General features: G+C 40.5%; 1 pseudogene; it reads right to left on the bottom strand.

Annotated features, from left to right (window-relative positions):
* Positions 1-37,592: 37,592 nt before the first annotated feature.
* Positions 37,593-38,669, bottom strand: LOC143585519 (serine acetyltransferase 1, chloroplastic pseudogene; annotated as a pseudogene).
* Between the last annotated feature and the right edge of the window lie 22,415 nt (positions 38,670-61,084).

The raw sequence follows: 61,084 nt of genomic DNA, 5'->3' as shown, positions 1-61,084 counted from the left end.
ATGATTCTATTTCTTTTGATGAAATTGATTATGTAATAAATGTTTATGAAATAAAAAAACAGGAATTAACGATTCCTGAAAAAACAAACATCTCGAATTAGAATGATTATGTTGAAAAATTAAATTAAAGATTCAAAATTAAATAATCACATTAATTAAAAACTTAAATTAAATAGTATAATTAAAATTTTATATATGTGAAATAAGAAGCTTTGGATAATTCAAAGTGAATTCACAAGCCCTTGTTATTAAGCAATGTTGACTCTTTTAATAAAAAGTAAGTTAAATTTTAAATGGTTATTAGTGGCTCCATAATATTTTGAAATATATTGAAAATATATGGGTTAAATAATTTTCACCCATAACCCATGGATAACATGAATTAAGGAGAAAATATATTAGAAGATTAGGAAGGATTTATTTATTTATTTATTTTTTATTTTTTGCTAGGATTGAATGTGGTTAGAGCAAATAAGCATCATTATTTTTTAAGATAGTACGGTACTAAAAATAAAGTGACATTATCAATAAACTTTTATTACATCGGCAAATAATTATAGATAACTATACGCCATTAATAGTAATGAATTAAAAAGATGTAATATTTAAAGTTTGACAAATATATAGTATTAGGTTATTGACCCGTGCATGACACGGGTGGAAATATAGAAATCGTCAAGTAAACATATGTACAATTTCAAACGACAAGTTATTTTTTAATATTTTTTTTTTGAAACAACATGATTTTTAATTGCAATTTATATTCTTACTCAAACAAAGTGCTTAAATACATAAACTTACAAAAAATGACTTTATACAATAGAATGTCTACGAAGAAAATTGAAAACTTTAATACATAAACTTAAAACTTTAAAAACTAATATTAATATAAAACAAACAAACTTTACTAAATAAAAATTGAAACGAAACTAAAATGAAAAAAAAAAACTAAACAAAAGTAAAACCAAAAACCTTAATAAAACCAAATACCAATAAAACTAAAACAAAAACCGAAATGAAACTGAAAAACTAAAACCGATAAATCTGAAACCGAACCAAAAACAAAAATCGTAAAAACTTAAACAAAAAATGAATAAAGTTAAACCCGTCTAAAACGAAACAAATTTATAAAAACTAAAACCGAACAAAAACCAAAAACCGAAATAAGAATAACTACCATGAAACTTTAAAAAGAAAAACCTAATATATTTTTTAATTTATATTGAATTATATATTGAATGTGATTAAGTTGAATGTAATTTAATTTAATTTTGAATTATTTTATTAGTAAGAAATTATGAGAATAAATGTTATTTATGGAAATAGTTATTGTTTTAATAGTATAGTAGATTTAATTTTGAATTATTTTATTATTAAGAAATTATGAGAATAAAGGTTATTTATGGAAATAGTTATTGTTTTAATAGTATAAGTAGATTATTGAATTTCCATATTTAAATAATTGAATTAGTAATTCAATATGAGATTAAGAATTATCATCTTACTATACTATTAAAACAATACAAGGTTTTTACATAACATTCAACTAACATGTCCACATAGGCTTCTAATTCATCAATTTTTCATTTATATAATTTTCACATGTTAATTTGGACATTAAATTTAAACATTAACTCCTAAGTTGAAAAAAGTTTCAAAATAAATTGTTATAATCATCATTTATTGAGTAACAAAGACAATTAATTGTTTTCATTGTTATTTTTTAAAATTTTGAGACTTTGTTATTTTATTTTTTTGGAATTTGAGAAATTATTTATAAACGTTTGGACTGGATATATGGATATTTGGATTGAAATGGTGGTTTAAGTCACGAGATTTGGATTATATTGTTTTTTTTATTAAAAGCGTTATTTAATAAAAATTATAATTATATCTCATTGTTATATTCATATTTTTAGCATTTTTTATATTATGTACTTAAATGTTTGTTAATCTTAATAAAATAGTTTTTATAACACGTAACTTATGTTACAACATCTAAATGTTTACGCTTGCTTCATAGTTTACTACAACATCTAAATGTTTACGCTTGCTTCATAGTTTACTGCATATGACTTCAGTAGATGATGAAGTTTTAATTAATATATTTTTTTTTGTTTCATGGTATAAATAAATCAATTTGGTATAGACAAATGAAAATTAACCCAAAAAAGAAAATCTTTAGATTATATATATATATATATATATATATATATTATCTATAGCATCATCCGGGTCAATATCTGGTCCGACCTTCTGGACCGGTCCGACCTGTGACCCTATAAGACGTCCGGATCAATATCCGGTCCGGGTGTGAAAACATTGCGTAAAACAATACACTTGATACTAACAATAAATGTATCAACAAATCTAACTAAAACTTTTCCTACAAATTAGAAAATGCATTTCACATAAATAAATAATTATCAAATTAAATTTTTACATTATGCAATATAAAATAGCATTACATCAATCATATTCTACAAAATAAGACCTTTAAATTAACCAGGTAGCAAATCCGGCGCGTTACGTTGGTTAGTGATATGACACTCGTATAACTTATGATTATTAAAAACCTATTTAAAAGGTCATCTAATGGTTGATAAAACATGCGCACTACGACTACAAGTCGATGTAAATTCGATTGGTATTGTGTTACGGCTCCAGAACAAAACCCAAAAACTAAATTTGTTGGCGATAAAAAAACTTGTTATAAAAAAATGCTCGCTGTAGTGGCGAACCAGCGCAAATTCTTTCGATAGTGGTTTATAACACCGAAAGTAAACCAAAAAATAAATTATTCAACACCCAAATACAAAAGGTTAGCATACATTAAAAAACTGTGGAAAAAAAATAACTAACTCATTGTGGCGACAAACCTACGCGAATTTTGCCAGAATCAACAATGTCAGCTTTGAATGATAAAAAAAACTCCACGTTGTGGCGAACCGACTCAACTTCTTTAGGAATTGATTTACAATACTGAAAGTAATCTAAAAAATAAATTCTTCAGCACCCAAATATAACAAATTAGCGTACTCAATTTGGCTTGAATTGACGGTGTTGGCACAAAATAAATAACAAAATACTCTAACTAAAAGAAATGTTTTAAAGAAAAATACAAAAACAAATTAAAAAAACATCTTGAAAACAAAAAGAAATATATGAACCAACCATGTGCCACCAAATAGATCAATAGGTCACTTGCGACACTAGAGGTCATCTTTAATTTATAGTATAACTAGTTTTTTTTTTACCCGGTGCAGCTGGAAAATCACCAGTGTTGATATCCGGGCGTCGGTCTAACCCGAGCGTCGCTACGGTGGGTCGACACGAATCTGGTCAGTATCGGATACGTTCATTACAGTTTACAAATCCTTGGTAAATTTTGAGCGTTAAAAACCCAAAAAAATTAATTTGTCGAATTAATATGACAAAACAAAATATTTGAAAAGACGTTTATTTGGTTGGCAAATCCTGACGGTTCCCAAGTGTTGTCGGTCCCGGGCATTGAGGCAATAACTCGACACAAATTTGGCCGTTTTGATTACGTGTGTTACGGTACCGGAGCTAAAAAACAAACAAACAAATAAATAAAAATTGAGGTGGGCCAATGGCCAATTTGGTGGGCGGGGCGGGGCGGGGGGTCGGTCGGTAAACTTGCACTTTGGTAAAACCCGAGCGTTATCGATCACGGACATTGAGACGGCGAGTCTGCGTGACTTCGACGGTTTCCTTGAGTTTTTGTTATGCTATCAGAAATAAAACAAAAATGACGTTTGGTCAGTTTCCTTTACGTTTGTTATATTAATCGAACCAAAAAAAACAAAAACAAAAAACAAAATCACAGACCAATATGATGATATATATAATTATGAACTTTGCGACACCAAAGTTCATAATTATATATATATTAGTAATAGTAATAACATAATTAATTAACATTTAGCATAACATTGCATAATACATCGTATAAGATAACATTACATTCAATCAATGAGTTATCATACAAAGAGTCACAAAAGTGAGAAGTATAAAAAGTTATAATTAAGGTATATTGGTTTTTAATAGTCTTAACTATTGTCTTTTAGTCACTGTTAGTCTCAACTAATGAATTGGCTACTGATGGTCCCAACTTTTTAAGTATTTGTTCCTAACGGTCGACGACTAACAGAATCCTAACGCCGTTAGTTTCAAGTCGTCGGGAAAACGTTTTTTTGCCTGAAAATTCAAATTTGTTGCCGGAAAACACCACCTGAACACTGCAACCACCGCCAATTGACTCATCGCTAACCAACTACCACCTCTTGAGCACCATCAATCGATTCCAACGATGGTTCTAATGTTTCCGGCGATTTCAATAATTAGGGCTTTTACTAGAAAAGGTTCCTAAAGGTCCAATACAAAGTTACCAATATGTTTGGGACAAAAATGTTGAGTTTTCGGGGAAAAATTTTGAGTTTTCCGGCCAAAACCGTTTTTCCAGCGACCTGAAACTAACGACGTTAGAATTCTGTTAGTCGTGAACCGTTAGAAACAAATACTTTAAAAGTTGAGACCATCAGTAGCCAATTCATTAGTTGGGACCAGCAGTGACCAAAAGGCAATAGTTGGGATCATTAAAAACCAATATACCTATAATTAATTACCATGTGTCAACTAGGAAGGGCATTAGAGAATTATAACTCATATTTTCTTTCTGCACATGCAATGCAAATGTTAATTCCTCTATCATTTTAAAATGTTTATAACTTTTTCATGTGACATTTAAAAAAGTTCACCATAAAAACAATCGTTTTTTTATCTTTAATGGGAGTTTAATTTTTGTATAAAACTAGAGGGGGTGAATAACTTTTCTTATAATTTAATCTGATTTTAATGAGCTAATAACTTTGTTAAACTCTTTTCACAACTTATAAAATCAAACAAACATAATTGAAGAGTTAAGGGTTAGAGATGGCACAACCGAATATATAGAGATTCAAGTGGATTTCAACTAATCCACCATACGTCCTCTCCTTGATCCTCGATCAAAAGTTTCTTCACTAGTCATCATCATCATCATGATCAATTCTAAAATAAACCAAACTTCACGGACCCCATTGAGTACGTTGATGTTTCTTTGGAGTTTGGAATCACATGGGCACATCCTTGAGATTCCAGGGTGGTGTTCGTAAATCATAATAGAATTGATCAGCCAAATGTTTATTTAGTTTCTATTCTAGTCCTAATAAGTTTAGTTGTAACAAAATCATACTAATAACACTAATAAATCACCTATATATTATTATCTCTTTTAAAGGATATGCTTATAATTTAGAACGAGTCTTTTCATGCCATAGTGTTGGCTACGCTTATGCCATAAACTCATAATACATTGTGAAGAGGTATGTACCCGCCTCAACACCGAGCGAGGCGGGTCAACCCACAAGATATGAACAAGAGGCTTGAAATCAAGACTTTATGAAGGCACAAAGCCAAAACCTACGCGCATGGCGCATATCACATATGCTCACGCATATCACATATGCTCAGGCATCACATGCTCAGGCACCACAGATGCTCACGCATCACATATGCTCACGCATCACATATGCTCACGCATATCACATGCTCATGCATCACATGCTCAGGCACCACAGATGCTCAGGCACCACAGATGCTCAGGCATCACATATGCTCACGCATCACATATGCTCACGCATATCACATATGCGCGTGGCGCATCCGCGCGTGGCGCATATCACATGCTCATGCATATCACATTTGCGCATGAAACATCTGCGCGTGAGAATAAAGAGAAGACCTCGCGCATCCTCAGGATAGGCGCGTATCACACATGCACATAATCAACCTCGTCCTTATCCAAATCAGGATTAGGGCAACCTTGATTGTGCACGTCAGACAACCTTCCAGAAGGTATCTTTTTAAGGAATAATAATATGCTGATGTTGACAGCTGCCAATGAAAGGTGGACAACTCAGCAAAACCCATGTGCTACCACGTGATTATAACCAATGAAAAAGCACCAGGTGTCCAAAAGGACACGTGGCGCAAAGCAACTGGAAGAGGCCAACAAAGCCCTAATTGGGTCTGAGCCCAATCATTGGAAACCCTAGCACTATAAATACCACATCAACTCCACAAGGAGAGAGAATCCAACATCATCTGATAACATCCAATTACAGAGTATTCAGCTATTAAGCAATACACTCAAATTCCTTACTCTCACATATTATTATCTTCTCCCACAAATACTTATTCTCACACCGGAGGGTTACCCCAAAGAGGACCCCTCTGTCCCTTTCTGAGGGGTAAATTTACGGTGCTGTTCATTTTGTAGGTGGAAGAACCCAGATCCATCAGATCCCAGAGAACCATCGGTGAAATAGCATAATCACACCCGAGGAAAGTAGATCGTCTACCAGTGAGTCGATCCACGTTTCTTCATTGGCGCCATCCACTGTTACAACGGCAACAAGATCTCATCAGATCTCTATAAAAAACAAATTTTCACCATGGTTTCTGGCGTTCGTAACGTTGATCAAGTTCTGGAGGATATTGAACGTGAGGATGTTAATGAGGGACAACAGTTTCTGAGGGTGCCGCGTGATTCTACGCGCGCCACCAGTAACCGTCCCTTCATCACAACTCCTCATGGCCAGACTGAAACTCCTCCAGACGATCTCACGTTACAAAATCTTGCCGGCGCGAAACAAAAAGGACCAATGGGTCCAAAAGATGAAACCAATGACCCTAAAGAATGGCTCATAAACGAGCAACGACGTCTAATGGACAAGTACAATGAGATGGTCAAACACAAAAAGACAGCCGACTTAACACAAAGGCTAGCGTTTGACAAGCAAAACGTTCATGGAACAAAAAGGGCGCGCGCGCCGGAAGATGGTCATTCCGTTCACACTGCACACACTGAGTTTAGTGATGAAGAAGTGCACAGCATGAGGAAGACGCGAGATACTCATGCAGGAGGCTCACAGCTCCGCGCGCACGTGAACATGGCGCCTGGAGCCAGAGCCGATCTGGATCTGCACGCGCCATACATCCCACCAGTAAGAGGGCAAGTGGACGTAACCACACCATACAGGCCAGCCATCTTGGTGAAACATTCAAAGTTCACCGAGCGCATCGCGAACGCCCCCATTCAGCACAAAACCAAGATGCCAAGTGGTTTGGGCAAATATGACGGCACAACAGATCCAGACGATTTCTTACAAGGGTTTTACAACACAGGAAACCTAGAAAGCTGGACGATGCCAACATGGTGTCACATGTTTGCTCGCTGCCTCACGGGCGCGGCGCGTGTCTGGTTCGAGAGCTTGCCGACTGGGCAAATCGATGGGTTCGAGGAGCTATTGGAAAAGTTCCAAGCCCACTTCGTACAGCAGCGCAGACACACGCGCGACCCTGATGACATCATGCACTGCGTGCGCAAGAATGATGAAATGATTGAAGACTACATAACTCGTTTCAATCAGGAGTCTCTGGCAATCGGAGGTATCACTGAGCAACTCTTGCGCGTGGCCTTTATTCAAGGCGCGCGCAGTGATCAACTCCGCCGAGCTCTCGTAAGCAGAGATGGCATGCCAACCACTTGGGCCAAACTAATGGAAGCATCGCGAGTCTTCGCGAGAAATGAAAAACAAATTGCCCAAGATAGGGCAAGAGAAAGAGCGCATCAAGCTGAGTCACCGCGCAGCAACGAAAGAAGGGGCAAACAGAACTCTGTATGGTCCAGGTTGCAACCAACCAGTTTTTCTTCCGCAGAAAAGCAGGCGCAACCAAGCTCACCCCAGCCCCAAAAAGACGTTCGTAATCGCGGGGAGGGTGACAAGAGGGAAGGCGGCAGAGATCCTAACAGACCTCTGCCAAGAATATGGACTCCCCTCACTAAAACGCCTTCACAGGTGTTAAGCACTGAGAATGTCCAATTCAAAAGCCCCAAGCCACTACACTACAAGGGACCATCAGACGGTGGCAAGTACTGTGAGTTTCACAAGTCCACAGGGCACAACACTGATGCATGCCACCACTTGAAGGATGCAATTGAAAAAGATGTGAAATCAGGCAAGCTGGCTCACCTGGTAAAAAACTCAAGACCAGAAAATGAACAATCAGGAGCCTCAGCCAGCAAAAAGTACAAAAGAATCTGTGTAGCCGAGGGAGGAAGGCAAGGGCAAATATCAAGAAAGAGAAGCGCGCAAATCCAAGGAGATTGGCGCGAGCAACAAGTCATCTTCCCAAGAATCAGGGGAGGCCCTTCCATCAGCAGTCCTCTTGTCATCACTACACACATTGCTCATTATGAAGTGTCAAAAGTCCTGGTGGACACTGGCAGCGAATCAGACATCATGTATGAGCAATGTTTCAGGAAACTGGATCCGGCAGACCAAGCAAGGCTGGAAATTGTGAATGCACCAATCTCTGGTGTTTCGAATGAAATCATTCATCCCCTAGGTCAAATACAATTTGAACTAACCATGGGGGATGAAAAACACAAGCGAGCCGAAGTTGTCAACTTCTTGGTCTTGCCCACCACTTCATGCCACAATATGATCTTGGGTAGGGAAACGATTGCCCAATTCAACGCCATACCGTCGCCAGCGCACGGCGCATTGAGGTTCCCAACACCAACAGGTGTAACTTTTGTATACCGAGATCATTTGTGTGCAGTGACAAGTACTCCGCGGGAAGGGAGGATGAAACTTCCAATGGCAGACAACGCGCCAAAGGAATGGATTCTCAACCCAAAATTCCCGGAGCAGACAATCACAATTGGCGCTACGATATCAGACGACACGAGGTTGAGAATGAAAAGATTGCTCGCAGCATATATGTCGGTCTTCGCGTGGCAACACTCTGATATGACTGGGGTTCCGCTAGACCTGGCGCAACATTCTCTCAACACATTCAAGTCTGTAGAGCCAATTGCTCAAAAGAAGAGAGTCATGGGGGATGAGAAGGCGAAGGCCATGAATGAGCAGGTTGAGGATCTATTGCGCGCAAACATCATCCGCCCGATACGATACCAGACATGGGTAGCCAATCCTGTGATGGTAAAGAAAGGTAACGGGTCGTGGAGGATGTGCATTGACTTCAAGGACCTCAACAAAGCGTGCCCAAAAGATTGTTACCCCCTCCCAAACATCGACGCAAAGGTGGACTCCGTGGCGCCATTCAAGCTCAAATGTTTCTTGGATGCCTACAAAGGCTATCACCAGATTCAAATGGCACCACAAGACGAGGACAAGACCGCCTTCAGAACCGACAAGGGTGTTTTTTGTTACACAAAAACGCCCTTTGGTTTGAAGAATGCGGGAGCCACCTACCAAAGACTTATGGATGCCGTTTTCAGCGAGCAGATTGGAAGAAACCTCGAAGTCTATGTGGACGATTTGGTGATCAAAAGCAGGGAGGAAAAGCAAATGCTCAAAGACATAGAAGAAACCCTTGGGCGCCTAAAGGAAGTTAACATGAAGCTCAATCCGAGCAAATGCACTTTCGGCGTACTAGAGGGAAAATTTCTAGGTGTAATGGTCACCAAGGATGGTTTCAAGGTGAACCCTGAGAAGGTGGAGGCCATCCTTGACATGCCCTCATCCACCATGAAAGAAGTCCAGAAGCTGAATGGTAGATTGGTTTCAATCAACAGGTTCCTAGCGAACCATGCAAGCAAATCTACCCCATTTATCAACACATTGAGGAATTGCTTAAAGAAAAGCCAATTCAAATGGAATCCTGAGGCCGAGCAAGCTTTCAGTGAGATAAATGAATGTTTGATAAATCTGCCCGCGCTCACAGCTCCACTTCCTGGTGAAACTTTGACAGTGTACCTATCAGCAGGAGAGCGCGCCATCGGCGCAGTATTATTGGTGGATCGCAAGGGAATCCAAACGCCAATATACTATGTGAGTCAGGTGCTGACAGATCCTGAGACGCGCTACTCCATCATGGAAAAGTTAGTTTTGTCACTAACACACGCGTCGCGCAAGCTTCATAGATATTTCAATGGTCATCCCATTGAAGTTCTGACTGGTTACAACATCCAGCAAGTCTTGCGGCGTCCCGCGCTCTCAGGAAGGCTGACAAAGTGGGCGCTGGAATTAGGTGAGCACACGATCGCCTATAAGCCCTGTCCAGCAATAAAGGGACAAGTCTTGGCTGATTTCATTGCAGAAGTCCCCGAAGGAAAAATTGAAGAGGCTCAGCGCGAGGTAGACCCTCCGCGAGCCAATGATGAAGAAAATGTATGGAGATTATTCACCGACGGAGCTTCAAACAACGAAGGGTCCGGCGCAGGCCTCAAGCTGCTGGATCCAGAGAATCAGGAATATACTTACGCCATCAGGTTGGACTTCAAGAGCACCAACAATGAAGCTGAGTATGAAGCCCTGCTGGCTGGCCTGCGCATCGCGCAAAAATTCGGAGTTAAAAAGCTAGAGGCCCATGTTGATTCATACTTGGTAGCAGCACAGGTCAATGGCCTTTATGATGCCAAGGAGAACACCATGCCTCTGTATCTAGAGCAGGCGAAAAAGCTCATCGAGCAATTTGACTGCTTCAGAATCATTCATATTCCGCGCAGCGAAAACAAGTCTGCTGACGCGCTGAGCAAGATGGCATCAACCAGCTTCGATCACTTTGGCAAAGATGTCAGGGTGGAAGTATTGAGCAACCCGTCGGTGGGAGCGAAGTCTGTCCTTGTAACTCATACAACCCCTTCATCATGGATAACTCCGGTAATGGAATTCTTGAAGGAGGGAAAAGTACCAGACGATCGCGCACAGGCGAGGAAGATAAGACACAAGTCGCAGAACTATGAACTGCTTGATGGTACATTATATCGACGCTCTTATCTGGGACCGCTCATGAAATGCCTAGATGCTGAGGAAGCAAGCTATGTGATCAGAGAGATACACGAAGGAATCTGTGGAATACATGCTGGCCCGCGTATGGTGGTTACCAAGGCAATGAGCGCAGGTTACTATTGGCCAGGCATGTACTTGGTCGCTTTAAAAGAGATCCAAAAATGCAAAGCATGTCAGAGCTATGCGCCAAACACCATGCGGCCAAAGAACAACTTGATTCCGGTGACCTCCGCATGGCCTTTCCACAAATGGGCAATCGATATTGTGGGTCCCCTGCCGCAAGCGCAAGGGCGAGTAAAATTTTTGGTAGTGGCAGTAGACAATTTTACAAAATGGGTTGAAGCCAAGCCACTAGCAAAAATCACAGCCGAAGCGATGAAGCAGTTTATTTGGAGCCACATCATATGCCGTTTTGGCTTGCCCATGGAAATTGTGAGCGATAATGGCAAACAATTCACTGACAGAAAGATATCAAACTGGCTCAAGGAATTGCGCATCAACCAAATCTTCACTTCGGTATACCACCCTCAGGGGAATGGCCAAGTGGAGCGCGCGAATCAAAGCTTGTTAAATGGGCTGAAGAAAAGGTTGGAGGGAGAATCCCATTCTTGGGTCGAAGAGCTACCTAATGTCCTGTGGGCACATAGGACATTAAGCAAAACCAGCAATGGCGAATCCCCGTTCAGCCTAACCTATGGAACGGAGGCAATGATTCCAGCAGAAATTGGATGCCCATCCCATAGAGTGCTCATGATGAGCAAGATTGATAACGACCGCGAAAGAAGGTTGGATCTCAACTTACTTGAAGGGCGCAGAGAGGCGGCTGTCATCAGTGAAGCCAAATACAAGAAAAAACTGGAAAAATATTACAACCAGCGTGTGAAAGAATGCCACTTCAAGAAAAATGATTTTGTCCTTCGAAACAATGAAGCTAGCCGCGCGATACCCCCGGGAAAAATGTCCCCCAATTGGGAGGGACCTTATCAAGTCTCGGAAGAATTGGGAAAAGGCGCATACGCTTTAAAAGATTTGAATGGAAAGAAGATCCCGCGCACATGGAACGTGGCACAGCTTAGAAAATGTTTCATGTAAAAAATGTCAAGTTTGTAATCAAGGCTTTTTAAGCCATTACGAATAATGATACGCGCTATCTTCTCTTAATGTGGATTCTATTACCTTTTACATACATGTTTCACATTTCCCTTTATTAATTTTGAGCAATATGACAACATTGTATTGACATCAAAACGAAATAAAACGAAGTAAAACATACATGCGCGAGCTTCAAGCTCAAACGCGTTAACGAGTCTTAACTCTAAAACGTCAGGGCCTTAGCCCAATAATGTGAGCCTTAGCTCAAATCACTCACAACATCCATCCTACATACTGCGCAGCCTGACCATAAAAATACCTAAACACAACTAAGGCAAAACAAATGCCAAAACATAGTTGTTAAGGTCTCAGGTCGAGGTCGCGCATGCAATTGTAATGGATATCTGAGCAACACATATTGATACGTAAAGGCTAAAAAACTCATAATTCCATATAATAAATGCGCGATAACGTCGCGCAAAAGAGGAATAATGAAAACGCCTAGGCACGTGTCAACATAATCAAGATATGGCAAAATCACTTACAATATGACAAGGATTAAGTATAATAATTTCCTTACAACCTTGTTCTTATTTCAACGTGCAAGCATATCTTATATTCAACAAGCAAACATGCAATATAAAGAGATGAATGGGGAATGCGCAAGATGCGAAGAAGGGAAAAACAAAATTTCATTCCAAGGCATTGAAATTTACAAGTTTACAAGATGATAAGATACAAACTACAAATAAAAATAAAAAACATGAAGGGCTTCTCAAGTCTTCACGTCGACGTCAGCCTCTTCATAGTCATCATCATCGCCCTCAGCACCTGGCGCAGCCTGCTCCTCGTCATCTCCAAACTGACCATAGTCAAGTTCTTCGTCTTGAATGGATTCTTCTATCACAATAGTGTCAGGAGCGGATCCTTTGGCCACGCCAGAGCCGCTAGCAACGCCAGCATTCCCCGCGCCATCATCGCCGCCACCAGCCTCTTCGCACTCGTCAAGTAATTTCTTTAGCGCGACGAGATCGGGCTGGTCAGCAAGCGCGGATATCTGCAAATCATAAGGAAAAATATGAGTACAAAAAGACTTGGAAAATAAGTCAAGGTAATCTCATTAAGGTTAAAATACCTGCGCAAGGATGGGAATGGGAGTATTCAAATACTTCTCCCCCATCTGGGCCATGTCCGCGCAGGTAGCCTCGCTCTGATAAGGGTACTCGGATGGGTTCTTCTTCAACATGCCATATTCATAGCCATCCGTAAACCCTTCAGCTCGACCCACCAAGCGCGCGGCAGCGTTGCAATCCATCACAAGGGCCTGAAACTCGTCTGAGTATTTCATCGCGTAAGCGCAATGAGTCATGCCCTGTGAGATTAGCCATTGGCGATCCTGCGCGAGGGAAGCAACAGACGTCTCAAGAGCAGGAATCTGAGAGTTTAATAACTCAACAGTTTCCTTAGTCTGTTTCAGCTCTTCTTGGTCGGACGCTGATGCCGCCAAGGCTTCTTCCTTTTCCGCCCGCGCAAGCTCGAGTGCTTCCTGGCTAGACGCTGCCGTCGCCAAGGCTTCATCTTTTTCGGCCTGCGCTGCCGCCAGCTCCCTCTTCAGGCGCGCAACCTCACTCTCCAGCGATGATTTGTCAGTTATAGACTGGACAAGAGCTTGGTCACGCGCCTCCGCGTCCAGCTCCAAGTCGCGCACTCTACGCGCGTACTTGGCCGCGTCCGCCTCGGCTGCCTGAAGCTTCTCCCGCACAGCCTGGAGCTCATGCCCGCGCTTCACAAAGGCGGTGTTGGCACTTGCCCTGTTCTCACTGAGCTCTGCTTGGAGCTTCTCAGCCCTCTCTCGAGCATCAGAAAGTTGCCAAGCAGATACTTTAGCCTCTTGCTTGGCTTCCGCAAGAGCATCACGTACTTTTACGTAATCATAGCGAAGCTCTTGGGAGGCAGCAAAGAAAGCCGACCCAGCGAACAGATGATCTTTAAGCAAGTCATCGCGAGCGCGGGCCTCCTGAAACCTCCTTTCAGCTGGAGGCACAGAATGAGCCCAGAAGTCCTCACACACACCCATGGACTGAAATGAGCTGTCCTCAGTAATGTTCCATCTCGGGCGGTAGATGTGATCGGCTTCCTGCAAACACAAAGTAATGATCTAAGTCATCAAAACACTAATATGAATGTCCGCGCAGCGGAGCAAAAATTAACTTATACCTGCGGGGACGAAGCAGAAAAGTCAGCGGCAGGCCCACGAGAAGACGGCGCCGCGAAACCTCGTGGCGCTGCATGGCTGGCGCGGCCGCTGTCAAAGCCTTCAGCTTGAACCTCCTCATCCTCCTCAGAAACAGGCCTTTTCTCCAGCGACCTAGAATCAAAATCAGTCTCGCGAGGAGGGCTGTGCGCAGGAGGAGGTGAGGGAGGTCTCGACGCCGCCAGATCGGCGCGTAAAACGGCCTCCTGCTCCTTAGTAATCCCGATGAGGGGAGATTCATTGCTTGCAGGAGCAGGAGCAGAGCCAACTGCGCTGGCACCGGCGCCAGGAGTGCCGCCAGCAGCTTGTACGCCAGCTACGACTCCTATGAAAAAATCAACAAAAAGAAATGGTTCATGACTTTATCTAAAAGAAAAAAAAGGCAGAAAATAAAACCACAATACGTACCTTGGCGCAACTCCGTTCGCGAGGCAAACATCGCCATGAAGTCCATTCTACCCTTTTTCGAGGGTAAAACAGGGGACTTCGAAGCGACCTCCGGCGCAGCCTCGGCATCTTGTTGCGCTTGAGGTTGATCCACCAAGGTCGCCGGCTCTACAAACATTTGAGTGAGCAAAGATTCATTAGTAATTCTATCAGAATCGCGCTCATAGAACCATAAAAGATAAGCAAAGGATAAGCAAAGTATACCTGTCGAAGGCGCAACGCCGCTTCCCTTTTCCACCGCGCGAAGGGAGGAGGTAGTAGCACCATACCTCGTGTGGACAGGAGGTCTGCCCACTTTTTGAGGCAGGGAAGACAAGGGAAACTTGGAGGGAAACTCCTGGGTTTTCTCAAATCCCCCCGCCTGAGTAGGAGGATCCTGAACAACAGGGGCAACATCTTTCTTCTGTTTCTTACTGGCCCCTGCGCCAGTTTTCCCCTTAGCTTTACGCTTTAGTTGGGGCGCCTCCTCCTCCTCCTCCTCTTCCGCGAGCTCCAGCTCGTAGTTCTCAAGCACGTCTACAATACGTGCAAAAGAAGTGTTAGCCAAATTTGGTATTATAAAGGCAAATGCATAAGTACAAAGGCTTAACAGGCGCATCGCTGTCAAACAGAAATCCCAGATCAACAGGGATGAACATGTCATCGAAGCGATCGGGGAAGCCAATGTAACACCCCGACCGATGGCGGATTATACATCGGGGCGCTACCAATTGTTTCATTACTCGTGACACTATTTGGGTGTCAATATTTAATAAATACATTTCATTGCGCATGCGCATAACACACCATAAAGTAACATAAATCACATATCATAACTCATAATATTCAAATACATAAACTTGTCTTGTTATATTTTAAACTAGGTCCAAAGTAAAAGAAAACATCCTACGTGTCCTCGAGTTTCCAAAAGCAGCTACAGCAAACCTGAACATGTGTTAAAATAAAACGTAAACACTTGCGTGTCGGTGAGAAATCAAGATTAATAGATATACATAGATAATAACAAAACACTGCGCGCAACATGTGTATAACTGGTGTTCAACATAGTGTGTAAACAGATTGTGATCAAGCCTAAATAGATCATAGCTCATAGTTCATAGCGTGCTCCAAATCGAGCAAAACAAATAATCATTCGTGTATGTGCAAACAAATAAAGAAAATCGTAACAATAGGTCTCCCGTGTTCATCTAATGGATCCATGAAAACTTCGGAATAGGCCGATCAAAGCGGTTAATGATCCACACATACAAATATACAACACTAGTAAACGTCCATAACACATGGGTTTTGCGCACATAATTTCATAAACAAGTTTAAGACTCAAGTTGTACGAACACATGAACATCCCAAAACGTTAAAAATATCAGGGGATTAGGTACGAGATTACTCACTTGTAAGAGGTGTGTTGAAAGATAACGTAAGAACCAACTTTTGAACAAGCGAAAGTTAACCTATAAATAAGAGGTTATTGGTTTAACGATTGGTTTTTATGTCATGAATATATGCAAGTCACTTAAACAAAATATATATTTACCGAGATTTCTTGGCAGAAAAGAAGAGAAGACGGATTGCAAAGAGGGGAGTGGAGGCGTCGCTGAGGATCTTCGGCAGAGAGTAAGGGAGAAAGATTTTGGGAAGAGTTTAAGTGTTGGAGTGTAGTGTTTAATTTTCCAAGAGATTAGTTTTATTTATAGGAAAACCCTAGGGAACACATCCCTTGAAATGGGGAAAAAGATCTTATCAAATCAAAGCAAAAGATATCAAAAGCAAAAGATATCACAAGCAAAAGATATGGTGGCAGCTGCAGGGGATGGGGAAGACTGACAGGTTACTGTTCATAGCATGGGAGGGGTCAGTCAGAGTACTGTTCAAGAAATGGAAAAGAAGATTTAAAAAGATTATGCCAGTTACTTTTTCTGACAACCAAGAGGGTTGGTAAGCAAGCTGCGCCGAAAGTGACCTTTCGGACAGATGTCAGATCTGGCCTACTGTGCCCATACCTTGGCAGGTATAGCACGGAAGATAAGATATTTCAAAAGCATACATGCTGGCTTAAACTGGAGAAAAGACTTAAGTGTCTAACGCGAGAAGGCTTGAGTGCGCGAGGGCGAAGGCAGACAGAACAATCCTTAGCGCGTCGCGGGAAGAACTACGATCCTTAGCGCGCCGCGGGAAGAACTACGATCCTTAGCGCGCCGCGGGAAGAACTACAATCCTTTGCGCGCCGCGGGAAGAACTACGATCCTTAGCGCACCGCGGGAAGAACTACAATCCTTTGCGCGCCGCGGGAAGAACTACAATCCTTAGCGCGCCGCGGGAAGAACTACAATCCTTTGCGCGCCGCGGGAAGAGTTCGTCTCGCGTATCGCTGGAACAGCTGGTCTTCACGCAGGCTTCCTTGTAAGGAGTCTGGCGCGTGGAGCTGTGCAGACATCCTTAGGCGGGAAGAACCAAAGGACAAGCAAAGAGTTAAGAGAAAAAGGGGTTCAAGGCTTAAGGGTTAAGCAGAGGGGCGGGACGGCGACAAGAGAGAAAAAGGGCGGGACGGCGGAAAAGAATTATTATTATTATTATCATTATTATTAGTAATATATATATATATATATATGATAAATTTATAAAGATTATAATCAAATTTTAAATCTTAAAAACGGATCCGAAAACGGGTACCTGGGTCGGGTCGGATTCGGGCAGTTGTCACAGCCAACCTCCCCAGCGCCCAGCGCGACGGAGCCACCCTCCATATGCTCATCATAGGCGGCGTGGACATACTCCTTGCTGACTGCACAAAACAAGTCAAATGATATCAGCAAAAAGATAAGTATTCGCGCAGAAGTAATGCAATGAAATTAACTTACACAAGCCGTCAACTTGGATAACGGGCTCAGTCGCGCTGTCAGCCCACCTCCTGCTCATACCAACCCCCACCAGCGCCTCCTCGCAAATTTTCTTGGCGGGGGATGGTTCGGCAGTCAACTTTTTCACCCAGGCGCCAGTTGGGTTCTTGAAGACACCCACATCCGCAGGCGCAGAAGAGATCTCGCGCATGGTCATGCGGATGGGGATCACACCAGCCCTGATATAGAAAAACCTCTCAGACCAGTCATGAAGGCTCTTGAATGAAACAGTGCAGCACTTGACCTTCTGACTGCGAGGAATAAACGAGAACCAAGAATCTTGGATCTTGGGCTTATAAAAAAACTGAAAGCGCAGAGGGGTTGGCTCCTCGCGCTGAGATTTGCACATGAACTCAAAATGAGTCATGCGCACAAGTCCAAACGGATGGACTTGGGATATATGAATCCCATAAAACCTAAGCACCGCACCTACAAACCTTGTCATCGGGAGACGAAGGTTGCAGTGGGTGAAAAAATGACAGTAAAGGGATATATAGCCGGCAGGCGGGTCCGCCGCCGTTTGCCCGGCCCTAGGCAACATGCAGCCAAACTCAGGGAGAAAACCCTGAGAGGCGATAAGGCTGTCAAGATCAGCCTGCCTCAGTTTGCAGGGGATCTCGTCCCACTTCTTCACGGCCTTGGTCCTCCCTACCTCCTCCGATGAGGCCTCAGCAGCCCTCTTCCCCTTGCCGGTCTTCTTCAAGGTAGACATCACTAACGATTTCACACGGCAATGGATGGGGGAGATTGTGTTGTCTGAGCTATCAGACATACAACTGTGACAACGAACAAGGGATGTTTCTGAAGAACAGATATCTGGAAGCAGAACAAAGGTAATCGGAATACAAGGAAAGAAAGGAAAGCTCTGAATAATAAACAAGAAGATGAAGGATAAAAAACTCTAAGGGCTGGCTTTTATAGGCCCCGGAGAGATAAATATTGGTGCTGAACTAGTTCGGGTCCTTTGATTTGAACTTCACCCACTTCGTTCCAACAAATCGGTGAGCGGCACTTTCGACCGTAAAGTGCTTCAAATGGGGCCATACCGATGCTGGAATGATAGCTGTTATTATAAGAGAACTCGATCAGAGGTAGGTGTGAATCCCAATTACCTCCAAAATCAAGAACACAAGATCGAAGCATATCCTCAAGGGTTTGGATGGTTCGCTCAGACTGTCCGTCAGTCTGAGGATGATATGCAGTACTCATGTCCAAACGAGTTCCTAACGCAGATTGGAGAGATTTCCAAAAGCGAGATATAAAACGGCCATCGCGATCGGATATTATGCTCAAGGGAGTACCATGACGGCAGACAATTTCTTTGACATATAGATGCGCAAGTTGTTCAACACGGTAGGTTTCACGAATGGGCAGAAAGTGGGCAGACTTGGTCAATCGATCCACTATTACCCAAATGCTATCATGCTTGCTTGCGGTCAAGGGTAACTTGGTGATAAAGTCCATTGCTATACTTTCCCATTTCCACGTAGGAATTTCTGGTTGTTCGAGCAAACCAGATGGGCGTTGATGTTCAGCTTTTACCTTAGAACAAGTTAGGCATTTAGCTACGAACACAGCAATATCCTTTTTCATACCGGGCCACCAATAAGTAAGGCGCAAATCTTTGTACATTTTGTCAGCGCTAGGATGAATGGAATACCGAGTTTTGTGCGCTTCACTCAGTATATCAGTGCGAAGAATCTCTTCATTGGGAATCCAGATGCGATTGAGATAACAGAGAGTTCCATTCAGGTTTGGGACTAGATGTGCTTCCGCACCACACGCTAACTCGGCGCGTAGGTTTCCTTTGCTGATTGATGCGCGCTGCGCGTCGCAAATGCGCGATTCAAGATTGCTTAGGATCGGCGCGAAGTGAAGCTGCATGCGCGGCAAAATACAGTTGAGTTGACTGGGTTTGGGGCTGGCGCATCGGCTACCACATTAGCCTTTCCAGGGTGATACCGGATCTCACAATCGTAATCGCTGATGAGTTCGTTCCATCGGTGTTGTCTCATGTTAAGTTCCTTTTGATCAAAAATGTGCTGAAGGCTTTTATGGTCGGTGTAAATGATGCACTTAGTACCATAGAGGTAGTGTCTCCAGATTTTTAAGGCAAATACAACTGCACCAAGTTCAAGGTCGTGAGTCGTATAATTCTTTTCATGAATTTTGAGTTGCCTTGACGCGTAAGCGATAACTTTGCCTCGTTGCATAAGTACACAACTGAGACCTTGGTTTGAGGCATCACAATAAACGACAAGGTCGTCAGTACCCTCTGGTAACATTAGAACAGGAGCTTCGCACAACTTCCGCTTGAGCGTTTGAAAGGCTTCTTCTTGCTTCGAGCCCCAAATATACGGTTTGCCTTTGCGCGTTAATGCTGTTAAAGGCAAGGCGATTTTTGAGAAGTTCGAAATGAATCGCTGGTAGTAACCAGCTAAGCCCAAAAAGGAACGGATTTCGGTAGGAGTGGTCGGTGTAATCCAGTGCTTGATTGCTTCAATTTTGGATGGGTCGACATGAATACCCATCTTGTTTACAACATGACCAAGAAACTGTACTTCGTCCGACCAAAACTCACACTTGGAGAGTTTGGCATAGAGTTGTTCGGTTCGAAGCTTTTGCAACACCAGCAGAAGATGTTGTTCATGCTCGGCCTTGGTTTTGGAATATATCAGAACGTCATCGATAAACACGATCACGAATTGGTCCAAGAAAGGCCTACACACCCGGTTCATTAGATCCATGAAGACAGCGGGTGCGTTGGTTAAACCGAAGGGCATGACCAAGAATTCAAAATGACCGTAGCGGGTTCGAAAGGCAGTTTTAGGAATATCTTCTTCACGGATACGCAACTGGTGATAGCCGGAACGGAGATCGATTTTGGAGAAACAAGAGGCACCTTGGAGTTGGTCAAAGAGGTCGTCAATACGCGGTAAGGGGTACCGGTTCTTAATGGTGAGCTTGTTCAGCTCGCGGTAATCGATACACATGCGAAACGAACCGTCTTTCTTTTTAACGAACAAAGCCGGAGCACCCCACGACGAAGAGCTAGGGCGAATGAATCCTTTATCGGTCAACTCTTGAAGTTGACTTGCTAATTCTTGCATTTCAGCGGGTGCAAGTCGATAAGGAGATTTGGCTACGGGGGATGCACCAGGAACAAGATCAACACGAAACTCGACTTCCCGAGCGGGAGGTAAACCAGAAAGATCTTCGGGAAAGACTTCAGGAAAGTCACGCACAATGGGGATTTCATGAAGTTTCTTCTTTCCTTCATCGGGTTTGACCACATGAGCTAAGAACGCGACACATTTCTTTCGCAAAAGTCTTCGGGCTTCAGTGCATGACATAAGTTTAAGACCGTTAGATGGTTTCTCGCCGTAGATATTAAGATCTTGACCATTTTCTGAGGAATGCGGATCAATTTCTTGGCACAGATTACTTCGGCGCGATTTTGCGAGAGCCAGTCCATACCAATAATAACATCAAAACTTCCAAGAGGCATGGGAATGAGGTCGATTAGAAAATCGTGTTCATTAAGGTTAAGCGTGCAATCTTTGATCACGGAGTTTATTATAATTGTTTCACCGTTAGCCATTTCAACTGTAAAGTTTTCGTTTAAGTTTATTCGCGGTCGCGCAAGTTTTTGTTCAAATGCGCGAGAAATAAAACTCCTATCGGCGCCAGTATCAAAAAGTATAGATGCATTTTGTCCGTTAAGTAAAAATGTACCATTAACCACGTCATTATTCGCTTGCGCTTGGTGCGCGGTTATATTAAAAGCTCGTCCGCGCGCCACTTGGTTTGAAATTTGGTTAACCGGATTAGCTTGCGTAATTTGTACTTGCAGTCTCGGGCACGCGTTCCGGAAATGACTGGGGTCACCGCAGTTATAGCACGACCTGGGTCGTGGATTATGGTATGTTGATTGTGGGTTTTGCGGGTAGGTTGGTGGTGTTTGCGCGATTGGGTTGGCGGGAAGGACTCTACAGTACTCAGCAGTGTGACCAATACGGCCACATTGGTTGCATTGTCGACACGGGGTTTGAGTTGGGTGATGAAGTTTACAGGTTGGGCAAAAGGGTTGGTTTCCTGTGTAAGGTTTCTTAGTTGACGGGGCAGGGAGTGAGGCATTGGTTAAGGCATAGTTATGGGCTACAGGGGGTGTTGGGTAGGTTGACAGTGGGTTAGGAGCTTATACTGGAGGTTGGTAGGCGGGTTGCTGGACAATGAGCGGGTTGGTAAGCGCGTAGGCTTGATGATTGGGTTTGCGCCTGCGTTTGAGGTTGTTACGGTTTGAGGGTTCTGGCTTGGTTTCTGTTGGTTCTGGGACAGTCTTGGTGAGTTTGGTCTTCTCGGCTCCCCGCAGGAACAGGGTTCCTGCCCTGACATGGTTGTCGCTGAGCACAGCGGCCAACTCGATGGCGTCAGAGAGGGTTACTGGGTTCCTGGCCCATACAGAATCTTGAATTTCCATGGGAAGACCCCCAAGAAACTTTTCGATGGCGCGGCGGGAAGGGGTAACTAGGTGCGGGACAAGCAAACTAAGTTCGTGAAAGCGCGTAGCGTACTCGCGCGCTTCGCCACTGTACTGTTTCAAGTTCCAAAATTCCTCCTCAAGGCGCTTTACTTCGTTGGGAGGGCAGAATTCTCGAGTCAAAAGATCCTTGAATTCCTCCCAGAGCATGCTAGAAGCAGCCTCTGCGCCACGCGCGTGAGCTACTCCGTTCCACCATGTAAGCGCCCTTGATTCCAGGACACTTGAGGCGTATAAGGTTCGTCGGTCTGGAGGGCAATGGGTATGGAGGAAGGTGTTCTCAATTTTCTCGAGCCATTGGAGCATTACGGTGGCTCCTTCGAGCCCTGTGAATTTCGGAGGGTTACCCGCATTAAAGGACTTAATATTGTATCCGGAGGGGTTGGTATTATTTTGATTTAAGGCTTGGGCTATTGCGGCGGCCATTTCCTGGGAACGACGCTGCATACGTCTGCGCGAGGCTTCTCTCCTCTGATGACGGCGAGCTGATAGCGGAGGCATTCTATAAAAGTTTTAGTTTTTGTTAATATCTTGGTATGGGAAATCGTTTTAGCGCAAAGTATATCATTGTAAAGCTTGTTTCGCGGAGTTAAATGCTATCAAATTTTGAAGTAAAATATGAATTTAAATGCAAACTTAATACAGGTAATGAATGCGAATTGAAAATCGACAATTCATGCATCACCATGACTTTTCAAATCTTCAATTTAAAATATACGAGTAAATAAGTATTGGAGGTTGACAATTCATGTATCACCATGACTTTTCAAATCTTCAATTTTAGAACATAAAGTTAATGGGGATTGAAAATCAACTATTCATGTATCACCATGACTTTTCGGATTTTCAATGTTAAGTCCCAACAAAAAACGAATATGTAAGTAAAGAAACGAATTGAAATTTAACAATAAAAATCGAAAGATCTCGGATAAAACATGAAATCATGTGCTGAAGCCCGAAGACTTTTGCGAAAGAAAAGTGTCGCGTTCTTAGCTCATGTGGTCAAACCCGATGAAGGAAAGAAGAAACTTCATGAAATCCCCATTGTGCGTGACTTTCCTGAAGTCTTTCCCGAAGATCTTTCTGGTTTACCTCCCGCTCGGGAAGTCGAGTTTCGTGTTGATCTTGTTCCTGGTGCATCCCCCGTAGCCAAATCTCCTTATCGACTTGCACCCGCTGAAATGCAAGAATTAGCAAGTCAACTTCAAGAGTTGACCGATAAAGGATTCATTCGCCCTAGCTCTTCGCCGTGGGGTGCTCCGGTTTTGTTCGTTAAAAAGAAAGACGGTTCGTTTCGCATGTGTATCGATTACCGCGAGCTGAACAAGCTCACCATTAAGAACCGGTACCCCTTACCGCGCCCAAATAGTGTCACGAGTAATGAAACAATCTGTAACACCCCGACCGATGGCGGATTATACATCGGGGCGCTACCAATTGTTTCATTACTCGTGACACTATTTGGGTGTCAATATTTAATAAATACATTTCATTGCGCATGCGCATAACACACCATAAAGTAACATAAATCACATATCATAACTCATAATATTCAAATACATAAACTTGTCTTGTTATATTTTAAACTAGGTCCAAAGTAAAAGAAAACATCCTACGTGTCCTCGAGTTTCCAAAAGCAGCTACAGCAAACCTGAACATGTGTTAAAATAAAACGTCAACACTTGCGTGTCGGTGAGAAATCAAGATTAATAGATATACATAGATAATAACAAAACACTGCGCGCAACATGTGTATAACTGGTGTTCAACATAGTGTGTAAACAGATTGTGATCAAGCCTAAATAGATCATAGCTCATAGTTCATAGCGTGCTCCAAATTGAGCAAAACAAATAATCATTCGTGTATGTGCAAACAAATAAAGAAAATCGTAACAATAGGTCTCCCGTGTTCATCTAATGGATCCATGAAAACTTCGGAATAGGCCGATCAAAGCGGTTAATGATCCACACATACAAATATACAACACTAGTAAACGTCCATAACACATGGGTTTTGCGCACATAATTTCATAAACAAGTTTAAGACTCAAGTTGTACGAACACATGAACATCCCAAAACGTTAAAAATATCAGGGGATTAGGTACGAGATTACTCACTTGTAAGAGGTGTGTTGAAAGATAACGTAAGAACCAACTTTTAAACAAGCGAAAGTTAACCTATAAATAAGAGGTTATTGGTTTAACGATTGGTTTTTATGTCATGAATATATGCAAGTCACTTAAACAAAATATATATTTACCGAGATTTCTGGGCAGAAAAGAAGAGAAGACGGATTGCAAAGAGGGGAGTGGAGGCGTCGCTGAGGATCTTCGGCAGAGAGTAAGGGAGAAAGATTTTGGGAAGAGTTTAAGTGTTGGAGTGTAGTGTTTAATTATCCAAGAGATTAGTTTTATTTATAGGAAAACCATAGGGAACACATCCCTTGAAATGGGGAAAAAGATCTTATCAAATCAAAGCAAAAGATATCAAAAGCAAAAGATATCACAAGCAAAAGATATGGTGGCAGCTGCAGGGGATGGGGAAGACTGACAGGTTACTGTTCATAGCATGGGAGGGGTCAGTCAGAGTACTGTTCAAGACATGGAAAAGAAGATTTTAAAAGATTATGCCAGTTACTTTTTCTGACAACCAAGAGGGTTGGTAAGCAAGCTGCGCCGAAAGTGACCTTTCGGACAGATGTCAGATCTGGCCTACTGTGCCCATACCTTGGCAGGTATAGCACGGAAGATAAGATATTTCAAAAGCATACAGGCTGGCTTAAACTGGAGAAAAGACTTAAGTGTCTAGCGCGAGAAGGCTTGAGTGCGCGAGGGCGAAGGCAGACAGAACAATCCTTAGCGCGCCGCGGGAAGAACTACGATCCTTAGCGCGCCGCGGGAAGAACTACGATCCTTAGCGCGCCGCGGGAAGAACTACAATCCTTTGCGCGCCGCGGGAAGAGTTTGTCTCGCGTATCGCAGGAACAGCTGGTCTTCACGCAGGCTTCCTTGTAAGGAGTCTGGCGCGTGGAGCTGTGCAGACATCCTTAGGCGGGAAGAACCAAAGGACAAGCAAAGAGTTAAGAGAAAAAGGGGTTCAAGGCTTAAGGGTTAAGCAGAGGGGCGGGACGGCGACAAGAGAGAAAAAGGGCGGGACGGCGGAAAAGAATTATTATTATTATTATCATTATTATTATTAGTAATATATATATATATATATATATATATATATATGATAAATTTATAAAGATTATAATCAAATTTTAAATCTTAAAAACGGATCCGAAAATGGGTACCTGGGTCGGGTCGGATTCGGGCAGTTGTCACAGCCAACCTCCCCAGCGCCCAGCGCGACGGAGCCACCCTCCATATGCTCATCATAGGCGGCGTGGACATACTCCTTGCTGACTGCACAAAACAAGTCAAATGATATCAGCAAAAAGATAAGTATTCGCGCAGAAGTAATGCAATGAAATTAACTTACACAAGCCGTCAACTTGGATAACGGGCTCAGTCGCGCTGTCAGCCCACCTCCTGCTCATACCAACCCCCACCAGCGCCTCCTCGCAAATTTTCTTGGCGGGGGATGGTTCGGCAGTCAACTTTTTCACCCAGGCGCCAGTTGGGTTCTTGAAGACACCCACATCCGCAGGCGCAGAAGAGATCTCGCGCATGGTCATGCGGATGGGGATCACACCAGCCCTGATATAGAAAAACCTCTCAGACCAGTCATGAAGGCTCTTGAATGAAACAGTGCAGCACTTGACCTTCTGACTGCGAGGAATAAACGAGAACCAAGAATCTTGGATCTTGGGCTTATAAAAAAACTGAAAGCGCCGAGGGGTGGGCTCCTCGCGCTGAGATTTGCACATGAACTCAAAATGAGTCATGCGCACAAGTCCAAACGGATGGACTTGGGATATATGAATCCCATAAAACCTAAGCACCGCACCTACAAACCTTGTCATCGGGAGACGAAGGTTGCAGTGGGTGAAAAAATGACAGTAAAGGGATATATAGCCGGCAGGCGGGTCCGCCGCCGTTTGCCCGGCCCTAGGCAACATGCAGCCAAACTCAGGGAGAAAACCCTGAGAGGCGATAAGGCTGTCAAGATCAGCCTGCCTCAGTTTGCAGGGGATCTCGTCCCACTTCTTCACGGCCTTGGTCCTCCCTACCTCCTCCGATGAGGCCTCAGCAGCCCTCTTCCCCTTGCCGGTCTTCTTCAAGGTAGACATCACTAACGATTTCACACGGCAATGGATGGGGGAGATTGTGTTGTCTGAGCTATCAGACATACAACTGTGACAACGAACAAGGGATGTTTCTGAAGAACAGATATCTGGAAGCAGAACAAAGGTAATCGGAATACAAGGAAAGAAAGGAAAGCTCTGAATAATAAACAAGAAGATGAAGGATAAAAAACTCTAAGGGCTGGCTTTTATAGGCCCAGGAGAGATAAATATTGGTGCTGATCGGACTTCACGCGCCCCCACTCGCATGTGTAAGCCAACGCGAGCGCGACACGTGTTCCTGACACTGTGTGAGGGGACACGAAAAGAAACTCTACAGCTGCTGCCAGAATTCACGCGCCACCACTCGCAGGAACGGACCAACGCGAGCGCGACACGTGTCCCTGACACTATGTGAGGGGACACGAAAGGCAACTGTAGCACCTCGAGCACACGAAAGGTCTGACACGTCTCCATCACTGACGCACGTCAGCAACAACCAACCACGTACAGGGACGATTCGTTTGCAACAAAAGGATAGAATTTCGCGCAACGATGAATAATAAGAAGAAAAAGACAAACACCTACTAAAAGAGCAAACTGTTAAGTCTAATATCTATCTTGCCTCGCTCGCGCGAGACAAGACACACATTAGACTGGGGGGGCTTGAAGAGGTATGTACCCGCCTCAACACCGAGCGAGGCGGGTCAACCCACAAGATATGAACAAGAGGCTTGAAATCAAGACTTTATGAAGGCACAAAGCCAAAACCTACGCGCATGGCGCATATCACATATGCTCACGCATATCACATATGCTCATGCATCACATGCTCAGGCATCACATGCTCAGGCACCACAGATGCTCACGCATCACATATGCTCACGCATATCACATATGCTCATGCATCACATGCTCAGGCATCACATGCTCAGGCACCACAGATGCTCAGGCATCACATATGCTCACGCATCACATATGCTCACGCATATCACATATGCGCGTGGCGCATCCGCGCGTGGCGCATATCACATGCTCATGCATATCACATTTGCGCATGAAACATCTGCGCGTGAGAATAAAGAGAAGACCTAGCGCATCCTCAGGATAGGCGCGTATCATACATGCACATAATCAACCTCGTCCTTATCCAAATCAGGATTAGGGCAACCTTGATTGTGCACGTCGGACAACCTTCCAGAAGGTATCTTTTTAAGGAATAATAATATGCTGATGTTGACAGCTGCCAATGAAAGGTGGACAACTCAGCAAAACCCATGTGCTACCACGTGATTATAACCAATGAAAAAGCACCAGGTGTCCAAAAGGACACGTGGCGCAAAGCAACTGGAAGAGGCCAACAAAGCCCTAATTGGGTCTGAGCCCAATCATTGGAAACCCTAGCACTATAAATACCACATCAACTCCACAAGGAGAGAGAATCCAACATCATCTGATAACATCCAATTACAGAGTATTCAGCTATTAAGCAATACACTCCAAATTCCTTACTCTCACATATTATTATCTTCTCCCACAAATACTTATTCTCACACCGGAGGGTTACCCCAAAGAGGACCCCTCTGTCCCTTTCTGAGGGGTAAGTTTACGGTGCTGTTCATTTTGTAGGTGGAAGAACCCAGATCCATCAGATCCCAGAGAACCATCGGTGAAATAGCATAATCACACCCGAGGAAAGTAGATCGTCTACCAGTGAGTCGATCCACGTTTCTTCACATTGCAATCAAATATTTTGAAAAAATTAATTTCAAATTTAATAAATGTACGCTATAGAACTTTATCAGAATTTTTGGTTTGATAAATTGGACGTAAGACTAACGTGTGGATGTAATGCGAGTGGAATGGTGAAAACCGAAAAGAAAGATTTGTCACTCCGACTAAAGATATGATAGAAAGAGGAAAAGCTAAGAAAATGATTTTTTTTAAATCTTTTTTTCATCGAGAATGACACTCTACTTTTTCTATACATAATTTACTTTTAAAATCACTAAACATGTAATTGGTAAGATTTGAACCCATAACCATTTGATTAGATAGACACCGTTTTATTATCAGAATGTATCCAAATATTTAGTTGTTTGAATATATCAGTTTAAGTAAAATTTAAAAAATTTAATCGTATAAAGAACAAAAATCATATATAGTTAGAAAATGATTTTCTTGGCACCCATTAGTTTTCATTTATATGTAGTATCAAAGAAAACGAAATTGAATAACCCCTTCATTAGCTTAAGCTAGTAGTACCTTGCAAATATAAAATAATGAAAAACCAGTGAGTTATAATGTCTTATTAATCAACTATATATATCAGTACAATTAGATGAATACAAGGAAATATAATTAAATACAATAATAATCAAACTCTAATAATATATTCTATAACATTCTCCGATATTCCTCTGCAGTCAGACAGATAGGAAATCGAACGCTCAGATTGAAGCGCAAAGCCTGTGAAGATACACGATAAGTTGTCACGTGGAGCAGGAACTAGATGTCTAATATTATTGTACAATATGACTATAATTCGGATAATAGAAAGCTAAAGTAGAAATTTTGAAACTTTAGATCAAAGAATACGCATCATCTTTAGTTGAGGTGTGCTTTAATTTGGCGTGAATATAAGCCACAAAGGCACAAAGTAATCCTGATGGGGTAAAAGCCACACGAGTGCAAGAAAGGAAACAAAAGAACAAAAGTTGCTTCTTAAAATCTGTTGTGCGTTTGCTTTTTATTAACTGAATAGAAAAAAGAAAAATATTGGAAAATGTCATGTTTTTTATAATTAATGAAAATTTGTTAGTATAAAAGATTAAAAGCGAGACGAAAATTTAAATAAATGATAGTAATAAAAGTCACTCTCATAAAAGACCAATTTCATAATTTGAAAATTTCTAAAACACAAAAGTTGTCATTTAGTCCTTATTTTATTTAAGGCTCTTCATAATACTTAACAAATAATTTAGCCATCTAGTTTTATATTCTAGGGGTACTATAAGACTAGTTTTAAGTCAAATTTGTAAAGGTTAAAAAATATATATCACATTTAATAACTAGTTATACTTTTCACAGTTATTTTGTTAAAATTAGTTTTGTATTAAACAATTGTTTTCTATTATATTTATTTAAGCATTTTGTTCGACGTTTTTGGTCATTTTAAGTTGTATTATACATTAAATACCTCTCCATGCTGGACAATTCAAATGCATCACATCAGTTGTCATATAAAATTAATTTTGAACACCTATTTTTCCTTCGAAACAAAATCTTTTTGAACATCGTTTCTTAAAGTTATGTATATGAGAGTCGGGCCCGTTAAATATCCGTATGTTACGTTAGAAAAACGCTCAATCCAGGCGCGACTCGCAACCAAGGATTATAATATTACGGGGATGTCCGAAATTTTTGTGTCACCTTGGATTTCAAACGCATCACAACGCGTCATTGAAGAATCTCTAAAAATCTGCATAATGGTTTTATGGAATAATATTGCAGTGCTCTTGTCATTTTCAGTGTTTACTTTGACGATCAGACACTCTATAATTGATCCACTACTCTATTGGCATATTCTAAAAAGTAAACAAAGGAAAAAATGAGAGAATGTTATGAAAATTTATGCAAATATTGTAAGGCTTTGGTTTTACCCAGTTACCCACATCATGTTGTTTATTTGGATACCAGATAAACCTATACGACTCGTATAGAAGTTATACGAGTCATATGCAGTAGAACATCTATAATTTAGTACTCGAATAAATTAATAACCTCGATAAAATTAATAATTTATCCAGCCCTAACTTGGGACTAGTATAAAATTGGACACCAGTCGATAAATTAATAAAATAATAATTTTTTTGAAATCTCAATGTAAATATATTGGTCAAGCGAAACTATAAATTAATAATTATTAAAATATTTCAAAATTCAGGGATCGTCTAGTAAAAAATGAATCTATAGTCATTTTTTTTTGGTTAACTTCAATCTATATTGAGTTCATCTTTAAATCTCCTCATTGCATTTAAGAGTTGAGGCATTGTATTCTCGTATTGTAACAAAAAGTTGTGAATAGTTGTTGCCTCTTGCAATGCTTCTTTCCAAGTGATCGGTTCTAAAGGCACTGAATCATCATCAACTGAATTTTGAATGGTATCCGCCATAATTTCTTCAATGCTTTGAACCTCGTAGCATTCATTATTTTCACCTGGATAATCCAACAACCATTCACATCCATTGTGTGCCAATAATGCATTCCCGTAATCAAGTTCTCAAGCTCACGAATGTCTTCTCCATAATTTACATCGTTTAAATCATTTGAGCCGGTTGGATTAGCCGAACGAATATTACAGTGTCAAAAGCAATATTTTGCTATGGATTCTTGTTTCACATTTCTCCAAGCAGAGACGGCCAAATTGATTGCATCTAAAACATTAATCTTTTCTAGGGAAGAAATGTGCAACTCATAACCTTCCAAAACTTCCGATAAAACCTTTTACGGTAGTACATTTTAAAGGCTCTGATCATCCCAGCATCACATGGTTGAATTTTTTGAAGTCACAAATATAAGCCAACTCTTTAAACTAATAATTTATTAATTTATCGATATATTAATATCTCACTAAATTAATAAAATATCCTGGTCCTAACATTATTAATTTATAGTGGTTTTACTGTAGGTTTAGAATTATATCAGTTTGTGTTGGCGAGTGTTAGGTTCTTTTTCATTGTCTCGTATAGCCCCTATGCGAACCGTATGTGCTTCCTGGCTTGTATAGTCTCTATATGACTCGTATAGGTATATTTTTTTAAAAAAAAATTACTTAAAAAATATAAAATATAGAAAATAATATCTGACATGGTTATAAGATCAAAACACGTATTTTAAAAGTACATATTTTGTTACATATGAATTAAACAATGTACAAACAACATGAGCGATTCAGGGTGCTGACTTTATTTCGATACATGTCTCTCGAAACGTCGGCACCCTAAAATGTTCTTGTTGTTCGTAGGTTGATTAGTTTGGAGCAAAAATATGTACTTTTTAATTACGTGTTTTTATTTTGTAACCAAATCGGTTGTTATTTCTTATATTTTGTATTTTTTTAAGTTAAAAAAAAAACTACCTATACGAGTCATATAGAGGCTATACGAGCCAAGAAACCTATGCAGCTCGTATAGATGTTATACGACTCGTATAGACTGCAATTATTCCAAAAAATAAAATAATATAAAAATTTAGATTTTTGACCGTTCATGAGTTTATTTTACAGTATGCTTGTGTGTAAACTTCCCTATGGAGATAGGCCTCCATCAAGGTTCGGCACTGAGCCTGTTTCTTTTCGTAGTAGTCCTAAATGAGTTGTCTAAGTCAATCCAAGGGATAACCCCTTGTGCATGATCTTTGCAGATGATATTATGCTAGTTGCTCAGAGTAAACATAATCTGAACATGAGGCTAGAGGAGTGGCGAGCAGCTTTAGAAACGAAGGGTTTTAAGGATTAGTCGCTCAAAGGCCGAGTATCTTCACTATGACTTTAGCGGGGCACACGACGATGAGGACGTCCAAATTACCATCAAAGGACAAGTGGGTTTGCAGACGACGAAGTTCAAGTATTTAGGATTGTTTGTTCAGAGTGATGGGGATATTGGATGGTGATGTGGCCCACTACGTTCAAGTAGGATGGTGCAGATGGAGAGCAGCTACAAAAGTTTTATGTGACTGGAGGTTCCCAACTCAGCTAAAGGGGAAATTTTATAGGGTTGCCATTAGACCGGCGATGTTGTATGGAACAGATTGTTGAGCCATCAAGAAGGCACACTCACGTCAAATGGAGGTAGCATATAAGAGAATGCTGAGGTGGATGTATGGGAATACAATGTCTGACCAAATAAGAAATTATGTTTTTCATGAAAGATTAAGGGTAGCCAATATCAGATACAAGATAAGAGAGGGGAGATTTAGATTATTTGGGCACGTAAAAAGAAGACAAGCGGCAGATCCTGCTAGATCGATAGAAAACATTACTATAGAGGGGAAGATGAGTAGAAACAGACCCAAATTGATTTAGAATGAGACGATTAGACATGATTTGGTAGGCCTGCACATCTCCGAAGATATGGTTGATGATAGGATTTTTTAAAGATGCAAAATTAAGGTTTAAGATTTTTAGAAGTAGGGTAGAGTTTTTTGGTTAGAATATATCCTATCGTCGTAAGTTTTCCTACTCAGTACTCTTTATTACTAATTATTATTATTATCATTATTATACATATTTATTTACTTATTTATTTTTGCTGTGCCCTATTTTTTTTTGTTGTCTTCTTTAGTTTTATTTGTTTGTACCCAATATAAAATTTTTAAACTCAATCTTTACTTGATTTACTGCTATATTGTTTGCTTTGAAGCCAGAGGTCTTATTGGAAGTAGTCTTTCCATCCTTAAGGATAGAGGCAAGGTCTGTCTACAACCCATCTTTCCAAACTCTATTGATAGCTTTACCTATTTGTGGGATTTACTGGGTATGGTTGTTGTTTTATTGTTGTTGTTGTTGTTGGGTGTTGTATAGTGTAATCAGAAATGAATTCTCAATCTGTTTATCTCCTATATTATATTGCGACATGTGTTGCACGTGCTCATGTATGTTTGTTCCCTTGTTTTTGCATATGCGAGTGTGCATATTCATTCTTTTTAATTGTAGATACTTTTTAGCTTATGCAGCAACTATTTTTTTAAGTAATTTTGAGAAATTTTAAAAAAACAATTTGCTGTTTATACAAGGTACTTAAGTAACACCAAGGGTGGTGAGGACGGGTAGTCCGGCAACACCGTCATCACTCCGGGTATTAGTATCGTGCACACAACAAACAAATACAGCCTTTTAACCGGCTACGTTCCCATTAAATTGTAATTTTACCGGTGCCACTTTTTAAGGTAGTTTAAAATAAAACTTAAATGATAACACATAATTGATCGGGTCATAACATAGTTTTTTATTTTGAAAGGACAACACACCACCCAAACAAATTCAGTTTAGTTTTTATTTTTTTCCCTGAATTAATCCACTGCTTTTTTAAGTGCGGAAAAATTGGAGGTTGTGTTGTTGACTTCTTTTCCGGAAAAGGTTATAAGGATAAGATATCCCTTTGTCAGGACTCCCCTTTCTATAAATTCTTGCCCCTTACGCATATTTGTCCTTTTTATATTACTTTATAATAATTTATTTGTATAAGAAGACTATATAATATTGACTACAATAAATTTATAAGACTATATACAAAGAATTCATAAGACTATATGATACTATCTAATATATATAAACTAGGAGTTTGGTGTCGCTTGGCATGCCATTGGCCAAGTGGTTGTTCGGTATTGGCCACAGTGGTTTTTTTTCTTTTTTGCATTTTATATTTTTTGGAATTTAGTTTCGTTATCGTAATGAATGTAATTGAAACCAATTGAATTCGTGTTGACTCATTGTCAAAACACCCAAGACTGACAACACTCAGGTTTTACCGACTCACCGCCGTAACACCCAGATTTGACCAACTATTTTTATTTAGTTTAAGTACTGCAACGAATGTAACCTTCGTCCGAATTCGTATCGACTCACCACCGCAACGCTCAGGACCGTCAATGCTCAGGTTGTTAGTCCTTTGGTTTTAGTTCCGATGCCGTTAAGAGCGTAACTGAAACCAACCAAATTTGCGACGACTCATCACCGCAACGCCCGTGACCGACAAGGAGTGCCTTATTGGGCCACTTGGCGGCACCGAACTGGTCCGCAAATTTTGTTTTTGTTTCTTTAGTTCAGTCATCGTAAAGAATGTAACAAAAACCGAGCGATTGTATTTATAGGCTTCATACTAAATCAAGCAATGAAAAAGTAAGGTGGTGTGATATTTCATTTTTTAGTTTGTTTTAAATACGTTAGTTTGAGGAATTATTTTTTTGGTTTAGTTTTGATACCGTAAAAAACGTTGCCGATACCAACTGAATTCGTGTCAACTTACGTAAACGACGCTCAGGTGTAACCAACACCCGGCACGTCCCGGCGCAACGCGCCGTGTAACAACCTAGTTATATAAATGACTCATACTGTTTGACAAATTGGTTATGAACTCTTTTGTCAAAGTAATTAGATTTTGAGATATATATGAGAAAACGATATAAGAAAAGTAAATTAAAATGAATAAAAATTATGTGCAGACTGAAAATTATGTACTGATAAACTACACGCAATGTTAAAAACTACGGATACCTTGTGGCTCGTAGCATGCTCAAAATTGACTCGTTTAGAAACGAGGCAAACTCATGCCAAGGTAAGATCTCTCTTAGGTCCCTTGTTCATCTTGTTTAAGTTAAGCGAACTTTTTAAATTTGTAAAATATAACTCAACTTCAATTATAAATAAGTCTGGATAGTTTCCATAAGCACATTAGAGACCATCATAATACTAATTGTATAATGACATTTCAGTTTAATTTTAATATAAATATTAATGTTCATTGAAATGAGCCGAGCTGAGCTGAATTTTTTAACTTCAGGCTCAGGCCCAAGCTGAAGTTGGCTCGGTCCGCTCGTGAGGTAGTCTTATTAAATATTACTATCCCAACTTATACAAGTTAAGATCGTTTATCATATAGAAATATCCATTAAACATGTTTATAAGCATGACGTTTAGTTAAATATTCATTATTTTCTTTGCAATTCATCACCAATTTGGAATTGTATGATAATCTTCTTTGTATCATATTTCATGTTCAGAAATATAATTTAAATTTAAATCTATATAAATTTCAATCCTAAATGCCAAAATGGTCATCTAGACATTGTATATTCACCGGAATAATGGTTTAACATCCCAAACTTGAGTATTGTATATGGATTTTATGGTACAAGGACATCAGTAATTAATTAATTATGGATGGATGAGCGTTGCTATTAGAGGTGTTAAGAAAACCGGTTTGAGACCGGTTCATGACAAACCAACCCGAACCGGTTTGACAAGCAAACCAGTTTCAACCAACTGGTTCACGAACCGACCCAAACCGCCGGTTTTTGTACCAGTTCCTCTTTCGAACAACCAAAACGGTTTTAAAACCGACCTGTTTGAGGAAAACCGGTTTTAAACCGAACCGACCTAGACCAGGTCGACATCTCTTGCTCATAAACCGGTTTCTAAAACGAACAAATTTGGGTCAAACCAATTTTGACTAGGCTTTGACCAGACCGGTTCAGTTTGGGAAAAAAACCAGTTTTATACACCTCTAATTGCTATGTGAGGGGTTAATTTATTGGGTTAGGCTAAGACATGGCATTGTAGGAGGGGACCAAAGGCTCAACCGAAGTTTAGGGCCGTTGTCGATAAAAACTCGAAGTTTAGAGCTATATATTAGGCCCTTTTTTAAATTATAAGTAAGTTAAACCCATTTTTTTATAACTATAAATATAAATCTAATTCATAATAGGCATTTATCAAAATTTAAGGAACTTAAGCCTAATGATTTTATAACATATATGGGTAAGTAATTACTCACGGCTTGAACTAACTTAAGCCCATCATAGGAATTTGGATGGTTCGAAAAGTTAGAAAGCCACGCTCCATGTTTTCCGATCGAACTCAAAAGTATAATTTTCTGTATGTTTGTTAGCCTGTATCGAACAATCTCAACAGCGACAATTCAAAATCAATTGGGGCCTTGGGAGCTCTAAATTGTTATCACAATTACTAATTTACTAATTTTCTTTGCAAAGAAAAAGATTATATATATGAAGTTATGAACCCATTTTGACATGGAAAATCTTTGAGACGGCATTGGGCTAAGTCGCTAAGATATGTAGCCACCAAATTGAAGCATGTTCGGCCCATATATAATGATGAATATTGCAAAGTTATATGATAATTAGTCAAATAATATTCAAATATGATTTCTCGTTAAAGCTAGAGGTGTTAAAAAACCGATTGTTTTTTACAAACTGAATCGGTTTTTAAACCGAACCGGATTGGTTTTCGCATATTCCAACCGGTTTAAGCATAAAAGTAGCCAAACTGATCCAGACCGTTTCAAGTCGGTTTTAAACCGGTATTAAAACTGATTTTATTGAAAAATACCCAAACCGCTATACGAATCGGCGGTTTGGTTCGGTTTGAGAACCGATTTGGTAGAAACCGGTTTGAGAAACGAACCAGCTCAATTCGGTTTCCAGTTAACCGGTTTTGTTGTACACCTCTCGTTAAAGCTATCACCAAAAATTTTGAGGCCCATCATAATGTAGGGGCCTAGTCATAGTGCCCGATCCAATAATGGCCAATCAGTCGGACTTGGCACTGATAAATAACACAACTGGGAAATTCATATACAAATAAATCCTTACGGTTGTTGTGTCATAAGAAACAAATGAGAAATTCGTTTAATTTAAGTATATCGATAATTCGAGATTTTCTCTTCCTTGCGGTCTCTCTCTTTCGTTTAAATAGCGGTTTTGCCTATTCTATAACTAATAATTTCATACACAAATATGTAATCAAAATGTGTTGTGATTTATATTTCACAATTAAACAACAATACACATCAACATAGAATCTGATTAATTTCTATTTATTTTGTGAATAATTTAAAATAAGAGACTTGAGATACTACAAGATAATGATGAGAGAAATACGCTCGATCTATGATGCTTATGTCAAGCCACAGTTGCTTATTCGGTCCCCACTGATCCATTCCACTTGTTGGGCTTTTTGACTGGGCTAGCTAGGATGGGTCTTATGGTACTGTCCATAACAGAATCTAGAAGGACAATACATTTCTAGCACAATAAAACAACAATAACATTATTTTATTCATCATAAATAATCTAGTCTATGATTGTTCGTTCAACGCTATAACTAAGAGGTAAACTTAGGGAATCATCATGTCACTTTCCACATCTGAATTTTATTCCACGTTAATCATATAGACTTGTAATTTACAAAATAATATAATACAATAAGCTATACGATACGGATATACAAATCTACAATTAGACGAGACAAAGATGTAACACAGAAACCAAGATTTCATAACCGGAATGATTCACACAAAGAGAGCCCTAACCGTCAGTGATACGCATTATTATTTCAAAATTATTAAATTTAGGATATGCACGTGTATGTACAATATAACCTCTTTGACACAGACTCGACCCCCTTTTCTCCACGTGCATATCCTATAGTTTACACAAATCTAAGATGCATCAGCGGTCGCACAGATTTGTGCCGACACGTGCACACATCTACCTATGACACCCAATCAAAAACTAAAGCTTAAAAAGACAAACTGCGTAATCAATTTTTTTAAATAACATAATCAGACCACTCATTCACATGTTGAACATGATCCATAGTATAACTAGGAATCCTATTAAGCTTAACCGGATTCTGTTTTCCTCCAATCAACCTAGCAGGGTTTCCAACAGCAGTAGTCCTAGCCGGCACATCTTTCAACACCACCGAACCCGCCCCAATTTTCGCACCATCACCAATCCTGATATTCCCCAAAACACAAGTCCCTGCACCAATCAAAACCCCATCCCCAATTTTCGGATGGCGGTCCCCACCACTCTTTCCGGTCCCACCTAGCGTCACATTATGCAAAATGGACACATTGTTTCCAATCACCGCCGTCTCACCAATCACCACCCCGGTAGCGTGATCAAGCATAACCCCACTACCGATTTTCGCTCCCGGGTGTATATCCATTGCAAACACCTCAGAAACCCTATTTTGAATCAAAAGTGCCAAAATCTTTCTATCTTGTAACCATAACTTATGAGCTATCCTATGAGACTGGCAAGCAAGAAACCCTTTAAAGTTCAAGAAACAGTGCACATAACTTATACAAGCCGGGTCTCTTTCTCTTACAGCCCTTAGATCATCTTTAACAGCCTTAACAATCTCTTGATCATCGGTGAGCACACCCACGAAAAGATCGTATAACGTCGAACTCGGTAAACTAGAATTACTCAACTTCATTGAGATATGATTAGCTAGAGCTGTTTCAAGTGAAGAATGAGACAAGATTAAGCTGAAATAATAATTTGACAAGATGGGTTCTTGATCAACATCTGATCTAGCTTCATCTATCATTTTGAGCCATGGATCATCATCTTGATGTGTGTGGGTAGTGATCTTGGAGATGGGTTTGCAAGATAACTGATCAGAATAATCTGATCTGCAGAATCTGGTGTAGTTGTGACAAGATTCAAATTCAAGAACTTGTGTTCTGCATCTGTGTAAACAAGCAGTCATCTTTTTGTGTTGTGTTTGTTATTGGGGAATTGGTGGATATATAGATATAGATGGATTGTATGTATAAGTTTGGAGGTTGAGTGTGTGATTAGTGGAAGCAACCCTTTATATACGAAACTAAGGAGGCGTGGGTAAGTTTAGTTTTACCGGAAAAAGATTTATTTAACAAATAAAAATAATAAAAAATTGGTGGTGGGCTGAGGGTTTATCTATTCGTATAAATCGTGGGTTCATACTAAGTTACTAACCCATGGTGTTACGTGTTTTTAGAAAAGGAGAATCTTATTGTTGATACCAGAAACCGCATACATACATGACTTGGTGACCGGTCTATTCAGTTATTTTTTACTTTTTTGTTACTTTTTTTTTATTTAAATCTATCTACAGTCGACTTTACATTTTGTTTTATATTTGGTTTTACTGGCAGATGCCCTAATAATCATTTGACATGTTAAAATTTTTTAAAATGTAAAGAAACTGTACCCGTGTCATACTACAATTAAAGAAAATGAAGTCCTTGTTTCTATGGTTAATTTTTTAAATTATATTAACGTATAAAATAGTTGTGGTTGTTTCAATATCGTGACGGAAAGTTAGTTCAATGTTGAACATAAATGAAATGTATGAGTAAAGATGAGATTAGGGAGGAAGTTGTAAATATTTTTAAAAAAATTTAGAACTTGAGTAAATATTAGGGACAAAGTTGTAAGTTATTTTTTAATGGATAGGGTATTCGTGGTGGAGCTCGGGTTGGGTTGGGTTTGTTTGGAAGCTCAGCAACACCAGCTAGAGGTGCACATAGAAACCAGTTAACCGGTTTCTAATCGGTTCGTACCTGAAATTCTAATCGGTTACTAACCGGTCCAATCATAACAAGTTACTAACCGATCCTAACCGCAGGTTGGTAACCAGTTTATATTATTGATTTCAAAACTTGTTACAAACTGGTTAACCGATTTTTTTTATTATTATTATTTTATTAAAAACAGATTTTTTTCCGGTTATTAACCGGTTAATCGGTTTGGTCTAACCGGTTAGTACCCGACCCGGAAAACCAGTCTAGCCATTTAATTCTCGCCAAAAAAAAAATCCAGTTAGCATGTTAACCGATTAACCGATTTATGCACCTCTAACACCAACGCCGTTAAATCGGGTAGGGGTTTCAGGTTAGGAAAGCCGAATGTTTGATGGTGAATATGAATGTTCAACAGTCATTTGACCATTTGATTTGAAAATAGATGTTTTCTCAAAATTCTATAAAGCAACAACATTTTCTACATTTCTTTACACTGCAACTAAAGTATTTTTCTATTTTTACCAAGTATTGTATCTTTAGCACCACAAAATGGATTCAAGTAAGAAAATTTCACCACCGAGAGGCGGCTCGAGCAAGAAAGTGTCCCGCCCAAGATAGGCGGTTCGAGAAAGAAAGTGTCTCGCCTAAGATACGGTTCGAGCCGTTCCAACCGATTTTTCAACAACCACTGATTCAACCTTCATATATCCCACATTATCGTACCACCGAGGCCTATACCCCTATTCTTCACAAAATGATTACTCTTTTTATCCTACTGCACCAGGTATGCCTACTCAAACTAGACCCGACCATTACATGTAGTCAGTCATTAGCTGTTGAAGATTTCAACCCTTTTGCACCTCGCTACAATACCTGACCACAACGAGACTTCTCTCGTAACGAAGAAAGATTACTCCCGATGTATTATGATCAAGATGGTGAAGAAGATTATTTAGGTGAAGCATAACAAAATGATGATCTAGATATGGAAACAGAAGAAGAGCGATGGCCTCTAAAGAAAGGAAAACTTAAATCACGGAGCAATCGTGTTACATGTACTTGTATTTACGATTTTAAATATATAAATTTAGTTTTACATTAAAAATGAAAAATAAAATGTCTCTTTATAATTCTCCACTAATCTCCATACGTCTAACTTCTTACTTTTGACATGACACCCTCTTATTGGTTGATCTCTCTCCATAGTTCTTCATAAATCTTTGTACACATACAGATCTCTAATATCCTTAACCTCTTAAAGACATGCTGCAATGATTGCACCATTAGCAATAACATTTGTACTACTAGAAAATTTTAAAATGTCCATATAGATTGCTTTATATACAGTATAGATGTTAATAAATTCACCCGAAAACATAGGCGGATTCATAGTGATAGAAGGGTGGGCCTAATTTATAGTGTAGCAAATAGTATAATTTTCTTATTTTAATCTAAATGTCTACCTTCTAAACTTCAAGCCTAAGACTCAATCCAACTAAAATCTAATCATAATTGGTTAATTTTGATTTTTGAATGTATCATGCCATCAGGAATTAAATTTTGCCTTCCAAATACCGGTCTGACTTCTCATATTCCGCCTCTCATCGCATCACGTAGCCCTACTACTGCCTCCAATCCGTACTGTCCCATGAAAAATATGCATGTATATGTTGTACAATGATTATATCATTATATTGTAAATGTAAAAGTTATTAGAGAATTCCCAGAAGGTCTTCTATCTCAATCTCTATAATTATACTAAAAATCCCTACATTTTCTCTATCATTTTCAATTTTTTTTTTGAGAGGCCAAATTTATAGAAGAAAGAGAAGGTTACGTGCAAACCACAAGAAAGCCGAAAAAGAGTACAAACAACAAACTTAAGTAAACAACCTACAACACAAGGAATTACAAAGGAAAATTAACGAAATTAAACAAGCTCCAGGCTTCCCAATCCAAGTTCGCCTTCCGCGTACTATGTTTCACTCATAAGAACGAAGTCGCCTTAATATCCTCCATCACTTTGTCCACTGAGATCAGGATGCCTTTAAAAATCTTGTCATTCCGTAACTTCCAAATCAACCAAAGCATGACAAGAGATATAGCATGTATTGATTGGCATTCCCCTTTGTTGCTCTTGAGTTTGTAGGGAAATTCCAACACCTCATCAACCGAATCAAAACCCAATGAGATCGGTAATTTGACCTATCTATGAATAACGGACCAAATCCACTTTGCTACCCCGACAATGGACCATGAGATGTCCCGATATTTCCAGAAACATACCACATAACACACAAGTGTCTTCAACTAAATTGATACTCTTATTATAAGGGCGGTTTTTGTGGAGATTCGGTCAATTAAAAGCCGCAAACGAAGCAATTTACCTTCAAAGGGACTCAATTTAACCACAAAAAAAATCCTATTTATCTCCGAGTGGTTCTTATTATCTAACTCCCATCTTAATGGTTTGACATTAAAGTCACCTTCTACACCATCCCCATAACTCACAACCTGAAGAGGTAGGTCCCAGCAGAGCCCAGTTGGACCCGCAAGACTCACCTTAAACAGGGACGTCTGCGCAGAGACCAACTGGATCCGCAGGACCAACCATGCTCAGAGACGTGACGTCCTTACGCGCAGTACGCAAGCTGGTCCCGCAGGAAATGCCTCCCAATGGTGAAGGACTCCGCCTGTCCCCGCAGCCTCGGATACAAGCCATTAGGGAAGGCCACCCGCGCAGCATGGCTACACGCACAAGGCACTTAGCTCTCGATCATTCAGTGTCACCTGAAGGAATGAGCCAAGCCGGGAGCAATCCCGCACAGAGGCGGGAGGGGGAATACTCCCGCCCAAATAAGCCAGTCCGTATACTGAAGGATCTTTTACTGTACCTGACGAGGTATGGGCGAAAGATCTGATCAGAGATACGACAGCTCACTGATACAGTATGGCGAGCAGCATGCTCCTGTACTGTATCATTATTAGCCGCTGCCTACTCACCAACTACTGTCATACCACGTGCGTAGCCGGCAGTTGGTGGAAAGGGAATAGTACACAGCAGGCCTGGTCACTATCAGCCGCTGCCTACCCACCAACTACCAGCAGGGCACGTGCGTAGGCTACTGTTGATGAACAGGAACACTGTTGCAGCCGGCCATACCTCCTTGGAAACCTACCTTCGGCTATAAATACCCCAAATGGTATGATCATCTCAACACATTATTACATTACATATATCATCAGAATATACCTGATATCTGCTCTAGCAATCTCTTAATATACTTTTATATTTTAAGAGCAATCTAGTCTGATTCTCACGCCGGAGGGTGGTCACAAGGAGGAACCCCCCCCCCCCTTCTCAGTGACGAGCTCACGGTGTCTGTTTTGCAGGTTATCAGAAGAACCATCTTCCAAGGGTCTAACCCCTCGTGGGAAACAGCTATCCAACCCCCAGGTTACCAGTAATCTGTCAGGGGTCCGGTTAGTGTTTCTTCATTGGCGCCATCCGTGGGACAAACCTAGAACTACAATTTTCTCCAGTTTTTTCAAACTTTTACAAAGATGGTTAGAGAAATTCCGGTAACCACAACCCCAGCTACTGGGAGGAATACCGGCAACACAGTTTTTACGAACACTACCCCGGCTACCGAAGCCGGGGCAGGTGAAGTAAATTTTACGAACACTACCCCACTTACCAAAGCTGGGGCAAGTGCAGTAAATGATCGCCTACTGGGATCCACCGATACCCAGTTTGAGAAACGAAGACTCCCCCGCCAGACTCTCAATGAAGTTAAGGCATGAGCGGAGGCACGACAAAAGGAATTCCAGGCTGAGTTGGACGAACGCTTGCGTTCCGTGCAACAGGCCGACGAATTCGAATACTGGGAGGATGACTCGGAGGAATCCGACTCCGACGCGAACCCTCGCCATAGGGCAAAAGGGAAGCGTAAAAAAACGGAATCCCAACCGAAAAGGCATTTTGGACAAGCCTTCAAACCAAAAAGCACAGGTGGAAGTCCACGAGACTTCTCCAAAACGTTCAGACCAAACGTTGCGAATGCAGGAACGTCCAAGTTTGCAAGGGACATTGCGGAAGCAATCGCCCCAAAGAGTGCCAAACAAATGCCTAACATAGGCACATATGACGGTTTATCTGATCCAGACGATCATTTGAACAGGTTCATAGCGGGGGCAACCGTCAGCAATTGGACGGAACCCACGTGGTGCTACATGTTCCAAATGACGCTTGTTGGGGCTGCTAGAGCTTGGTTTGATCGTCTACCGGTCAACCACATCTACGACTGGGCAGACTTCCAACAGAAGTTTAGCCAACACTTCAGCCAGCAACGGAAGTATACCGAGGAGCAATGGACAATCCTCAAATGCATACGAGAGGAAGATGAATCTCTGCCAAACTTCATCACTCGCTTCAACTCAAAGAAGCTAAGTTTGGGCAATATCAGCGAAGATCTTGTTCGCGCTGCCTTCATCCAGGGCGCACATGACCCAGAGCTCATCCGCACCCTAACGGGTAAAGATGGCATGCCATCCACATGGGATGGCATCATGACAGCAGCAAAACGCTATGCGGAAACAGAGAAGCAACTGGGCAGAGATCTCCCACAGAGCACAAACCTCTACACTCAGAAGACGAGAGAAGACAACGTCCTCACCGCCAGACTAAATAAAAAACGGAAGCTAGGCATTTGGCAGTCGAGGGTAAACTTTGACACCTCATCCGGCTTGCAACATCGAGTGGGCGGAAGGGATAATGTACAGTCGCACCGGAACTCCAGATGGACGCCACTCACCAAAAGCGTCACTGAGATATTCGCCACTGAAGAGCTCCCATGGCCAAAGCCTCCAATAATCCGACATCGTCACGATGCTGATCGGAGCAAATACTGTGACTTCCACAAGACAAAAGGCCACAACACTGAAGAATGCATAGACGTAAAGGACATGGTCGAAGCATTTGTCAGAGATGGGACGCTCGCGCACCTCGTGGTACAATAAAGGCTGAGCAGGCGGGTGCGTATAGAACCTCAGCTGGGGAAAACACGAATCAATTCCAGCTTCAAAATCGAGACTACATGCTGCGTAAAGAACGAGATCCCGAACCAGGTGCGTATCGGCTCGATGGCACTCCCATCCCAACATGGAAGGGAGCTCATTTACACAGTGCATGTAAATCAATTCCAATTTGTAAAGAAAAGGCCAAGAGCCACTTCTAATGGAAATGATTCTCTTTAAGAACATCGAAGCTGATGATTTTACATTTATACTTTTCTGAACACTAATATGCCGGTTTTCACCGCATAATTACGTGAAGTCATTGCATGGGAAGGCGGTCCTACCCGCACGAACCCAATAACGTGACAAACCTTCACGCAGGTCAGTTTGGGAAAAAGTTCAGCACCCAAAAATGAAAGTGCCGATCTATCCGCATGAATCATTAAAGGAAACTGAATAATAACCTAACAACCGCGCGTCGAACGGTTAAACTATGCAACACTGGTGACGGCGTTCACATTACGTGAAGTCGTTGCGTGGGAAGGCGGTCCTACCCGCACGAACCCAATAACTTGACAAACCTTCACGCAGGTCAGTTGAAGGGGAAGAGTTCAATTATCCCATTAAATGAAAGTGCCAGTCTATCCGCATGAATCATGAAAGGAAACCGAACACTAACCTATCGACAACCGCGCGTCGAACGGTTCAAAACAAAATTCTTAAAAAGGATAAGGAAAACCTACACGCAGGTCAGATAAGGGTAAAGTTTTGCCATCCTACTAAGTGCAAGTGACGGTTCTACCCGCACAATCACGAAAGAGGAAGCAAGACTTCCTGTTATCAACCACGTTCAAAGGTTAACTTATCCTCAAAAGGTGAGGAAAACCTACACGCAGGTCAGATAAGGGTAAACTTTTGCCATCCTACTAAGTGCAAGTGACGGTTTTACCCGCACAATCACGAAAGAGGAAGCGGAAACTTTAATCCATTATCAACCACGTTCAAAGGTTAACTTATCTTAATGCCTTAGAAATTTCGAAAAGGAAAACCTACACGCAGGTCAGATGAAGGTTAAAGTTTAGCCATCCTACCAAGTGCAAGTGACGGTTCTACCCGCACAATCACGAAGGAGGAAGCGAAACTTTAACCCATTATCAACCACGTTCAAAGGTTCTTATTCTAAACACTTTGAAAATTGCTAATTTAAACTAAGTATGCAAGTCATAAGTTTATAAAGCAAGGAACCCAAAGAAGGAAATAACAATCTTATACGCAAAAAGATTAATATTTCAAGAATATATTACAAGAATGGCCGGGTAACTACCCGCCTAAAAAAATAAAACTATACAAGTCTATCTTAGCAATGGGAAGGGATCTTCAGGATCAAGCTTCAGGGCCGCTTCCACTTGGACCCGCTCCGTCAGAAGAACGGGGTGGTTCGAGGAACGCTTTGAGGACAGCTAACCCATCATCAGCAGCAGCTACTTCGTCCACCTTTTCCACCACTGGATGCGGGAAGGCGGCGTATTGGTTCAATGCTTGGTCATAAATGGCTTCGGTATCCACATCGAACAAAGGGAAGTTGGAAGGCGGGACACCTTTCTCAACAAACCCTAGACCAAGCAAGAAGCCGGCCTTTTCCCCATCCTCATGAGAAGCGTTGAGGGCTGCGGTCATAGCATCATCGTAAGAGGTCTCTGAAAAGACCCGACGCACAACCTACAAAGAAAACACAAGTATTAGAACCTTTTCTTACAAAAGAAAAGCGTGAAGATAAAACTAAACATACCTGAGGCAACGCTTCTCGAAGAAGCCATTGGAGGGCAGCTTGAGCTTCGTTATGGGCGCGTTCGGCTTCGCTGTTGTTAAGGTTGGCGAGTAAAACTTCCTTTGCGGCAGCCTCTTCGACGCCCTTAAGTTTCCGCTCGGTGTGGTCAAGCACCCCCCTCTGGTCCAGGATTTCCTGGAGTTTCTTGGCATCTTCCATTGCCAAGGCATCATGAGCGCGTTGGAGAGCCTCTAATTTGGCCTTGAGCTCCTCATTCTGCACACGCAAAGGCTCAGCAACGGCTTCAGCCTTGGCAGCCCTCTCGGTTTCGTTTCGCGCAGTCTCCCTGGCCAGCCGAAGCTGTTCATTCACAGCTTGGGCAGCCTTGGAGCGGGCCTCGAGTCGCGCCTGAACTTCAACCTCGAGGGCCTTGAAGGCCTTCTCCTTGTCGGCGGCAGCTGCCGCCAGCTGTTGGTTCTCCTCCCGAAGAGCACGCGCCTCAGATACGTCCTTGGCGCGAGCTGCTTTCAACTTGTCGTTTTCACGACAAAGCAGCTCGACGCGCGGCTGCATCCGGGCTTGGAGAACCCGAAGCTCATTGGTTAGCCTACCCTCCTGGTAGCTAGCCATGGCTTCCCCCAACGCACCATGAGGAGCAGCGTGGCGAGCCCAGTCCACGCACTCCACAGGGGTACGAAGGGTTGTTCCTCGGCGTATGTTCCATCGCGGAACATACACTTCATTGGAATCCGACACTGCAAAAGAAACAAAGGCAGTAAGGAAAAGATGATAAAAAACAAGGGAAAAAGAAAGGAACCCCACGCACCTGTAGGGTCAATGACAGGCCGATAGCCGCCAAACCCATCACCTGAACCTAAAGGAAATCCATCCAACAGGTCAGGCAGACGGGAAGGTGGCAAAGATCGGCGGGAAGCCCTGCGCGTACCTGATGATCCGGCCATCGGTGCCGGTGGCGCGGGCATGGTGGCAGCCGCCGTGGTCGCCGTTGTGGTCGCCGCCGTGGTCGCCGCCTCGTAGTCAGCAGCAGCAGTAACCGCCGGCTCTGTGAAGGATGCTGTAAAAATCGCACTCACGGCCGGCGGGGACGTCATCTCAGCTGGAACAGTCTGCTCAGGAGCAACTGAACCAGCGGAAGCAGGCGCGGTCACCTGGGTCGACGCCTCAGGTAGGCTGACCAAGCCTACCGTCATTGGCGGAAGGGTACTCCTCTGCGCTTCACCCCGGAATGCGTCAACATCCACGCCTGCACAAAGAGGAGAGTGTTGGATAAATTTATGAAGTGATAAATCTACAGACATTATGATTGTACTTACGGGTTCTCTTGACCCTGAACGTACGGACGGGCGGGGAGGAACCCGATGGAGCCGGCCTCTTGGTACCGGTCACCGTCGTCTTCGTTGGTTCTCCGGAGGTAACGGTCGTAGCCTCCGGAGCAGTGGTCTTCTCACCACCGGGCTTCCCCGCCACTTCTTCACTATCTGACTCCGAGTCAGATAGAACCACTGGATCAGCTGTGGAGGCCTTCTCCTTCCCCTTCACGCCGGCAGCAGCCTTCTTCTTTCGCACCAACGGAGGAGCATCTGAGGATTCCTCAGAAGAAGACGGGTCAGGAATTCCAGCAGCGGGTACAACATTGAGGGATTGAGGAAAGAATATCGCCTTACCTGGCCGCCGGTGGCTCAGGATCTCGTGGCCCAGCGGATAGACCTCCACGAACCGATCCGCCGTTTGCTCCAGGATGGGCAACTCGCCCTCGTCCAGAGCACGAGTACCCATCCGCGCAGGACCGTCGGTTTCCCGCGGGTACAGAAGCGACTCCAAATCATTTCCCTCTGAAAGAATAAACAGTTAGAAGACAAACGCGTATCAAAAAGAAAGACAAGACATACCATAGGGAATAGAGTTCAAACCGTATTCGAGAAGGATGGGAACCTGAGACGCATCCTTCCACACCCGGCTCATCCCTAACATGACCATCCCGGACTCCGCAAACCGGTAAACCGGAGATTGGATCCGGGATATCTTCGAAAACCATTCCGCCTCCTGGTAGTTGGGGGCGTGAAGGCTCGGTATCGCTTGGCCATTTTTAAACTTCATGGCAAGGGGGATGGCGCGGGCAGAAATGTAGAAGAATTCCTGCTTCCACGCGCGAAGACTGCGCTCGGTGTCGCAAATCTTCAGACCCTTAATACGGGTCGTCAAGGTGTACCACCCCTGGATGCACCTCCAGGTATAGAAGGTCATCAGGCGGTCCACATGGGGCTCGATGCCCAAAATCCGGCACACCCACTCAAAATGGCGAATCTTGGCGATCGCCATGGGGTGCAGCTCGGTCAAATGAACACCGTGCCTCTCAAGGACACGGTAAACAAATTTTGTCAATGGGAATCTAAGATTCCCATAGACAAAAAATGCAGCATAAACCCCGATCTTGCCTCTGGGGGCATCGTACACGGTCTGGTGGGATTCAGGAAACTCAGGCTCGAGATGATCGAGCATGAACTTCCTGACAACGTACCGGTACTGATCGCCGGGCAGAGCACACTGGCACTCGCCAGCAGTACCCCTGTCGTCAGCTATAGCTTCAGCATCACGAGAAGACATCTTGCAGAGGAAGAAGAGAACGATTTCGAGAGAATACTCGATTGAATAAAGGAGTATTCGCCGGAAATCGCCCTAAAAGATGAAGAGAAGAGTGAAAAGTGTGAATTGCAAATAACCCTCTCCCCCTTTATATAGTAATCGCAATTAATGCGGTGAATTTAATGCGGAGGAGAGAGAAATCGAATGTGCAATGAAACTATGACACGTGGCAAAAAGCAAGCTGGCAACAGCTGTTGAATGGACGTGTGCCAGTAACTTCGCGGCCACGCGCCCGAAAAATCGCGCCCACGCGCCTGAAAAAGCGACTGGAATGACCATGTTCTGTCACGTCACCATAACTTCCTGCACGTCCTGACACAGTCAGAAGAAACCGTCGCACGACGTTTCAGAGGTTTGGACTGTTCTGATCTTTTCACCAACTCTTCGAATTTCAAAATTCAAAATTCGAAAATATTAAAAAGTAAGCGGGAAAATACCCCTTTACCCCTTGGCAAACAAGTAACCGTAAGACGGCTGCGGGTACAGTGTAAAGGCAAAACCCTTCACATACCTAGCACCCGCAGGGAATTGAAGCCAAATAAACCTTGGCAAACAAGTAACCGTAAGACGGATGCGGGTACAGTGTAAAGGCAAAACCCTTCACATACCGAGCACCCGCAGAGAATTGAAGCCAAGTACCTCGGCAACCAAGTAACTATAAGACGGCTGCGGGTACAGTGTTCAGGCAAAACCCTTCACATACCTAGCACCCACAGGGAATTGACGCCAGGAATACCTTGGAAGTAAAGTAACCGTAAGACGAGCGCAGGTACAGTGTTAAGGCAGAACCCTTCACATACCTAGCGCTCCGCTGGGAATTGAAACCAAGAAGGATCTTCTGGGCAATGCTTGCGGAAACGGAAATAACATCCCCGCATAGCGGGAACGTCGAGAACTACGTTGTTTGAAGCTCCAGGATGGAATTGGTGGTCTTAACATAATTGATCACTATGTTCAAAACTACCAAAACCTCATGGAAAACCCATACAACTGGGACTCAATGCTCCTGACTTGCGAGGAGGTTACAGACCTACCCGCATCATACCCAAAGACCAAGCTGGAAACTCGGGCATTTCTGCAAGTGACAAGGACTTCCGCGGAAAGAATCCCCATGGAAAACCTTACAAAACCCTTTTCAAAACCCTTTGCTCAAGTCCAAAAGTTCACCTCACTTTATTAAACACTCATGAGAAGAACATTGGACTGGGGGGACTTGAAGAGGTAGGTCCCAGCAGAGCCCAGTTGGACCCGCAAGACTCACCTTAAACAGGGACGTCTGCGCAGAGACCAACTGGATCCGCATGACCAACCATGCTCAGAGACGTGACGTCCTTACGCGCAGTACGCAAGCTGGTCCCGCAGGAAATGCCTCCCAATGGTGAAGGACTCCGCCTGTCCCCGCAGCCTCGGATACAAGCCATTAGGGAAGGCCACCCGCGCAGCATGGCTACACGCACAAGGCACTTAGCTCTCGATCATTCAGTGTCACCTGAAGGAATGAGCCAAGCCGGGAGCAATCCCGCACAGAGGCGGGAGGGGGAATACTCCCGCCCAAATAAGCCAGTCCGTATACTGAAGGATCTTTTACTGTACCTGACGAGGTATGGGCGAAAGATCTGATCAGAGATACGACAGCTCACTGATACAGTATGGCGAGCAGCATGCTCCTGTACTGTATCATTATTAGCCGCTGCCTACTCACCAACTACTGTCATACAACGTGCGTAGCCGGCAGTTGGTGGAAAGGGAATAGTACACAGCAGGCCTGGTCACTATCAGCCGCTGCCTACCCACCAACTACCAGCAGGGCACGTGCGTAGGCTACTGTTGATGAACAGGAACACTGTTGCAGCCGGCCATACCTCCTTGGAAACCTACCTTCGGCTATAAATACCCCAAATGGTATGATCATCTCAACACATTATTACATTACATTATCTTATATCATCAGAATATACCTGATATCTGCTCTAGCAATCTCTTAATATACTTTTATATTTTAAGAGCAATCTAGTCTGATTCTCACGCCGGAGGGTGGTCACAAGGAGGAACCCCCCCCCTTCTCAGTGACGAGCTCACGGTGTCTGTTTTGCAGGTTATCAGAAGAACCATCTTCCAAGGGTCTAACCCCTCGTGGGAAACAGCTATCCAACCCCCAGGTTACCAGTAATCTGTCAGGGGTCCGGTTAGTGTTTCTTCACAACCACATGTTCGTTCCCCCATTCAGTAATACAGAAGTCAACATCTCATTACATATCTTAAATTCACTTGTAAGTAATCTCGCATTGGGTTCTCTATGCCATCTCCAGATCCAGTTTACTCTATCATATAACCGAAAGTAACAATCCTTCACCAAGACATCTTTTCATTGTTTTAAGTACAAACAAGGATGGAAACAAAATTCTAAGAGGTTCTTGACGTACCCAACAATCCAGCCAAAACTTAGTTTTATCTTCACATCCTAGCTTGACCTTTCCAGCAGCCTCATATCATCGTCCTCAACTTCGGCTTCCAACTTTCTGATTGTTCTCCATGTCCCATCTAATGATTTTTTAACCGTAAATGAACCCCAATCTTGAATATTTGTGTGTAATGTTGTTATAGTTTTAACCCAAGGAGTCGAACCACCATTTGGCTAATAGTGACATGTTTATCGCTCTTAAAGTTCCAACCCCAAGACCACCACCGTTCTTGCCCAAGCTATTTTTTGCCACGCCACCCAACTTAATTTTTCTTTTCTTCAACCTCCTCCTCTCTCCCCCCTCCCCCCCCCCCCCCCCAACCCAAAAAAAAAAAGAAGAATTCTTCCTCTTTTTTATTCCAATTGCTTCAAGACGTTAACGGGCTCTTTAAACAGTGAAAAAAATATACTCCAAAACTTTCCATAACTGATTTAAGCAAAGTTAAATCGCCCACCAAATAGTTTTAGCTTTCTACATGGATAATTTATTGTCGAATTTGTCAAGAGCCGGTTTTCCCATGTTGGCACCCACCGACAACCTAATATGTGTAATATATAGTCAATTAAATAATATTTTTTTATATCTTTAACTCCCATCAACCCACAACCACTTTTAACAAATATTAAAAAATTATAGAGTATGAACAATACTTCTTCAAATTTACTTATAAAATATAAAGTACTACAAAATATAAACATTTTCTCTCTCCTGTACTTGCAACCACTTACAGCTACACCATAAAATCTAAAGTACACACAAGTTTTAAAGAACCAGTTATGAATGCTCTTAATACTTATATTTGTTACGCAAAAAGGGGTTGCGGCGTAACTTATTGTCCGTTTACCTATCATTTTATTATAATCCGTTTGTTGTTTTAATGGAAAAAAAAATCATGAAAGTTCCACTAGTTAGCTAATTAATAGAACGGTCGACTCACACTAGTATCGGGTGATGTCGGCACAGCACAGGTGTTTGAAAATTGTTTTAGAAGTTTCTTTTGCGGCGTGTCACGTGGGTACTTCCCTCACTAGAAAGTCAAAAACACAAACGTGCGATATATATTTAATAGATTGATAGTCAATGAAAAACTATCTGTTTTTCATTATGACTATATTTGTTAGTTACTTTGAATGTTATTATTACAACACTTAATTAGACATATATATAACTAAAAGATTTTTGGTCTAATGATGTTAATAACATGCTAGATAAGGATTTGACTTTCAAATGATGTGCATTCATATCTCATAAATTACAAAAAAATAAAAAATAAAATATGTAATATATCAGAGTATCAGACCATTTGTAGTCGAAGCATTGAGGCCAGCGTTTTGGCCCAAATGAAGTACACACAAAATCAAGATTTTTAATTTTCAAATTAAGCATAGTATTGTCATATATATGGAAGACTTCAAATGAAAACCCCTTTAAGTTTTAAAAACTCGAAAGAACTCGGTTTATATATATATATATATATATATAGGGGAAATTTCAAATGAGAATATATTTGAATGGTCAGTGAATCTTTTAAATGGGCTACTGGTTAAATTCAACACATCAAGATATACTCGCCGTTCGATCCGGGGAAAACCCTCACCTACACCAACGCCCGTGAACACTCACCCAAAGGCACGACAATACGGTGAGATAAACCCGTTCAGTTTAAGAATCTAACTAGTGAACGTCATCTACTCGTCTAGTCTCTCATCATTACCCTGGAGCTGCTAAAACTAAATGTTGAAGGCATGAATATAAAAATAACAAATTAATATATACACACACGAAAACTGTGTTGTAATTATGTGATATGGTTGTATTGCGTTATTGTGATGTATTTTTGTGTTGTATTTTTTGTGCTACTTTTTTACTGTATTTTTATGCTATGTATTTTGAGAAAACAAAAAACAACTAAGAGTTTTGTTTTTATGAACAAAATATCATTTAATTTAAATGCCACATCCCTGGTGCTTGCTAGACACCTACACCAACAATTTTTTTATAAATTGCATGTGTGTGTCTAGTCTTTGTAAATTTACGAGGTGCTCGCTAGACACCAACACTAACAAATCCATTATTATGTTATTATGAAAATGGTTGCATGTCTTAACACTTAAAATGAGATTGCAACTAGTAATATATTTGTTGGTTCTCAAGGGGCATCATGGTGGTTTAGTGGTACATACCACATTCAAAATGTTGAGAATTTAAGTTCGGTTTTTATTATTTTTTTTAACAGCTGAATAAATATATATTAAAGAAAAAACCGATCAATCAAGACACTAAACCCACAATGTACAAGACTAGACCCGAAGAAACACCCAAATAAAACACATACTCAGTTACACTCAAGAGACCCATCGAAGTGTTGAGAATGTGCTCTACACTTTATCCATAGAAACAAGTTAACCTTTTTTTGTCGCACCACTTTAAATAGATGCTCGTAGATGTTGTTGAAAACCTTTACCTTCCAAAGGCACCATGGTTGACACGAGGATAAAACGCACACAACTTCCATTAAGGAAGGTAATCCTCTAATCTCAAAAGTCTTTCAGAATCACATAAGTACACCAACATTCAATAATCTTAAAGCAGATTTAATAGAAGATCTTATATGAGGTCTGAAGAGCATCTCAAAGCTAAAATCTACAAACCTCCATCTCGGCACATTATGTCAATTTCAAACCTCACTCAAAAACCTTATTTTTTTCTCCCAACACGTACCTCATCATCCACATTATCACATACCTTTACATTTATTTAATATAAATCAAATTACTTTTAATAATTTATTTTTTTATATTTCTTATATTAAGTAATAGATTGTTAATTAAAATTAAATTAATCTAACTAATATATTAAAGCAACACAATTTCGTCCACATGTCCTCTAACTAGGTTGTCCACATAGGCTTCCATGTCATCAACCTTCCATAAATCTATTTTCCACATATTCACAATAAAATTTTAATCAATGATATTAACTTTTATATTTTTATAACTTATTAATGTAATTATGATATTAATTATTCTAATTATTGTTAGAATTAAAACAACTTATTAAATTTACTATGTTTAAATTGTTCATCGTTTCTTCTTTAAAAGGCACATGCTTCGTTCAAAAATCATAACACTCTCCATTGTTTGTAACAAGATTCTTCGCCTCATCTATAACTGGTTCTTCATGATTTGTCAGTTTCATAATCCAAACAACATCAAATATGTTCACCGTTTGCAATTATCAGGTATGATTTATATTTTAGTGTTTAATTGATTTTTGTGAAGAATAACATCTAACTAATATATTGAAGCAACACAATTTTGTCCACGTGTCCTTCACCTAGGTTGTCCACATAGGTTTCCATATCATCAACCTTCCATAAATCTAATTTTCACATATTCACAATAAAATTTTAATCAATGATATTGACTTTTATATTTTTGAAACTTATTAATGTAATTATGATATTAATTATTCTAATTATTGTTAGAATTAAACAATTATAGGGTTTTATTTATAGGGTTTTATTTATAAGATGTATATTACATTATATTGAATTCGATTTATTGTATTTATTAGTTAATTAAAATGGTTTCTGAACTTACGGTGTTTATAAAAAATAAACATCTCCATATGTAGTATATAACATCCGCTCATAGATGCATTCTCCATATTAAAACAATCTTCTGCCTTTGAAGCTTTTACAAAGTAAGTTCTTCAACTGTTAATTATAAATTTTATATTTAAACGAATTATTTCAGTAAAGTCTTTTATCATTTGATTTAAAACAGAGTACAATGAAGGTTCAAAGCTTTACAATGTTGGTTGAAATTGATGTTCTCAAAACATCTCCATCCACAGTTAAGGTTAGCGTTTTGAGAGTATGGACCGTTAAGGATAACAAACACTCCAAACAAGGACTTCTTGATGGAGATGGTCCTCATGGATCAATCTGTAAATTTTTTATTGTTTTATATTTTCCTTTTTCTATACTACTCTTTTCATTAATTATCTACACATGTTTATTATTATTATTATTATTATTATTATTATTATTATTATTATTATTTCATGACAAGATAATCGAATGCAAGCTACTGTTTTTAAACCCGACTTTTTTGTTTCAAAAGGATTTTGAATGAAATATCTACATTGATGAAAATATAAGCTTAAACCTGATATGTATTTGTAAGCTTAGTTTTTAAATAATATTACATCTGTTACTAATGTGTTTTTTTTTTATTTTTTGCAGGTATAATGGTCTATTTATGTTATATTATTCCTTATTTACTGAATTATTTATTTATAAAGTATTTTCTTTTTATGTTATAAACATAGTTTAACATTTTTTGTAATATCTGCTGGTAAAAAACTTATGTCAAATATTTGTGTTGATTGAATATGTTTTTTACATTTTGTATTGTTTCTTGATAAGTTTTCCACCCGTGTGTAACACGGGTTATTATTCTAGTATTTAATATAACAAAATCGGTATGAATGTTTTATTTGAAATAAATCAAGCATTAAGATTTGGTTTTCAACTTAAAATTATAATGTATAATATATCAAAAACTTAATAAAAAAATTATAAATAAAAATTATTATATAAAATAATTGAATTTCCGTATTACATAAAGTAATTCACAACAAACATTTAATTAACAGCATACATAATATAGAATTAAATGATTGAAATTTAGGTATTTAGGGTTGGGTTATAATAGGAAGTATAAAAAGTAATCTTAGCCATTGATTTTGAAAATGGAGGGTTAAGATTAGTTTAGGAGGAAATCAAGTGTGAACATAAGAGGAAGAGATAAAAGGAATAACACATTTGTTGACTTTCTCTCTCCACATGCAAGACACATGCCAGATTCCCCCATCATTTTAAAACGTTCATAATTTTTTATTACTACGTTTTTATTGAAAAACAAATTCACCATAATAACGAGTCTCTTTTTATCTTTAATATGAGTACCATATTGTAATATAAAAATTAAAAAAAATTAGTGGGTTTTTTACAAATTGTGTTTTACCAAATTGTGTTATACAGTAGTATTTTTCATTGTGCTTTTTACATTGTGTCATACAATTGTGTTTTTTATTGCGTTTTTATCATTGTGTTTTTTTTCATAGTGTTTTTTTCTATTGTGTTTTTTACATTGTGTTTTTTATAGTGTTTTCCATTGTGTTTTTTTGGACTTTTCCGGCGAGGTGGTGGCGGTGGGTGACGGGTGTGGTGGCGGTGGGTGGTGAAGTGGTAGTGGATGTAGGAGATGAGTGAAGATGTAAGTGGGTTTTATGTAAGTGAGTTTTTGAAATTAATGTAAGTGGGTTTTGAGATTAAAGTAAGTGGATTTTGATATAAAAGTATTAAGACAAAAATACCCTCATTCCTAGCCTTCTTAGAAAAATCAAACTTTTTATTTGAACCTAACCCTAGGTATGTAATCATACATAATTTAGGGATTTTCTTTTGAATTTATAGATTAATTTTAATATTATCACACACACTTCAAATGCTAAATTATTTAATTGTACATTGTCTTAAAATTGAAATAATGTTTTAAAATGGCATAAAATCAAATTTTGGTGATTACCTAAACATATTAAAGATGTTTATATGATCAATACAAATGTAAAGTAAATAGTATTTTATAAATTGTAAGATTACAAATATTGTATTTATTTAACGAAATTGAAGTATACACATAAATAAATATCTATTATAAACATATGTCACTAATTATTATACCGTAATAGTAGTTCGTAAACCTTTATTTAGCTAATTTAATAATTCACTGTTTGATGTTTAAACTTATTATACATATGTAATAGTTTATATGTTTTTTAAAATGATTATGGTCAAACTTTCTATATCTAATAGTAAAATTAGAGATATCGGGTTATTAAAAGTTAATGTTATTTAAATTACATTAAATACCTTTTTTTTTCCTATGGGTTACAACTATTGGGGCATACTATCCATGATCCATGGATAGCATGAATTAAGAAGAATAGATATTAGAAAATAGGATGAAAATTAAAGTTAGTTCCTAATCTAGTTGGTTTATTATTCAACCCGTCTAATACATTGGATACCAATCTAGTCGGTTTTTATTGACACGTCTTATGTCTTGAGTTCCGTTAATCATTTTAGCTGACATGAAGAAAATTTGAAAGCTTTTTTGGATCTAGCTAAAACCAGAAACTAAGATTGACTGATTCATACCTCTTTGGCTCTTTCATCATATTATTGACCGCTGATATCATTTTTTTTATAGTAAACATTGAAAATAAAGATTTTGCGCGTACTTACATACTAACCGTTACAAATTAGATATCGTTACTGATTACATTTCTTTCTTTGTACTTTTGTTGGATTATATTTCTTAATATTTTATGGATAATATTATTTTAATTATACAAAAAAGTGTTAAAGCCATAAATTAACTCTACTCCTAAATTGTAAGGCTGAGGGGTGTGGGGCTTCAGCGGGGGCGCGAGAGCCCCTCCGCTCGCGCCCCCCAGGCGCGAGCACCACACCACCGAGGCGCGAGAGGGGCGCGAGCACGGAATTCAAAGCAGGCGCAAGCCCCTTAGCGGCTGAGGATGGGCGTAAAGATGCATGGGAATGTGTGATCTAGCCGTTGGACATTTAAAATGAGCCGTTGGGCTCTTATTTAACCAATAAGGATTCTGACTTTTCCGGTGACGTGTCTGCCTGACTTCAGTTCTTCCATCGGAACAACAACTGTGTCTTTAGTAGCCGAATAAGAATTTGTTTTCGAGGATGGAGAAGATTTCTGAGGTGAGTTTGTCCATGTGAGAGTTGGAATCGATGAATGTAGGAGTTGCCATTAATGAGTATGAGAATTGGGATGAGTGAAGATGAAGATGAAGATGAAGAAGAAGGTGGTGAATGGGTGGTTATAGAGAGTGGTACGGAGATGAGGTGGTCGTGCGTGTGTGTAAGGAAGGAAACGACAAAAGAGGGCCGTTGACGATTATTATTATTATTTAATATTATTATTAGATTAAATTTGTAAAAAAATAAAAAAAAAATCCGCTGGAGCCCCTGCTCGCGCCCCTCCACACCAGGGCCAGGGGCTCCAACGGGGGCTCCAACACCCATCTTATCCAGTTTCTCTCTCTGCCACACGTCACAATATTATTGGCTGGAGCCCCCACTCGCGCCCCCATTAGAGCCCCCCACACCCCTTAGCCTAAGTCCTATCCAACATATTAATTTCGTTAGGCCCATATTTAAGTCATACAATATTTACCAACTCTTGTTAGGTTCGTTCATTTATGTCCATTTGTATTTCTTTACGTTTGTTCAATTATGTACGTTTATGTTTGTTTGTGAACTATTATTTATGTATGCTCGTGAACTTTTCGTTTAGATTTTTCACAAATGAACATGAACATGCTCATTTTCTTAACGAACATGAAAAAATTTTTGTATGATTAATTTTGTATTCAAAATTTTGTATGATTAACATACATTACTATAGCCAATTCTGGTCAGTTCAACCTGCTTGAACAAAAAACCAATAGAACCACCGTTTCGATATCTGGTTTTAAAAACATGAAGTATAATTTATTACTGATTACTGTTTTGAGTGCAATAAGTATAATTAACAAAAACCTTATATAATAGCCCATAATTATGATAAAAAGGAATTAAGATAAATCCAATCAAAATGCTAGAAAAATAAGCCCTTAGAGCATTCTCATTCAATTCTCCATCTCCATCTCTATAATTACACTAAAAACACTATCTTTTCTTTCCCATTTTCAATTAAATAATATTTTTTTATACTTCTATCATTATCTTTTCTCTCTCATTCACTCACAAACATTTTCAAAAACATTAAAAAATTATAGAGATGAACAGTGTACTTCTCCAAATTTAACCATGAACAGTAACATTTTCTCTCTCCTTCTCTCATAACCAATTTTAACCATCTTTAAAAAATAAAGAAGCCCCTCACATATTTGAAGAATCCATTGAGAATGCTCTTATATGTTATTTTTAAAGTATAAATTTATCAAATAAAAAACCCAAAGTTATGTTTTATTAAATAAACCATCACAAGATGATCTAGTGGTAAAGTACTTGATATTCAAAGTGTCACAGGTTTTGGATAGCCATTACCGTTTAAAAATGTACTTGCTAGGGAGTCGGGATACAAACAATTTGGGACACCCCTAAATTCTTTTTCTAGATCTGTCACTAAGTTTTGGATAGCCACCACTGTTTTAAAAAGTATCATATATCAATTAAGATAATTGAAGTGATTAATTATGTGAAGAATAATTATAGATAGCAGGTGACGTGACATAAGCGATGACGAAGGAAATTGTTTAATTAGGTTGAGATTCTACAACTAAAGGCCGGCTCACGTAATCGGTGACGTTGAGGGTCAACATAAGGGTCCACGGTCGAGGTGGTTGTGATTTATGCTACAAGCTTCCGGTCTCAATAATTAGATTCAACGACTCTTCCGCCGCCGGGCCCCTCTCACGTGCATGAAGTTTCTCCCACAAACAAATACAAACACTCTACTTCACTCCTAATATTGTTAACAAGGTTATCTCGCTTTCAATTTGAAATCAAAGTATGCACATTCAGAAGGTTTTGTTTGTTTTCAAAGTCCGTAGTTTGGCCATTTTATTTAGGAAAATTGGTTCTAAATAATCCCAACTATCAGCAAATAAAAGGCCCAACTTTGCACATGGCTGGTGGCGGTCCTAACTAAATGTGTATTTGTTTTTAACGGGCCGTGACTAACGGATGTTAACCCCGTTAGTGATTTGCTGACGTGGACCTTCTTCTTCGGCCGGAAACCTACCGAAAACCTGCAACTCACCTCCATTCTCCCTAATATTGTTACGCCTTCTCTCTCTCTATCTTTCCCCTCATACAAAACCTAACCGACGTGTCGCCGTTGTTGTCTCCGGCGAATGGACTTCCTCGTCAATCTTGCGTCATTCGAGGTAATTGACACTTCATTTTCGACTCGTTTTGACCCCCTTAACAAAATCCCTATGCTTATTTTGTAGATCGTGTAACATTGATTTCGAACTTTTGAAAATAAGATCGGTTTTGGTATCTAGGGATTGGCCATGGAAGAAGACGTAATGTACTTCATTTTCAAATTTCCGATGTGTTTTGAAGAGGGAAGGAGATGGTGTGATGATATTAGGGAGAATGGAGGCGAGTTGCAGGTTTCCTGCCGGAGAAGAAGGTCCACGTCAGCAAATCACTAACGGGGTTAACATTCGTTAGTCGCGGCCCGTTAAAAACAAATACCCCTTTAGTTAGGACCGCCACCAGCCAAGTGCAAAGTTGGCCTGTTATTTGCCAACAGGTGATAGTTGGGATTATTTAAAACCAATTTTCCTTTTATTTATGTGCTTAGATATTTATGATCAGACTCTTAATTATCTGATCGACAATTAATCTAAAATGCTAGGATCTAAAAGAATTGGAATCTAACTATAGGACAAATGTAAGCATCCAGATCTTCAAGATACAAGCTAGGGATCCACTAATACTAACACAGCTTGTGTGACATTTGTCAAATTTCGAACCCGAAATCTGTCTCATTTTTAAAATTTTTATTTTTTGGATCCGCACGTATTGGATAAAACGACGAATTCTTATTATGTTACCTTTATTATAATGTCGTTGTGCGACGCTTGAATGCATATATGTTCCATTT

This window comes from Bidens hawaiensis, unplaced genomic scaffold (genome assembly GCF_021521415.1).
Source record: "Bidens hawaiensis isolate Kalapana, Puna unplaced genomic scaffold, B.hawaiensis_p1.1 tig00033876_1, whole genome shotgun sequence".
Lineage (NCBI taxonomy): Eukaryota > Viridiplantae > Streptophyta > Magnoliopsida > Asterales > Asteraceae > Bidens > Bidens hawaiensis.
Note: the sequence above shows the minus strand (reverse complement) of the source record. Positions and strands in the feature narration are given on the sequence as shown.